Source organism: Eulemur rufifrons, chromosome 9 (assembly GCF_041146395.1).
Source record: "Eulemur rufifrons isolate Redbay chromosome 9, OSU_ERuf_1, whole genome shotgun sequence".
Lineage (NCBI taxonomy): Eukaryota > Metazoa > Chordata > Mammalia > Primates > Lemuridae > Eulemur > Eulemur rufifrons.
The window spans coordinates 21557726-21628413 of NC_090991.1; the positions used below are offsets into that span (position 1 = coordinate 21557726).

Sequence of the window (70688 nt, forward strand, 5' to 3'; positions counted from 1 at the left end):
TGTCTTTTTTTTTTTTTTTTTTTTTTTTTTTGAGACAGAGTCTCACTCTGTTGCCCGGGCTAGAGTGAGTGCCGTGGCGTCAGCCTAGCTCACAGCAACCTCAAACTCCTGGGCTCAAGGGATCCTCCTGTCTCAGCGTCCCGAGTAGCTGGGACTACAGGCATGCGCCACCATGCCCGGCTAAGTTTTTCTATATATATTTTTAGCTGTCCATGTAATTCTTTCTATTTTTAGTAGAGATGGGGTCTCGCTCTTGCTCAGGCTGGTCTCGAACTCCTGAGCTCAAACGATTCGCCCACCTCGGCCTCCCAGAGAGCTAGGATTACAGGCGTGAGCCACCGCGCCCGGCCTCGATTGTCTTTTCATCAAATGGTGCAGGGAAAACTGGACAGCTACATACGGAAGAATGAAATTGGACTGTGACCTAACACCGTATACAAAAATTTATTCCAAGTGGATCAAAAACCTAAATGTAAGATCTAAAACTATAAAGCTGTTAAGAGAAAACACAGGGCAAAAGCTTCATAACTTTGGATTTGGCAGTGATTCTTGGATATGACACAAAAGGCACAGACGACAAAAGGAAAAATAGACAAATTGGACTTCATGAAAATGTTAAAAATTTGTGCATCAAAAGACAATATCAACAGAATAAAAAGGCAACCCAGAGAATGGCAGGAAACATTTGCAAATGTTATATCTGATAAGTGATTGATATCCAGGATATATAGAGAACTAAAACTCAACAACAACAACAATAAAAACTAACTCAATTCAAAAATGGGCAAAGGAGTTGAATAGACATTTCTCCAAAGATGATGTACAAATAACTAACATATTGATGAGTTCAATATCACTAATCATTAGAGAAATGAAAACCAAAACTACAGTGAAATACCATTTCATATCCATCAGAATGGCAACTGCCAAAAAGACAAAAAATAACAAGTGTTGTTGAGAATGTGGAGAGATTGGAACTCTTATGAACTGTTGGCAGGAATGTAAAATGGTAGAGCCACTGTAGAAAACATTATGGCAGTTCCTCAAAAAATAAAAAATAGAATTACCATATCATACAGCAATTCCACTTCTGGATATACACCCAAAAGATGGAAAGCAAGTCTTGAAGAGGTATGTGTACACTCATGCTCATAGCAGCATTGTTTACAACGGCTAAACCATGAAAGCTACCCAAGGGTCCATCAACAAATGAATAGATAAGCAAAATGTGATATATACATACAATGAAATATTATTCAGCCTTTAAAAAAAAGGAAATGCTGACCTATGCTGCAACATGGTTGAACCATGAGGAGGATAGTATGCTAAGTGCAATAAGCCAGTCACAAAAGACGAACACTGTGTGATGACTTACACAAGGTAGTTAGAGTAGTCAAAATCATAGAGACAGACAGTAGTAGGTGGTTGCTGGGGGCTGGGGAAAAGGAGAAATGGAGTTTAATTTGCATAAAGTTTCAGTTTACAAGATGAAAAGGGTTATGGAGGTTGGTTGCACAACAATGTGGATGTACTTAATGCCACTGAACTGTACACTTAAAAATGATTACGATGGTAAACTTCATATTATGTGTATTTCACAATAACAAAAAATAATAAATTAATAAAAAAAAGAAAGAAAGAAAGAAATGAGCTATCAAATCACCAAAAGACATGGAAGAACCTTAAACGCATATTGCTTGGTGAGAGAAGCCAGTCTGAAAAAGCTACAATATTATATGATTCCAACTACATATACAACATTCGGGAAAAGACAAAATAGAGAGACAGTAAAGAAATCAGTGGTAGCCAGAGATCTGGGGGGAGGACAAAGGATGACAAGAAGAATGCAGGGGATTCTCGGAGCAGGAGAACTTCCATGTGATCCTGCAGTGATGGCTGCGTGAGGGGAGGGGAGTAGACGTGACTGGTGGTCTGCCGAGCTGGCTCCTTCTCTTCCTGCCCCACCTGCCGCTGCGTGTGAACAAAGGGAGCTGGGAGGCCTTTGGCAAACAGACCTGGTCCGCCTCAATCTGCATGAAATATTGGGCTTCTCTCCCTATGATTGCACTTGGAAAGAAACTTTGGTGTGTACACAAAATGTTTGGGAACCACTGCACTACAAGACACATGCTGTCTGGTTCATGGTCCACGACGCTAAGATTCCAGGGCATCAAGGCTCGAGGATGCCTGGATTCCATCACTCTTTCGAGGTTCCCGTGGAGCTGCCTGTCTGGTGTTATAAAGGAGCCCGTCTAGCTGAGAACCACAGCGGCCTGAGCGTCATGAAACGAACACAGGCAAAGCCTTAGTAACTAACTCAGCCATCCCGGCCTCCTGGCCCCCGCAGAGGGGCAGGCCCTAGGATCTCTTCACCCCACCATGACCTCAGCTTCCTTTTTTCCTTTCCTACAAATCACTTTTCCATTTTCCATTTTCCGTTTCAAAGAAATCAAAGCTCTTAATAGCCCAGTGAGGTCACTTCCTACACTTTGTTGAATATAACCACATTTCCTTCTGCTTTTACTCCAAGAAGTCTGAGCAAAAGATAGAGATTGCACTGCTTCCTTCTCTCGTTATCTGGAAATCACCCCAGGACCTGGTGCTTACTCAGCACATTCAGGGTCTTACTTCATCCTTTCTCCACTGTGACCCGCCCCACCCCCCCAGCCTCTCTGCTCTCTATAAAAGGCAGGCAGAGCCACCAGAGGAGCAGAGGGACTGAGACCCACCCAGACTCAGAAATCTCCCACTCTCAGGCTGAAGCTCGCCTCTCGCCCTCCAGCATGAAGGTCTCTGCTGCCCTCCTGTGCCTGCTGCTGGCAGCAGCCACCTTCAGCCCCCAGGGCCTTGCTCAGCCAGGTAAGGGCCCTCCCTCCCTAAGGGTTAACACTGTACCTACCACAGGTACTCGCATCCCAGCGCAAGCCATCCCAGACTTGCTGCGTAGTCTGCATTTTACAGGTGGAGAAAGGGAAACCCAGAGAGGGGTTAGGAAGAGCCATTATGTCACAGCTAGTCAGGGCCAGAGCCAGAACCAAGGGCCCAGGCCACTGAGGCCAGGCCCCACAAACCTTCCTGACCCCAGCTTTGGGCAGAGACACAGGACAACCGCTGCAGCCACCGTCCTGGGAAGTGGAGGACACCTCGTCGTGCATGTGAAGGCCATTGCAGGCAGTAGTGGAGAGGAAGGAACTACCGCTTGAAGTTTTAAGTTTTGGTTAGGGCCCAGTGTAGCTTCCAGAATAGTGGCAGTGTCAGGAGGATAAGGCCCCAGAGGAATCTCAACACATGACATAGGTTGGCTCTGAATCTCATGGGGAAAAACAGCTGGGAAGCAAGGTCTTAGAACTTATTTTCCCAGTGTCTGAAGTTTGGTGTTAGTAGACAAGTATTAGCCTCGTCACTCGGGATTTTTCCATACCCAGTCAACAGTGAGGGGCCCCCATACTTCAACAGAGGGAACTGATGCACAGGTAATGTTTAATCTCTGGGATACGGACTAAGGCAGTGAACTCGGGATGGTGATACCTAGGTCTTCTCCTACCTTCTCCTCCTCCTCTTGCAAATGCATATTTACAGTGCACAGTAACTGTCGCGTTCTTTGCAAAATTTCTTTCAGATTCCGTTTCCATTCCCATCACCTGCTGCTTTAATATGGTCAGTAGGAAAATCTCCATCCAGAGGCTGGAGAGCTACACCACAGTCACCAACATCAAGTGTCCCCGGGAAGCTGTGATGTGAGTGGATGATCCTGGCATCACCCCCCCCCCCCCAGTCAAAAGTTCTGAGGGACGAGGGAGAGAGGACTCATATCCAAATGAGTCAGATGAGGATGTACCTTTGACCCAAAGGGCCCCTTTTCCTCCAAGAGAAACTGAACCCACGAGAAGGAGTCCATAATCACTCCAGGCTCCCCTTCCAGATGCTTAATGAGATTGTCCCCATACCTTCAGCCAGAGCCTGGAGGGCTTCATCTAGACAGCAGGAGCAGAGCTTCCTCCCGAGGCCTCTTCCTGCCAGCCTTGACCTCCCTCCTCTCCTGGCCCCAGGCCCTGCACCCAGAGAGCAAGAGCTGATCCAGTCTAGGGGCTAACCGGCTACCCCCTGGGTAGGGTCCTCGAGGAGGTTCATCTCACTGTGCCCCTCTCCCCACAGCTTCAAGACCAAACTGGGCAAGGAGTTCTGTGCCGACCCCAAGGAGAAGTGGGTCCAGGATTCCATGAAGCGTCTGGACCGAAAGTCCCAAACCCCGAAGCCTTGAACCTTCTTCACACCTGAACTGAGAGATCGAGCCTGAAAAAAACCTTATTTATTTTCCCCCAACCTTCTGCAGATGCAGTGTGACATTACTTTGTTTTAATTTCCAAACAGAGACACTTTGTTCAATAATTTAATGCACAGTATTTCTTAAGTAATATTTAATAATATTTAAGATAGTGATATTTTGACTTTATCTGCCATAAATTCTAATGAATATAAAATACAAAATCCTGGTGATGTGTATGTGTGTATTTTTTTTTTTCTGTGAGCTCAATGAAGTTCATGGCAAAATGTCATTGTTCTCCTTCCTACCTGCCTGTAGTATTGTAAGGTCCTTGCACGGATCGTCTCGGTGAAACACCTCTGTATTCTCAGGGAATCAGTGCTCCGTCAAGTCAAATGTGTGCTCTGTACTGCTGTGGTTGAACTTAATGTTATAGTATATGACTATGTAATTTTCAAAGGAAAAAAATACACATAATTTTAAACCACATAGTCTTATTTTTCATGGGATAACATTTAGCCGGGAGGGAGAAAATGGCAGCAGTGGGTGGCAGTTTGGGGCATACAGAGCCACCCTCCAGGAATGCCTTTTGGCAGCGCTAGCCTCCATCCAAGGTTTGGGGAGAACTTGGCAGGACCCAAACAGGATGTTCCACCCCTTGGGCTCTAGTCCCTAACATCACCAGCCCGTATCCACTGGGACCTCTCTTCCCCTTTCTCACATACCTAGCTTTGCCCAAAGCCTCCCTCCTGATTTCTCGCAACAGACTTCAAACTTTTCTCCATAACCCCAGGTTTTCTCCATCTCATTACTTCTCAAACCCAGCGTAATACCCCAGGAGTGAACCTGGACATAAGAAGGAACTTGGTGTCGACTAGTTCAGGTGCACCCGGGGCTTTTCATCGAAGGTGAGTGTCCAACATGACTGGTCTTGGAGGACGGGTGTGTGCTAGACAGCAGAGGGAGAGGGCTCTTCAGAGCCGACGCAGGACGGAAAGGAGATGAAGACTCAGATTGCTGATTTTAGGCTTTTCTTTTGAATACAGGCATTTAATTTCATGAGTCTTTTAAATACAGCTTTTGCTGTATCCCATAAATTTCAACATGACACATTTTATCATAATTTGTTTCAAAATATATTCTAATTTCTGTTGTGAATTCTTCTTTAATCTATGGGTTATGCAGATGAACATGGCTAAATTTTTAAACTTTGAGGTATTAAAAGAAATAATAATTTTGTTATTGGTGTTAATTCCACTGTGGTTAAAAGGTGGATTCTATATGTTTTCAAATCTTTTATGTTTATTAAGACTTGCTTTGTGGTCCAGCATAGAGTCAATTTGATAAATGTTTTATGTGTATTTGAAAAAATGTATGTTCTGAAGTCACTGGGTACAGATATTTCAACTAGGTAACTTTTGTTCATAGTGTTGTTCTAATCTAATAACATTTTCAGAAAAAATGAAAGCTGATTCAATTTGTTACCAGAATAACAATATTTCACTATGAGAAAAATCTGAAGGCTTAAAGGAAATTACCCCAATGAGAACACAGATCTTCAGGAAGTGAATAAGACTATCATAAATGCTCAGGAACAAGGTAAGAATGTCCAGTATCCCCCATTTCTTTTCAACGTTGTTCTCAAGATTCTAGTCAGTGCAATAAGATAAGAAAAAAGAAATAGAGACATAAAGATTAAAAAGAAAGAGCTTAAAATGTCATACACAGATGGCATGATTTTATATATACACAGAAAACATAAGGAAGTCTACGAAAACCACTAGAACGAATAAATGAATTTCTCAAGATTCCAGGAATATAAGCTAATTTACAAAAATTAGCTGAATTCCTATACATTAATGACAAAAAATTGGAAAATTGAATCTTTAAAATTTCATCTATTATATCATCAAAAATGTAAAATATGAAAGAATAAAATGAATGGAATATGTGTAAGAACTCTCTGCTGAAAAATACAGCACATGCCTAAGGGACAATAAAGGAGAACATAAATAAATGGAGTGCTATAGACCACATTTACAGAGTAGAGGACTGAATAATGTCAGAATGTCAATTTAGTATGAAGAGTCAATGCAACCCCAATTAAATCCCCACATTCATTTTTTACGTAGAAATTTATATGAACATATAAAGGACCTAGAATAGCCAAAATAATCTTGAAAAAGAGCTAAGTTGAAGGACGCACACTACCACATTTTAAGACGTACTATAAGGCAACAATAATTAGAATAGTGTAATATTTGCGTAAGGATAGACAAACAGGTCAATAGAACAAAGTAGAGAGTTCAGAAATACATATGTGTATCTAACTATACATAAACTAGATAGATAGATAGATCTGTATTTGTTAAACTTCTTCCAAGAAATAGAAGCAAATGTGTGTGGTGGGGGGGTGGGGAGAAAGAGAGAGAGAGAGAGAGAGAGATTTATTTTAAGGAATTGGCTCATACAGTTATAGAGGCTGACTTGTCCCAAAAGCTACAGGGTGACTCAGCAAGCCGGAGACCTGAGAGAACCAATGGCACAGCTCCAGTCCACAGCCAAAGCCCGGAGAACCACGAGAGCTGACAGTGCACCTCTGGTCCAAAGAACACCAGGCTGGAGTCCTAGGAAGAGCCAGTGTCCAGTTCCAGTTCAAAGGCAGGAAAAAAACTGATGTCCCAGTCCGAGGGAAGCAGGCAAAGGAATTCTCTCTTACTCAGAGGAGGGTCAGCCTTTTTGTTCAATTAAAGTCTTTAACTGACTGGATGAGGCCCCTCCACATCAGGGATCACCATCTGCTTTACTCGGTCTACCGACTTAGATGTTAATCTCATCCAAAGACACCCTCATAGAAACACCCAGAATAATGGTTGACCAAATATCTGGGAACCCCATGGTCTGGTCAAGTTGACACATAAAATTAATCACTACACACGCACACACACACACACACACACACGCGCACACACACACATTTATTTGACTTTTGAGAAAGTGACCAATGTAACGCATCAAAAAAATCTTCCAAATAAATGATGCTAAAGCAACCAGAAATCTGTATGGAAAAAATAACCTCTTCCCTACCTCAAACTATAGACAAAAAATAATCTAAGATGGATCATAGACATAAATATGAAGCCAAATCTAGAAAACACCTAGGAGAAAACATACAAGAATACCTTTATAACCTGGACTGAAAAATGTTTTTTTAAACAAAACATAGAACATATAGTCATAAAAGAAAAACTATGTATAAATTAGACTTTATCAAAATTGAAAATAACTATTTATCAGAAGATACTGTTAAGAAAGTTAAAAAAACGAGCTAAAGACTAAGAGAAAATAAATCATATTACATACAAAAATACCTTAATCCAGACTATATAAAGAATTCTTACAAATTAATAAAAAAAAGAAAAACAACCCAATTAAAAATAGGCTCAAAAACTGTGAACAGCCATTTCACATTTCATAAGAAAATATCCAAACAACCAATAAACATATAAAAAGTAGTTTAATATCACAAGTAATTAGGAAAATGCAATTGAATGCAAAATAAAATACTACTAAAAACCCACCAAAATGGCTAAAATACAAAAGATTGATAATACCAAATATTGGTGGGAATGTAGAGGAGAGCAAATAAAGACCTTATACATTGCTGGAAAGTTTTGGAAACTGTTTAGCAGTTTGTCATAAAATGAAATATGCTTGTCCAATGACTCAGAAATTCTACTCTTAAGTAAATATTTAAGACAAATGAGCTCATGTATGCACAAAAACACTTGAACAAGAATGTTCATAGCCAACTCTATTCATAATAGCTCAAAACTGAAAGCATCCCAAGGGTCTAGAAGAATGGATAAACAAACTGTGGTATATTCATAAAATGCAATATTACCTAGAAATAAACAGAACAAACTACTTATATATATATATGTTTAATATTACATTGAGCACAAGACTTTGGACACCAAAGATTGCATGCCATATGATTCCACTTATACGAACTTCAAGACCAGGCAATCAATGTTGACAGAAGTCAAAATAGTGATTACTTCTAGAAGATAGAGCATTGGTTAGGAAAGAACACAAGAGAACTGTCAGGGTCAGTTCTGATGCCAGTGGTGGTTACATGTTCCATACACAGATTAAAAAATTAATCAAGTTATACCTGTAAGATTTGTGAATTTTATTGTATGTGTAATACATAAATACATTAAAATAAATCTGAAAATATGTTTTAATAGCCTGAAACTATTCACACTATTGATCTCGCAAGCCCACTTCCATGTCTATGAAGTAAACAATGATGCTGATAGAGATTTCTTACATGCGCCATGGCTTCATTTAGAATCCCAGTAAGATAGATCAGATGCCCAACAGCACGGTATGGTCTAGTAAGTTATCATGCTTCCATATAAGTGCTTCCAGAAGACTATCTACCCATTAACAAATGAAGTTATCGAAAGATATAAAATGACTTTTGGCAATGTTTTGGCTTAGCATCAACTAACAAATCGAGACTAATCTATATCTAGTAAAACCCCTAATATTATCACATGAAAAATAAAAAAAGAACAAAAAAATGTTTTCCTGGGGTTCCGTCTCGATGCTGAGTGTGAAAATTGTTTTATAATGTTTTTATGCTTTTTAAGACAGATTTCCCAAGTATTCTAAGTCATCATATGTTATTTTTAAAAATATGAAAATGTTTCTGCAAGATGCTGCCCTAACAGAAAAGCTTCCGTTTCTTTGCTCATTCTCAGTACCAGTGTGTGCCAAATACAAGGCTGTTCCTGTCGGCATTTTCCATTTGGTCCTGGGAAAGAGCAGCTCCAGGCAATCACCCTGGAAGTTCCCCAAAACGAAAGGGCAGCAGAAGCTAGAAATTGGATGAAATCATACCAAGTATTTTCTCTGACCACAATGGAGTAAAGCTAGAAATCAACAAGAGGAACATTGAAAAATGTATTACACAAACACATGGAAATTAAACAGTATGCTCCCAAATGACCTGTGGGTCAATGAAGAGATTAAGAAAGAAATTTAAAAATTTCTCAAAACAAATGAACATGAAAGCACAACATATCAAAACCTATGGGATATAGAAAAAGCAGTATTAAAAGGAAAGTTTATACAATAATTGCCTACATCAAAAAAGTAGGAAAACTCAAATAAACAACCTAACGATGCCTCTCGAAGAACTAGAAAAACAAGAGCAAACCAAACCCAAAATTAGTAGAAGAAAAGAAATAATAAAGATCAGGGCAGAAATAAATGAAATTTAAACAACAAAACTACAAAAGATCAATGAACCGAAAAGTTTTTTTTAAAAAAGATAAACAAAGTAGACACACCTTTAACCAAACTAAGAGAAAAAGAGAGAGGACCCAAATAAATAAAACCAGAGATGAAAAAGGAGACATTACAGCTGATACTGCAGAAACCCAAAGGATCATCAGAGACTACTCTGAACAACAGTACACCAACAAATTGGAACACCTAGAAGAAATGGATAAATTCCTAGACACATACATCCTGCCAAGATTGGACCAGGAAGAAATCCAAAACCTCATTAAACCCATAACAAGTGAATACCCAAGATAGAAGCAGTAATAAAAAGTCTCCCATCAAAGAAAAGCCCAGGACCTGATGATGGCTTCACTGCTGAATTCTACCAAGCACTCAAAGAATAACCAACACCAATCTTACTTAAACTATTCCAAAAAATCGAGGAGGAGGGAATACTCCCAAACTTGTTCTATGAGGTCTGTATCGTTCTGATACCAACACTGTACAGAGCACTATACACAATAGCCAAGATAAAGAATCTGCCTAAGTGTCCATCAACAGATGAGTGGATAAAGAAATGGTGGTTCGTATGCACAATGGAATGCTATATAGCCACAAAAAGAATGAAATCCTGCCATTTGCAACAACATGGGTGGAACTAGACGATATAAGCCAAGCACAGAAAGACAAATCTCACATGTTCTCACTTGCATGTGGGAACTAAATATGAAAAACAATTGATCTCATGGAGACAGAGAGTAGAATGACAGTTACCAGAGGCTGGAAAAGGTAGCGGGCAGTGGGGGATATAGAGGGGATGGTTAATGGGTGCAAAAAATAGTTAGATAGAATGAACAATATTTGATAGTACAACAAATTGACTATAATCAACAATAATTTAGGGTATACTTTAACTAAGAGTGGAATTGGAATGTTCCGATAAACATAAAGAAATGCTAAATGCCTGAGTTGATGGATACCCCAATTTCTCTGTTTTGATTAATTCACATTGCATGCATGCATCAAAACATCACATGTACCCTATAAAGATATACAACTATAACCTACCCATCATAATTAAAAAATTTTAAAGTGATGGAAGATATTGCTTCAAAAAAAGAAGCAGCTAGAAATTGTAAACACTAAAATTGGTGATGCAACAACTGTTAAGATGTCAAGTCCCCCTGGATAGGGGGATGGTACACCTCAGTTTGCCTGGGACAACACTGGCTCATTCCTGTCTGGTTTGCAAGATAAAGCGCATATATGAGAGTCCTCCCAGAGAGGAACGCCCCTGTGGCCTCTTAGATCGCTTGGATCATTGGTAAGTGCTCATTTTTGATGTGAGCTGGTCCAGAAAATGCCAGAAAGAGGACTGGGTTTCCTAAAGTAGACGTAGTAAGGCTTTGCCCTGGAAGGTCACCAACTATTCATTTTCAGAGTCAGGTTTGGTCCCCTATGAAGTCTGTGTAGCCTGGGAAGTCTTCATGGGCGACATACGATTTAAACAAAGTCTCAGGCGCTTCCTGTTTGGATGAAATGGAAAGAAGAATATTTCAGTGGATGGGATATTAGAAGCAAGGACAGAGACAGGAGTGAAAGTGGTATGAAGCAAGACGTGAGGAAATGGTCTTGCAACGTTTTTGCTTCCCCCACTTCCCAGTAACAGTCTCCTGTTCATCTGCAGGCTTGCCTTTGTCTGGGGCGACCCAGTCTTGGGGGCTGAGAATGCTGATTAGTGCTAGCTCCCTACCCTTTTCCGTAGCCCCTCCAGCAGGCAGACACGCGTTCTATAAAATGGAAAGACCCCCGCGATACTCCTTAGAGCCTTAAAGAGCGAGATGAGATGGACAGGGAGAAGTATAGGTACTGGGTCCCCCAGCTCTGCTTAGGGGCAGTTTTAATCTGTTATACATCAGGACTTCCCAATAAGTTACTCCTTGAGAAGAGACTTTAGCAGGTAAACAAATCTCTGAAAACCACAACATTGCACAAACTAGCCAATTCTACGACATTGCTATCTAAGATGGTAGGAATCAAGGTTGCCCAGTGCTGTGTAGACAGATTGCAGGATGCTTGAGAGCTAAGATTCTACAGCAACATAGTGATTCTAAACTCATAGGACTCTAGATTTCAGAGCCTTCTGTTATATAAAGATTATTGGGTTGGAAAACAGCTAGCTGAACTGCTGCTCCAGACATAACTGCATACCTGATATAGGGCCTTCATAAACTCCCTCTCTGATGAACCGGGGTGGATTTTCAGGTCTCCACGGAACACCCTCCATTCAGAGTCATCATCCAAGGATCCCAGAAGGTCTCAGTATTTCTTTCGCCGGTGCGGCGTCACCCTGGTTGATGGCGGCAGTCCCTCCGGGGAAGGCAGGAGGGAAGATTTACAGTCTAAGACCTACGGGTTGCCAAATTTAGCAAAAATATTGCAAGGGGCATATCGATACTAAAAAAATCACTCCCTGTTTATTTGAAATTCAGGTTTAACTAAGTGTCCTGTATTTAACCTGGCAACTCAGCTTTGCCGAGCCCTTCCTCAAAGAGACCCGGCCTCCCCATCTGCCAAGGGGCTCCAAGTCGATGAATTGGCCTAGACCCGACAACTGGGTAAGAGACATGAGTTCTACAGGGGCTCATACTATGTTTCTGCCCACTAGAATTTTCTGCCTAAAGTCAAGCAGCACTTTAATAAGCATCTCGTCTAATTCATTTCTAGAAATTCTGTAATCATTGCCACAGATCCCTGCCAATCAAAGCACTCTGGTTACCTCTCTAGCCCTGGGGTTTCTTGGGGTAATTGTGCCCACCTTGTCTCTGGTGTTTAATAAGCACCAGCACCCAGCTTCTGCCATCCCTGGATTCCATTACTCCCGGTGGGACCAGCAAATCCAGTTCCACAACACCAGTGGTTCTCCAAGAGTCGTCCCAGACCAGCAGCGTCAGTATCACCTGAGAACGTGTCAGAAATGCAAATTATTGTCACTGTGCCAAGCATTTTCCATGCATTATTGTATTGTGTCTCCCAACATCACATGAGGTGGTGATTAGCAATCTGTTTCCTCTTGGAGGCTCAGAGAGGTAAGCAGTTTGTTCCAAACCCCATAACCAGTAAATGACGGGTATAGGACTTGAACCCATGTCTGACTGACTCCAGAACCCAGGCTCCTCTGTAATTTTAAGTCTTGAAGCACAAGAAAAGACAAGGGGGTTTTTACGGCTGGGAGGATTTGAACGTCCCCTCACCCGCTCAATTTCCAGGAAAGTTTGGGGTGTAGTGTGGGAGTGGGTGGTAAAGGTGTTAAACGGAGGAGAATAACATTTAGGGCTCAACCGGCCAAGTTCAGGATATAATGTGCTGGCACAAGCACCTGGGAGTGATGTCAGCAGTCAGTTAGACTGGCTAATTGAGCTCTGTACTTACAAACAAGCCTGCAGTTGATGAAGCTGAAATGCCAGAACTTCCCTGGGATGGCGGAAGGCTCAGGGAAGCAGGTCTGTTGCAATGGGTCTGTGCTGTGCAAACGGCGGAGCCACCACCGCCACAACCGCACTCCCAGGAAGCCCAGGTGGACACTCTCCCGATCAAGGCGTTAAGAAATGCTTTGTTGAGGTCCGGGGAGGAGGGCAGCATCCTCAAGCGCTCATGGTGGCTGTTCTCTGCAGACCAACGATGACAGTGGGACGTGGCCTGGCTCCGTGGTTCTTGCCTGTCTGTTGGGACCATCGTGAGGGCTTGTCAGTGCTACTGGTGGTAATTTAAGTCATCATGATGTCAACAGATGCCATTCCTGTGTTTCTTTCCACAGAAACCCTAAAACATAGGCGCAACCCAATCCCCAAATCCCATTTGGAAGGTTTATTTCTTGGAGCCACTTCTGGGTACCCAATTCTGTGTCAGTTAGGGTCCCAGCAAGAAAAAACTACTTAAATTGGAAGAATGTGAGAACAGTTTCATAAAGAAACTATTTACAAAGCTGTGAGTGGGTGTAGAGAAACCCCAGGGGTACTTTGGTTCTCCGAGGCTAGTAAGAGCATGGTGACCCGCTAGATTTGAGGAGGAAGGACAGGGTGGTTCCCCAAACCTGGGTAGAGAGTCATGGACAGGCCACCTCTAAAGAAGTTAAAACCACTGGTTGAAGGACGTATCCAGACTGAACTACATGGGGCAATGGCAGAGGAAAAAGCGCCTCAACTTAACTCTTCTCCCCACTCCACTGTCCTCAGGGGCTCCCTAGTGTCCAAACCCAACCTGAAGACAGCAGGCCAGCGGTTCCACTGATACAACCCACCCAGACTGGCTTCCCAGGGCAGAAAATAGAATGGAAAAGAATGAAATGTGTGTCCGAAGGGACAAGGCTGTAACTTTTTCTCATACAGGTCTTGACAAATTTTTGTCTCAAAGTTATGTAAGACACATAAAATAAATTGAACAGTGTGCACTCTTTTGCTATTCTCTGGAAGAGACTCCGTAAGACTGGAATGATCAGTTCCTTGAATTCTTGGAGGAATTAGCTGTCAAAACCCTCTGGGCCCGGAGGATGTTTTGTGGGAATATTTTCAATTACTGATTCCATTTCTTTAATAGTTTTAGCATCGCCTTTTCATTTTTCATTTCTTCTTGCAATCTGCTAAGTTAGATTTTTGGGAAATTCATCCATTTCCTCTAAATTAAATTTCTTGGCACAGGTTCTTTGGGGTTTTTCTGTTTGTTTGTTTTTGTTTTTGGTATCTGCAGGCCCTGTGGTGACATCATCTTTTTATTTTTATTTCTGCTATTGGCCATTTGGCCTTTTTTTTTTTTTTTTTTTTTTTTATTTCATGATCAGTCCAAGAGAGTTTTAGCTTCATTGTAGGCTTGGTAAAGAGCCAACTTTGGGGTTCACCAACCCTTGGTCATATATATTGTTTTCTATTTCTCTAAGATGAGTTCTTTGTTTCCTGCCCTTTGCTTCCCATGGGCTTGTTGTGCTGGAGTGGAGAGCAGAGGGAACAGCACTCCAGCAAGGCACAGCAGTGAGCAGTGTCGTGGGGCCAGGGGAGAGGGCGTGCTTGGTCAGCCCACGCTGTGCCCTCCCCACCCTGCCCCCTGCAGCACTTCCCTCCACCGCCCCAGCTCACAGGAGGGGGCCAGGAACAAGAGCCCACTGCTTTGCTGTGTGCTGTTGACACCCCATCAACAGTTCTAGAAGCCCAGTGGTCCTTCCTGGATACAAGGGACATGGAAAAATCGGAGGTTTGCAAACCATGCCCCTCCGGGCCTGAGCGGCAGAAGGGGCCCCAGTGTGTGATGCAGGGAGCTCTGTCGTCAGAACCTGACTCAGTCCGTCTCAGGTATCGGGCTTCCACATAAAACTTGGCTTGGAAAATGAAACTTGGCAGCTAAATGAATGTTTGAAACCGCCTTGGTGCTTCAGTGCAAACAGACCAGCTTTCTCTCCCAGCTTCCCCACTCACTCCCCATGAAACTCTGGACAAGTTATTTCATCTCTCTGCAACTCCGTTTCCTCATCTGTGAAATGGGCACGATAATAATGGGATGTACCTCCCCAGGACCGAGTACATAACACGCTCAGGGCCCTTAGCACAGCGCTCTTTCTCTACAGGAGTGATTTTCCATTGTTTTCTGTTTCGTGTTGAAGAAAGTATGCACAGAACAGCTGCTCGGAGAGCTTCCTATGGTGCGTGCCTGGCACATTGCGCTCCCTGCTTCCTCTCCTGCTCCCCACGGCCCTGGCAGCCAGAAGGAAACAGAGCCTAGGCCTGCACTGCTGCAGCCCACAGCTTCCTTCCCTCTTGTATTTCCTAGAAAAGTCCTTGGTGCCCAGCTGCAGCTCAGCAGATTCAGGACTTCATTCATCGTGACTTGATCATGACCTTACCCAGGCAAAGGTCCCCTGAGAGCTCCAGCCCTCTTTGCTCCCTATAAAAGGCAGGCGGAGCCGCCAGAGGAGCAGAGGCTGAGACCAACCCAGAAGCTGAAGCTGCCATCGCCCTCCGGCATGAAGGTCTCTTCGGCGCTCCTGGGCCTGCTGCTCCTGGCCACTGCCTTCAGCCCCCAGGGCCTCGCTCAGCCAGGTAAGACCAGTCTCCCTCCCTCCTTCCCTGTCTGCCTTTCCTTCCTTGTCTCCCTCCCAGGAAGCCCTAGACCGAAGTGCCCTACCTCTAAGCCATCGGAGCAGCGAGGCTCCTCAGAGCTTCAGTTTAACATCTAATTTTAAAGACAGAAAGCTGAAGCCCAGGTTGGGGACAGAAGGGACGTGCCCACCCACCCCCAAATCATCCCAGAGCAAGAAGGAAACCTAAACTGCCGACTCTAAATCCAGGGCCTTTGAGCCCAGCTGATCATCCCAAACTCTGTAGATGCGGGGCTACACCCGCGACCTGTCCACTGTCCGTGTCCCTGGCCTCCTCCAGATGGCAGTGACGCATCCCCACCCTGCAGCTGGGAGTTTGAGAGTCTGAGACCTTGAGCCACACGGCACAGGTCCCACCCCACCTCGGGGCCTAGGGCAGGAGCACCGGACTTGGGGGTGGGCAAGATCTACTCCTACCTCTCTGCTTTGCTTTGCCTGCCCCTACGGACACTTCCTGCCGCGTTCAAGATGACAAAAGCCTAGCACATCCTCAAAGGCTTTTTCTTTGTGCCTTGACTTCTAGATGCACTCAATGCCCCGACCACTTGCTGCTTCACGTTCAACAGTAGGAAGATCCCTTTGCAGAGACTAAAGAGCTATTACGTCACCAACAGCCAGTGTCAACAGAAGGCTGTCATGTGGGTAGAAAAACCCTGCTCACCGCACCCCTCCCCACCCCGACATTCCCTAGTCCAAAGCTCTGCCCCAGAAGACAGATGCCAGACCGACCTGAGATCTCACACTCAGAGGATAAGATCTAACCAGATTATGTGACGCAAACCTGCCCATTAGGACAAGGGCTGGTGGCTTCCCACATCCTGCTTCCTGAATGGGCACCAGCCCACACTCTTTAGTGGATGTCAGGATCACTTCCCCAGGGACAGCAAGAGCAGCAGCTGCCTCCCGAGGTCCCCTTTTTCCATGCGCCTCCTTCCTCCCATCCCAGGGCAGCCCTTCACCTGCAGCAGGTGGGCCAGGTGGGTTTACGCCGTCATCTGGGTAAAACCCTCAAAGCATTCCATCTAACTACGTCAACTCTCCTTCACCCACAGCTTCAGAACCAAACTGAACAAGGAGATCTGTGCCGACATGAAGGAGAAGTGGGTCCAGAGTTATGTGAAACGCCTGGAACAAAAACCCACGCTCTGAAGGTTTGAGCTCAGCCACGCACACTAAGACCGGGTCAGAGTATGAGAAATGACTGTTCAGTTCTTCTCTCGCCTCCCCACCTAGACCCTGGAATAATGTTTTTGTAATTTCCAAACAGGATGCTTTCTGTTTTGAGAAGCAAATGGACTATGTCTTAAGTAATATTTGCTAGTATTTGAATTGTTGCTGGTTTATTTTGAATGTGGATGATCTTTTTCTAAAGCAAGGCCTTGAGCAAGGTGGACCCTGTCTGTAACCCCCAGTCGCATCCGCTGTGGGCAGCGGGCAGTGGGTTTCTCTCCTGCCCCCGGGGGTTGAGAGCGTGCTGCAGGAACCCTGGGTGTGAAGGGACACTGTCACCCAGGGAGGGGAGTGCCTTGCGAATGGGAGCAGTTGCTAAATATGTTATTATGGAAAGACGAATGCAACACTAGGACTGCTGACTTTTTGCAGAAAATACATCTTATTTAAAATCTCTACCAGTGGTGTTTTCTTCGGGGGTAACTCCAGGGGGTGCTCCGAGGTGCAGAGGGGGATGGCGGGGCCTGGTAGCGGAGTGCAGGTGTGCAGAGACCCCGGCTCTGTGGCCCGTCTGGGTTCATCTGAGTGTTGGGGTTGGGGGGGTGCAGCCTCACTAGCCAGGGCTATTCCAGCAGGATGGCTCTGGTCCCATCATGGCCTCCCCTGGCCCACAATTCATCAGTCTCATGTTCAGTTCATTTCTCTCCTTAAAAACCCACTCCTCCCCAAAGGCTCCCCCTGCCCCGATCTATATCTATTGCAAATGCCTCCTCACTGGTCCCCCTGCCCCAGTGACTCCCCCAGCCTGGAGGGAGTGGTACAGCTTTTATGTGCACCTGAACCCCCAGAGAGAAACGAGAAAACCGAGTCCTAGTTAGCTTCAGGCTTGTTGGGAAGATGGTACTTGGGCAGAACCGACCTTGGAGGATGGGTGGTCACAGCAAAGATTCTTCTACAGGAAGTGCAAGGTGGAAAGGCGAGTAGAGGGCCCAGAGGGAATATCCCCATACCCTCAGAGTTTGGGTTCCAGAGTGTAAAAGTTAGAGACTGTGAGAAAGGAAGGTTGAGACTGGGTTATAGAGGAATTAGGATATCAGGGTGGGGAGTTTCAATTCAGTTCTGAAGGCAGGAGGAAGGTAGAAGGTTTTCAAGCCATCAGAAGGAGGGGGCAGCGCCGGGAAGAGTAGCCTGTGGCCGTGGGAGGGATGGGGCTGGGAAGGGAGGACTGAGAACAGCCTACTGCAATGGTCCGGGCAGAGGGAATGACCTAAAGCAGGGCCCCTGAGCCACCTGAGCCAGGGGTGGAGGGGAGGAGGCAGGGTGAGAAGATTGGGCCAGACGTGTGCCATGTTCAGTGCTGGGGAAAGAGAGAGAAGCCCTGAGACACAGGGCATGAGACCGTCTCCCCTAAAGCCACCAAGCTGGCCTGCAAAGGATTGTCAATCCTGAGACCCAGAATTCACTTCCCTCCCTGGCTATTCTTCCTCAAAGCACACATTGAAGCTTGTGATTGTCCCTTTTCAAAGGACAGGGCCTCCTCTTCCTATATGTCCTATCAGTCCTGAGACTGCCCACTCCTCAGACAAGCTGGGTTGGCATCTGTATCACACCTAGGACCCACCCGTGCCTGGACCCCCCCCCCCAGGACTGTCCCCAAGGAGAGAAGGGCACCGCTAGCAGCTGTGCAGGGCACATCCCGGATCTGGTGGGGAGAAGGCTCCTGGGCCGCACCGCAGCAGGCAGTATGCCTGGTCACCTGGGACACAAGGCAGAGTTCAGTCCTGGGAGGCAGGAGCCCTGGGCTCTCACGCCAGATCTGCTGCCGACTTCCTGTGTCCCTCTCTGGTCCTCAGTGACTTCATCTATAAAATGGGGTTAGCAACATCTTGCAGGCAGGTGACCTCCCAAGATCCCCTCCATCTAGGACAGCTGTGACTTTGGGATACCAGGACCCCCGGAACCTTCTGGGCAGGGCAGGAGGGGGAGAGGGTCCTGCACCCAAATGTGGCCCCCGCCCTGAGCCCCACCTTGCTGCCAACTCTGTCTCTCGCAGCTGCCAAACCTGCACCACAGCCCGAGTCTAATCTTGCCCCCCACCCCACCCTCCAGCCCCTGGCCCTTAGTACCAATCAAGTTTTCACCCTGAAGTCCCTGCAGGGTCCAAGAAACACAGAGAAACAGGAGATGATGATCCTGGAATTTTACTGTATAAAGTGCAAGAACACAGCTTATCAAGACTGAGCAGATACCCCACACCCTAGCCGAAGTGGGGCAGAAGGAACGGTGTCGGGTCGGCAGTTTCAGGGACAAGGGAAGCCACGTGGTCTCAGAGCCCAGCTTTATTTCCTACGGCAGACAGGGTTTCACGCTGTGAAGGTGCGCCCGGACCCATCCGAGTGTCTTCAAGGCACAGCTCTGTCTGCCTCCCTTCAGCTGGAATCTGTGGACAGAGAACACAGGAGAGGGCTAAGCCACCTGAGCCACCCACTGGGTGGGGGACACCCTACAAGACCCGTCTCTACTTCCTTGCCGCTAGGCGCCCCTTAGAGCCTCTCTCTGGGCCTCAGGTTCCCCTCTGTAGATGAAGCTGCTGCTCTGCATCCGGGGCTCACATGCTGCAAGGAGCGTCCAGAGCACCAGGAGCTTATTAACTGAGCCTCCTGGCCCCTCGTGGAGATCACAGTTCAGTGCGCCAGGCTGGGGCTAAAGACCCTGCAAACATTCTCATGATGAAAAATCCCCACCCTAGAGCAGCTCACCGCTCCAACATGACTATGTCTGCGTCCATCTGGGACCTCACTAATTGCTTCGGACTCATTGTTTGTGTGTGTGTGTGTGTGTGTGTGTGTGTGGTGTGTGTGTGTGTGTGTGTCTGTTTTCTTTTCTGATCTGCCCACTTCCTAAACTTGGCTATTGTCCAGTCTATAGACCAGCTCTGCCTCTTACTATCTGGATGAACTTAGACAAATCTTTCTACCTTCCGGGACCTCAGTTTTCATGATAACAAAAATGTGTGCCCCAAGAAAGTCAGCAGAGATAAAATACATGAAAGCACCTTAAGATCCTGAGCGGTATGTGTAAGCACCAGTTAAGATCATAATGCCCCTGTGAGGCAGGAATACAGAGGGGTACACAGATAATGGGGTACACGGGAAATACCTGCCCAAGCTCACTCAAGATTATATATTAGCAAATCCAGACGCAGGAACTGATCATGACTCCCTTGCTACTTCCACTACACAATGATGTCTGGTGCTTTTGTTAAGCAATTCCCTCCTCTGAGCATATAACACTGGGGTATAATACTTGGCCACTTGGAGATCCAAGAAACACAAGTCACTAGGGGAGCCCAGGTGCGTCCTCCGATCACCTGCTAGGAGGCTCCGCGCTCCCCCTAGCGCCCAAGTGCAGCTTGCACCCAGGGGCTGGCGGCCTAGCGGGCGCGGTTTACAAAGCTTATTCTGGTGCAACGTCGCCATCTAGCGTCTGCTACTCTGGCTGCAGGCCGGCGGGGTTCTGGCGTCCAGGGGAGGGATTGAGCAGGTGATCACTCACATGACAGCGTTATAGGGGCAGGTGGAGCTGGTTTGCCTGTGGCACTGGATTAACCTCAGGGGAATCCTTCTCTCCACGAATGAGAAGCAGCAGTTGGAGGAGGACACGTGCACTGGAAGAGAACACAAAACACGGTTTGCAGCCATTTCTCAACTTCTCGCCCGTAGCATAACTTTAAAAAAGGGGAAAAAAAAAAAAAGAAAAAAGAAAAAGAAAAGCGCCTCTGAAGACAGGCCCAGGCTTTGGGACCACATCTGGAGGGCCCTGGAACAGCCCCATCTCATTGGCCACCTAATTCTGGGTGAGGCGAAGAGCCAACGACTGGGGTTCAGACTTGAGCTGCCCACAGATCGGCAGGATGGCCTTGGTGGAGACGAGCCCTCACCCTGGTCCCAGACTGCCCAACTGTAAAATGAGACTTTGGGGACCCGATTTCTAAAGGCTTGTCCAGTTCTGACATTCCACCACAAGCATACAGTTCTGCCCCGATATATGAGTCCGAGGGCTCGGGACCCCACACCCGGGGAACCCAGTCAGTCTGATGCACATAGGACACTGTAGTCTACGGCCCACAGACCTGGGGCCGGGTTAGGAACTGTTCAAGGCGTCCAAACTGACCAAATGACAAGGGAAGAGCCCCCAGGAACTAGCTGGCTCCCCTACTCCTCTGGTCCCCAACTCTTGGGCCGTGACCCATTACCAGTCCATGGCCTGTTAGGAAAACAGGGTCGTGCATCGCTGCCTGAGTTCTGCCTCCCCACCTCGGGGCCCCCTTGCCTCCCCACCACCACCGTCCGTGGAAGAATTGTCTTCCATGAAACTGGTCCCTGGTGGCAAAAATGTTGGGGACCGCTGCTCTCCTCAATCTCTCAAATCCCCTCCTCCCGGGTCCTCAGCTCTCCCCAGGCCCCCACCCCTCTCTGCCAGTGTGCACGTCCCCACCCCTCACTGCACCCCCAGGACACCTGCATTCCAATCCAGGCTCCTCCTGCCCAGCTCTACTATTCTCACCCCCCTTTCAGGTCTGTTCCCAGGTCAGCATTCTCCGAACCTCCAGGGAGAACGTGGGTGACCTTAGACGAATATTTCTACCTTCCTCGACCTCAGTTTTCATAATGACAAAAATGTGTGTTATCAACTCTATTTTACTGATGCAGAAACCAGAGTTTGAAAGGCAAAGTGACTTGCCCAAGGCTAGCCAACTCTTAGGGTCCTGGTCCTGCCTTCAGACTCTGCTTGGTATCTGTCACCCCAGGGAGGCAAGACACAGTCTGTCCTCTGGACCTCAGGCCCCCCTAGCTGCACCGAAATAACCTCATAGGTGCCCTCCACCATTCTGCAGGGTCTGGGTGAGGACGCTCAGTTCTGACTCATGGCTCTCCTACCGGCCCTCTGCCCCCAGCCCATCCGAGCCCTCCATCCCTCCGCTTCAGGAGAGAGAGCCGTGAGTCCAGGGTGAGCCCACCCCAACGCCAGAGCATCCACCTGCGTTTCCACCCTCCCCAGGAGGAAGCAGAGGAACGCCTGCTACACTCACTGCTCTTGCTGTCCACGGGTCGTGGCCACATCCCCGCCAACAGCAGGCACACCAGGGCCGTGGCGATGAGCTTCATCTCGGGGGGGTCTGGCTCGGGCCCTCCTGGAGCAGCCTTGATGAGTCTGGCAGAGCTGAGAGCTTTCCTGGGCCCCATCCGGCAGTGCCCGGAGCTTTTATTAGACGTCTTGGGGTTTTCCAGGCCATGGTGAGGAGGTGGGAGTCACAGAGACAAAGGACAGCTACTCACACCTAATGACCACATGGAAAACTCCTTTCCACACCTCTCCACGACAGTGGTATTCGCTGTCATGCTGGAGTGCTGGGTGGTGCTAGGAACTTCACCAGTTCGGGAGCAGATAAGGATCTTGAGAGAGTGAGTGGGGACTGTCCTGGCTGAGTGAGAAGTAAAGAAAGGTGAGCGAGAGGAAGTGGCCTGCGTGTGGCTTGTCTAACCCCACGCTGTTCCATCCAAGCGTGTAGACGCTGCCTCTGGGACATGACAAGGCAGAAGAGCTTGGATCTGGATGTTTGAATCCCAGTTCTGCAAGCCAGTGATTGCACAAAGCTGCCCGCTCCAAAGGGAGATCTTAACACATGTCTCAACGGTGTGTGGTAAGAATTAAATAAGATCCCCTGTGTCAAGCACCCGGCCCAGATATTTGCTGTTTCTATTTTTTCAATCCTCAACATTCCTCAATAGCTTCCTCTGTTCTCGGTCCTCAGCCCCAGGGAAGGCAGATACTGAGATGCACTTCCTGACCTCCAGCCACTTCCCCTCAACTCGCAGATAAACAAGGAAGAGCCATCCAGTGTGAGGACAGGGAAGACGCGCTATATTGAGGACACAGAGGAGGCCTGGCCGGGAGGCTTCCAGCAGCATCCGAGAGCCCTCTCGGGAGAGTGTTTGTTAAGCAGGGGTCTCCTGTGGGTTGAAGTGGGGAGGGGGCGTGCTACGTGGGGGTAGGGGCTCAAGTAAGGACAAGGCACACAGGAGCACTCCGAGGAGTCAACAGGTAAATCTGGAGTGTGGGGTGCAGGGAGAGGGACAGGAGTGGGGGGGTGGCTGCAGAGAGATGTGGCTATACAGCTACAGAGGGCCGGGTCGTAAAGATGTGGAAATCATGAGACCCATGTGCATTATATAACCACAGAAGGCCAGCTCGGCTGGTCCACTTTGATCGTGCACTCTCTAGCTCAAAAACCTGCGGTAGCTCCCATGGCCAATGGGATGAAGTACAAGCTGCTCACCTGGACGCTTATGGCTCTCCATGTCATGTGTCAGTGAGTCCCTGTATTTGCAATTTCCTCCTGCCACATGCTGTCCTACCTGCAGGCTTTTGCTCATTCTGTAACCTCCACCTGCACGGCCATCTCCTTCTGTGTGTGGACATCTTATCCATTTCAAATGTCATATCTCCATAAAGACCCTCTGCCACAACCAGCAGATAGGATCTCAGCATCCTTTGAGGCACTCCGCACCGTGCCTGGCTTGCCACATGAAGGTTATATTCCTGCAACCTCCCTGGTTCAGTTTACCCTCCAAACATGTGCATGGGAATCTGGCCTGTCAAAGTTGAAAGACCATCTGCAAAAGTGGCTCTTAAAGTTCTCTGGGAGAGTTTCTGCAAAAATGTGGACGTCTTGGCCCTACTTCAGAATCAGAATCGAAACACATGCGCCTGTATGTGCTAGAAAAAGATCTCTGGGTAATTCTCAGGCATTAGAAGATAAAAATCACGTATCTAGTAGAGTCTCTTCATATTGTGATGGGAAAATGATGCTTTCACATGTGAATTTACTAAAAAAAAAAAATGATGGGAAAATGAACTTACCCAAGGTCATGTTGACCTCAGTTGCAGAGATGGGATGGTGAGACTTGAACCCTGGACATCTGCCCTCCGTGTTCAGCTGCCTCTGAGAACACGTCCCTGCACAGTCCGCAGCTAACTACTGCTTTGCTCAACCAAGCACCCTTCACCCCTCAACTGCTTCCTGCCTCCCAAAAAGTAGCTGGAGTAGCTGAAATCACAAACCACTGCTTCATCTCTCCTGTCCTCTCTGTCCCTGGAGATGCATACATCTGTACTCTTGTGCCAGGAGGTCCCAGGACAGAGAGGGGGTGTCTCTCAGCCCAGTGAAACTGTAGGTCCTTTCGACTCGGGAAGTGGAGAGGAACAATGCGGCCACATAGGAAATTCTTTGCTCTTCCCCCTCCCCTGGGGCTGCTGCCCAGCCCACTCCAGAGGAGAACAGGACTGTCCCTCCAACACACACTTCCCCTCTGCCCCCTCACGGCGGCCACAGCCAGCTCAGCCCGGGAAGAGAGGGAGAGCGAGGCTGAGTCACGCTTTCCCTTATCCAGGTTCCCGCGGCACCTGGAAGGAACTGGCTGGAGGTTCTTATCACACAGGAACCGAATGTTCCACGTGGGCATCTCCCCCACCCCAACGTGGCTGTCAAGGGCACCGACTTCTTCTCCAGGCCCTAGCACAAAGGCTGGGACCAAGTAACAACTCAATAAAACAGTTGTGGGGTTGCGTGAGCTGGACCCGAATGGCAGAGGAAGGACTGATGTATAAGAAATGCTCTTGGGATAAACATAGAACCAGTTATTCCTATGAACAAACCTTGTCTGGGTTAGAAGTTGGACAAGCAGAAGCACCTGTAGACAGGTTTCCTTATTAGTCATCGTCATCTTTTATGAAATAGGTACCAGTTTACTGAGGATAGGTAGAGACCAGAGAGAGTTCAGCCAGTGTGGAATCCTCTTAAAATCATCTCCTCTGGTGGTGTCCAGAGGTGACCAGGGGTATCCCTGCTGCTGGCCCAAATGGGCTGGAGCCGGCCCTGCCTGCTTGCCTTCCAGTTTCAGTTCAGACCGACCCTTACGGACCAGGGCCCGGGAACCCAGCATCAATGAGAAATCATTGTCAGCATCACACAGCCACGGAAACGCTGGCCTGGCTTGGTCCATCTCTGGGGTCCAGTCTCCTCATGTAGGAGGAAGCAGGCTGCCGAGGAGGAGCGTGGTGGCCAGAGATGCTGGTCAGAGCCCAGCTCCACCTCTCGGTCTTGGGCAAATAACTTAGGCTTTCTGAGCCTCTGTTCCCTCATTGTAAACTCTGCTGCCAGCTGGACATGGTACAGCTGTCCCCACTGTTATCAAGATTAACTCCCCAAACCTTAGCCTAATTTGCAGTTATTTGAAGGATCACATGAGATTTAAGAGGGAGGGAGGGGAGAGGAAAGGAAAAGAAAGTTGGATCAGCCTGGGCAACATAGCGAGATCCCATCTCTACAAAAAGTAAAAAAAAAAAATCAGCCGGGCATCGTGGTATGTGCCTGTAGCCCCAGCTACTCGGGAAGCTGAGGCAGGAGGATCGCTTGAGCCCAGGAGTTTGAGGTGGCAGTGAGCTAGGCTGATGCCACTGCACCCCAGCCTGGGCAACAGAGCAAGAGTCTGTCTCTAAAAAAATAAAAAGAAAGAAAGAAGGAAGATTGGATATTCAAAACTGTCATGGAGCAGCTAATGTGTACCAGGTCCCAGGGATGCCGCAGAGGCCCAGACACGGGTCCTGCCCTCCTGGGGCTTACAGCTTACATGGGAGGCAGGCACTGGGCACTGTGACAAGTGGAGTCCACGGAAGTACTCGCCATAGGGCCTGACACACAGTAGATGCTCAGCAAAACTGTGCTCCCCTCTGAGGCTCAGCACCGAACCCCGGCGTGCTGCCATCTCCCCCACCTGGGGCCCCCTTCCTGGTCTCTTCCCCTTCTGACCTGGTGCTGCCTGACGCCCGGCCCAGGTTCGTGTCGTTGCCCAGGTGAGCCAAGCATCCTCTCTGGTCCTCAAGTCTGCACCGGACCCGCTGCCTCCTGCAAGCACAAGTCCTGTCCATAGCCAGGACCCCCGGTCCCCAAACACCTGAGGATTCAAAGCCCTTTCTCTTATGCTCTGCCTTTGCTCTCTTTTCCCCTGTTTTTCTTTTCTGACATTCAGCACTTTCGTTCTTTTTAGGAGGCCTCTGCCATCTACCTCCCGGCGACAATATGAAGGAGGCATCAAGAGTCCTTCATAGCAGCGGGCAGACTGAGGGGCACCTACAGGGTGTCACAGCAGTGACGGTCACCCAGCTTTTCAGGGTGTGGCTGAGCCCATTGTGCTCAGGGTGAAGTGCCACTGTCCTGCCTGGGCTCACAAAGTCCCGCACCGCATGGCCGGCGGGACTGCAGCCACCCAGCCCTGCTCACTGCTCTGCACGTGCGCCGGGACTTCTCTGCCCCTTCTGCCTGGAACTCCCTCTCCCACTCCATGTGGCTGACTTCCCGCGGCGGCTGCCCACCCGCAGCCCCCTGGCAGCAGGCACCATGCACGAGTGTAATTTCCTGGCGGTCCTCGCTGCTCCCTGTCTAGGAGGTCCCAGAGGGCAGGACTCCCTCTGCCGTGGTCAGCACCTCATGCCACAGCGGCCGACACCTCGCAGGTGTGTGGGGACTATTAGCTGGAAAAGAGAGAAAGGAGAGGTTTTATCATCACTGTGGTTGAACCCAAGTCTCAGATGAGAAAGGGTGGCCCTCGAGCTTAGTGGACAGACAGAAGCCACACAGGTTGCCAGGGACAGAATCAGGAAGAGGCACTCTGGCCCAAACCCTGGGTTTGTTTATACCGCACTGTCCTGTTGGAGACTGTTTGCAGCGTCTGCGTTTGCTGATGGGCACCATTCTCCATGTGGGATCGGGATATCTTCTTCTATTTGTTCTGCATTCATGCATTCACTTAGCAAACATCTTTCCACTGGGCCTGGGAGGAAGAAGGCGGGATTTGCCAGAAAGGGAGAAGGGAGAGGGCCAGTGTGGTGTGCAGTGGTTATGAGCGTGGACTCTGGAGCCCAAATCCTGTCCTCCCACTCAGCTGCTCTGAACCCCTCTGTGTGTGACCTCTTTGAGCTGCGCAGCCCCTGAGCCACACTTCTAAGTAGGGATAATAATAGCGTCTTATTACAGGCTTGTTGTAGAAATGAAATGCAAAGTGCTTAAAATAGTACCTGACATATTTTTGGAGGAAAACAGGAGCAGTGACATCACAGCATGCAAGTGTGTAGGCTGGTGTCCCAGAGGGTGGGGGGCAGGAGGCAGGACATGGGGAGTGGCTGGAAATGAAGGGGAGGAGGACTGGGTGCTCCAGTTGAACGAGATCCTGTTTACATCCCTGGCGCTGACCCTGTGGGCCACAGAGGCCCTTTGCCGGCCTTTGGCTTGGGACAGAGGGCCGTCAGCCCCCTGGTTAGGGAGAGGGCTTGTGCTGAGGCCAGGACGGAGTGAAAGCAGGCAGCTGGGTTTGGGAGGCCACGGAAAGCGCTCCGGTGAGAGGTGAGGAGGGCTGGGGTTCCGGAGCAGGCGGGGCATGTGAGAAGCAGAATACAGGGTCTCCGGCTCTGCCGCTCATTTGCTGTGGGAGCTGGGGCAAACCACCTCCTCTCTCTGGGCCTCAATTTTCTCGCCTAAAAAGTGGAAAGGTTGGCCGAAATCAGCAACTCCTGCCCTGGAAATAGGAATCCTATGAGAATCACTTGGGAAGCTTTGGTCAAAAGGCACATGCTTGACCCCTAGTCTGCACCTCTGTATTCTGAATCCAGGGCAGCTGGGGTATCTTGATCTTGAAAAGCCCCCTCAGACAATCCAATCCCACCACTTCCCCACTCCGTCAAAAGCCCCTAGCCTGGACGGCCACTAGGACCCCCTCTGGCTTGGCCATCAATGACTCTGTGGATCTCCAAGTGACGGCAGACCCCTGCCCACCAGCCATGCTCAAAGCAACAGGCTTGCCTGTCCTGGGGGGCTGGCAGTTGGATCAGGCCCGTTGACAAGGGTCATGCTGAGGGAGCCTTCCAGGGAGGTCCCACGAAATGCCTGTTCCCTCTCTGATGAGCACCAAGGGCGATGGAGCCTACTGGGACTGATTCCGGCCCCTGAAGAGTTTAGATCCCTCGCCCACCCTGGGAAGCACATTTCCAATGTGTGCGTCTGAAGCTTAGCAAGCACGGAGGAGCACAGAAGCTCGAGGAGGCCTGGGAGGCAAGCCGTGGCCTGGAATGTTCTGTGGACTCAGTATTGTGGTGCTTGAGCTGTTTGATGCTGTATGGAAAATATTCACCTTGCAAAGGCCCTGTGAGTATTCAAGGGGTCCCTGTGGTTCAGGTGTGAGCACACTGGTCCTTTCATCCCTCTCCCTCGTGACCCCACCTACCCCATAGACCAGGCGGAGCCTTTAGGAAGAACTGGGGTGGACCTGGTCATAGTACAGATAAGGAGCCCCAGGTTGAGCAGAAAAAGTGAGTTGTCACATGGGAGCTTGGTGACAGAGCCCTGGAAACAGCCTCACCTCTTAACCCCCAGGCCAGGATCTTCCTCCTGTGATTGGCCGGCTGTGGACGGGTGCCCGGGGCCCAGGACATGAAGCCGACAGGATCCCAGAGCCCCCTGCAGGCCAGGCACGGTGCCCACCTTTGCAGGGAACGGTGAGGGAAAGGGCCAGCATTTCCAGCCCACAGAGCAAGGATGCAAGTGCAGGAAGTGACAGCAGTGACTCCATACTGTGCCCACTAAAACCACCAAGGCCACCGATTACTGAGGTGACACACCCACAGGCTCCGGGAAAGTCCCCTGAATAGCCCTCCCCTCTCTAGGGTGGCAGGTGGGATGGCCTGGGACACTCCAGAGCCCACGGCCCATTTCCCTGGGCATCCCGTGCCCACAGCCCTGGGAGCCCATCGGGCAGCGTCCCTCCTGCCTGGCCCCCCGGGAGCAGGCCCTGTTGCCAGGTGAGGCCTCCTCACCTGTACAGTGAACTGAACTGACCACAAACCTACTCCTCACCCTTCCGCAATGAAGCCAGGCCTCAGACGTACTGGCCCACTCGGACTTGACACCCGGCCTCCTGGCCCTCACCCATTCTCCGACAGAGCGCACAGAGCCTGGGCTTCCCAGCCAGGCTCCCACCTGTCATCCAGGCTGCCACCCACTGGTACCTGGTCAGTCTGATCACCTCCCTAGCCTCTGAGTCATCGTCTGTAAAACTGGGTTAACAACGCCTCTGTCTCAGGAATGCTGTAAGGACTAAATATGGCACTATGCCTATGGCTTCTAGCACAGAGCCTGGCTCGGATATTGTGACTTCTGTGTTCTGTGTTTTCCTTCCTCCCTGTGGCATCTGTATAGCTGCCCTTAAGAGCTGATTCTAAGTGGGCTGGGTGCTGTTTCTCAACTCTGGCTGGCCTGGCTGCCTCAGAGGCAGGGGTTTCAGGAGCCAAGTTCACAAGGGGAGCGCCGGAAGTCAGGACTGCTGCCTGCGGACATCGTTAGACTCTGCAGTCTGCGGGTCCCACCCACCCCGTGCCCTTGACCAGGACGGGTTACATGATTTCCAGGGTCCAGTGCAAATTGAAAATGATGGATCCCTTTTCAAAGACCAAGAATTTCAGGACGGCACAAGTCAGATGCCTTGAAGCCTTCCTGCCATGCTCCTGCCTCCTACTGGGTAGGCATCCGTCCATCAGGTTACTCCCTAGGGTCCCCCACAGCCCTCTCTGTGTCCCCTCTGTCCTGGCCTGGAAAGTGACTTTCCAAAATCCCACCATTATGGTGGTATCAGCCTTTTAAAGTCCCTGACATAAAGGCCTCTCCTATCTCAGGCAGAGGGATGCCTTTCACTGCCCATAGACATTGCTCCAAGTCATGCATCCACCTTCAAGTCCTGCACCCCCAATTCCTCCCCCCGTACCTCCAGCAGAGCCAAAGGCCAGAGCTGCTGCCAGCCAGAGCGAAGACTGTGGAGCAGGGACTGTGGAGAGGGGGCAGCTATGACCAGTGTGACAGTGTTCATTCTGCCCACCTGGATTCCATCCGGCCCACTGGTTTTCACTGGAACTGATCTCAGCCACCCAGATGTGGTGTGATCCGGTAATAGAGCGGGTTGGGTGCCCAGACCGTGCCTGGCATACGTGAGGGCCTCGATTAGAGGGCTCTGTCAGCACTCTCTTCTGCCACCTCATCCATCCACTGTCCACCGGGGTGTGCTCTGATGTCCAGGTGTGACAATGCAGGCAGATGGCTCTGAGCACCCCGCTCCCCCTTGCCTGGCCCCTCTCGTACAGTCTTAACCGCACCAGGGAAAGGACAGGAAATGGGCAGCCTGGCTTTTGTCCCGGCTCTGCCATCCTTGATCTCTGTCTGCATCAGTGTCCTTATCCGTAAGTTATGGATTCTGATCTTTTCCCTGTTTAGCTGCCCAGAGGCCATGAACCTCAAAGGAGACAACGGCTGGATGGAAGGAGTGTCTGGCCGAGCAGAAAGCTGTCAGCATTCCCATCCCCTTACCACTGCTGCCTCCTGCAGCCTCCCCTCCCAGCCAAATAACTCCTCCAGGTCCCACGTCCCACTGTTTCAACACACCGAAAAACTGGCCCCTGCCCCTTCCACGTCACCAAAACTGCAATGGCCAAAGTCACCAGTGACCTGCATGTTGCTAAATCCAACCTGCCCCTCGCTGCCCTCTAGCCTGACCTCTCTGCACCCTTCATCTGTTGGCCCTTCCTTCTTGGACCATCCCCTTGCTGTGGCTTCGTGACATGTGGCCCTCCAGGTGTTCCTCCAACCTCTGTGGCTGTTACTCTGAGACTTGGTGAGAGGCTTCTCATCCTCTGTCCATCCCTCGATCTTGACCTTCCCCAGCCCTCTGCCCTCCGGGGAGTGAAGAAAATAGCTAATAGCTAACATTTATTGACTGCTTCCTGTGTGCTCGGCACCTCTGTAAGCAATTCACACATGTCAACCTGTCGAATCCTCCCAAGAGCCCCGGAAGTAGATATAATCATCCCCCGTTTTGTAGATGAGAAAACTGAGGTGCAGAGAAGCTGTTTAAGATTACTTAGCTAGTCATCGGGGAGGGCGATTCAAACACAAGCTGTCAGCCTCTAGACACCACGCTCTGAACGAGTCCTCTGCACAGCCGGAGCAGAGCCGGCTCCTGGGTGCTGCCCAAACCTCTTATCTGATTATCCTGCAAGACTGAACTTCACACCCTTCTGCCAGTTGCACCCTGGGCTTTGTCTCTGCTCCTCCCCCTACAGGGAGTAAACTCGTCACCTGGTGGGCTTCTTTCTACTCTTCTGACAACACTTTGTTCCAGATCTCTGTGAGGCCTTCTCCACTTCCTCCCAAATCTCCCTCCACTGTGGTCCAGGCACTTTGCTCCTCTCTCTGCAGTTATCCGTACTGCCTTACAGTATAATTTATTCGTCCTACGCCCGCCTTCTTGGCTAGACCGTGAGCTCCCTGCCTAACACGATGCCAGTGCCAAGTGTGGTGTGATAAGCACTGGCTGATGCTGAATGAACATCTAGGTGAACTAAGGAGCTGGCCCACGTTTAAACAGAGCCCGAGACTTTGACCTTATCTACCCATGTTTTAACAGACAGAGCCGAATAAAGCCCTAAGCCTCCACACTCACGCCGACACATGCTGTCACATGCATGCAACGACACCCAATGCACACACACACGCCCTCCTGAGCCATCACTCGCGCTCCCCAGGCCCGGGCCCTGCCTTGGGCCGTCCCAGCCCCCTCAGGCCCTTCTCCACATCCGCACAGCCTCCCAGGCATCTGAAAAACCCTGCCTTTCCCCCACGTGTCATCCCAACTCTGTGAGAAGGGAGCTTTGCATTCTTCCAAAATATTCAGGTCATTTCATGGAGCGTAGTAGTTACAACAGCACCACCGGGTCACGTGGTCACGTACCGAGTCAGACAAGGAGAAAGCAGTGGCTGCCAGGTATGGCAATAGTCCTGTGTTCACAGTGACTTGTGGCTCCCTCAGTCCCTTATGCTCATTTGCAACAAGGTGTGGGATAGTTACTACAAAAGTACTTTACAAATGAAGAAATCAAGGCTCTGAGAGATTGACAACACACACACACACACACACACACACAGGCCTCAACCCACATGCCCCAGGCAAAGTACTGGGCCCAAGCTGAGGGCTTAAAAGGTAGCCAGTGATGACTCACTGTGTCTTCTCTTTCTCCAATGGGTCTGAATTCTCCCATTAGAGAACCCATCAGACTTGTATGACTCTGTTACTGTATAGTCTTCTCTCCCCAAGCACAGCCCTGCAAGTCCAAAAGACCGCCAGTCCCATGTTGAAGCAGGTGCATGCCAGGTGAACACGAGATGGGTCAAGGCCGTGTAACAAGACAAGCCCCCTCCAAAGGACTGCGTTTGGAGCAGTCCTGCTTAGCGTCCACATCGGTATCTCCCTGGGCAAGCCTCCGCCAGCAGGTGTCACCTATGCAAATAAGAATCCATGTAAATGCAATCTGGCTTTACTCATTCAGGTCCATCAACAGAAAGGGAAGACGAATTTAAGGCTGTTATTAAATAAATGTGTTCTTTTACTTTCAACCATCTGTAATTCCTTCTAACAGTATTATCGGGTTGAAGGTACTTAGAAGATATGGTTTAATGGAGAGTTTATCGGGATTTGTAATTAGCAGAGCAATTGTGAGCACTTTAAAATACTTGGAAGCAGATTAAACCCATTAAAGAGAATCAACCACTCAAAAACACAAAAGCAGTATCCATTTACACGCCGGCAATCACTGTGCCGATTAGAAATGCGTATATTCAATCAGCTACAGTAAATCTTACCCCTGATGCAGTATTTGACATCCCTCCCAGCAAGAAACACTCATTCGTTAAGTCAACAAATATTTAAAGGATTCCTACTCTGTTCTGGGCACTCTGCTACTTGCCAGGAACCAGGACCCACAAGGCACTTGTTCTTGTAGAGCTAACACCTTTCGGGGAGAGACGTCATTTTCAAGCAAGCAAATGTATAAACAAGATAATTTCAAATAGGATAAGTCAATGAAAGAAACATAACAAAAGGATACGGCTAGAGGAGGATTAAAGAGTTTGCATTTGAGCTGAGACTTGAATGACAAGATGTGAAGATGAAGGAGTTGAATATTCTAGGCAGAGGGAATAGCAAACACACGGCCTGACGTGTCTTCGCTTATGCGAGCCCCTGCACAAGACAAAGAGTTAAGGAAAAGTAGTCAGTTTGGGAGGTGCAGGAAAAATTAGTAAGGAAGTGGGGGAGGAAAACAGGGAAGGGAGGACTTAATAAAGGATGTGTTACCAAGCCAGCCCCACGGTGGGGCAGCGTCCCCCAGGGCCGCTGTGTGAAACAGCCTGGAGTACACACCTGAGTTCTCCCACCCAGAAGCGAGGGGGCTGGGGTATTTGTACCCCGGTGCCTGTCTGCCATGGACCGGGGATGCTCCCTGGCATTTCTGGCCTGTGCTGCTCACGGCTGAAGTCAGCCGACGTACACTGAAATGGAAGTTCGGCCCCAGGCAGGGGCCAGCCTGGAGTTTCCCAGGAAGAAAGAGAGGGTAACACGCAAAACCTGTGGCGGGATCATGGCAGGAAATGACGTCTGAGAGGAAGGCGGTGACCAGCTCGTGTGAAGCCTGCAAGGCCACGGTGAGGAGTTTGAATTTTATTCTTTGTGTATTAGAAAGTCAGTTGTGAGATGCAGTCAGGGATGGGAACTGACTTCTTTTTCTTTTTTTTTTTTTATATGGTTTTCTCTCTCAGCTGTGTGAGAACAAGAGAGAAGGTAGGAGAACCAGTCAGGAGGCGATGGCAGGAGTCCAGGTGGCAGTGGCGGTGGCTCCCGCGGGCACAGGGGCAGTGCAAAGTGGATAGATCCAGGTATGTCGCAAAGGGGGAGCAGGACTGACTGGAGGGTGGGCTGGGGGACGAGGTGAAGGACGGATGCAGGCGTGGCTTGAGTGTGTCAGTGCTGAGATTTGAGGATCGCAAGAGGAACAAGTTTAATATCTCCGGCCTGCAGGGTGGGCTGTGTCCCTCGTGTATTATGGAAGATGCGTCAGCTGCTCTCCCAGTCCTGGCCTCGATTTTCTCATTTTGAAAATAAGGGAGTAGAAATAACCAACTTCTAAGGACCCTCTCAGCTCTAATATTCCGTAGTTTTAAAAAAACAATCAAAACAATCTCTTTTTTATAAAAAGCTTTAGTTATTTTAAATAATGCCACAAACCCATGTGACCCACTACTTAAAACCAAAGCCAGGACCTTGGCAATAACCTACATCTAATCATATTTTCACACTATACTGTTTTCCCTGATTCCCCCAACCCAAGGTAACCAATATCCCCAATTTCCCTGCTTTCTGTTTTCTATAAATTTAGGCAATCTGTGTTTCCCACATGTATATGGATTTTCCTTTAGTTATTTTTGCTTTATAAAAAGGGTATCATACTGTTTATAATCATAGAGACTGACTTTTTTGCTGAATAGTATTTTGTTACTACCTAGTACATGTAGGATTGAGTATCACCGGCAGTTCATTTGTTTTACATGCTGTATACTATTCCACTGGATAAATGTTCTGTTGTTTATTCATCCATTCTCTTTTGACAGGCATTGGAATCTTTTCTAGATGTTTGCCATCTTAAACAGTGCTGAACATTCTTACATATGTAAGACTTCTGTTAGGTATATATGAAAAAGTGGAATTGTTGGGTCAGAATATTCCCTGTTGAGACAAAGTTCTATCAGCCATAAGTGTTTTCTCTTCTGCGAAATGTCTATTCCTAATTTTTTTGTTTTTCTTTTGGGCATTTGTGTTTTCCTTATCAATATCATCAGCCTGCTTTCTGCCTGTAGAATGCTGGAATTCAAGGTTGTTTTATGGTCTGAAAATTCAGTCATATTTAATCTAGACTGGCCGCACCTTCAGCCCTGGAACTCTCTCCAAGACTCTTTTCAAAGTGTCAGGAGCCAAACCTACAATTCATTTTGAGACATACCGTGCTCTCTCTAGATGTAATTTCAAGTACTTTGACACCATCAGGGTTTAGGAGACCTTTTCCATGATTCATTTTGTCCAACTAACAGGATTCCCCTGGGAGCACCTCATTCTTATCAGAGCTCTTAACAAAGGCAGTGACAGTCACGTCCTGGATTTGTTCTTGGCCTCCAGGCTGAGTGTCAATGCTCATGTCTTTGTTTTGATATGTGCCCTAAAGCTGTCCTATTTTGAGACTATTTTACACACTGCAGAGGTTGAAGATGAAAGATGACTGCATCTTTCAACCCTGTAAGGCCTAGGATTTCTAGATTTTCTATGTTCCCTTTCAGTTCCACTTGCAAATGAGCCTGTCCTTTGCTGATATCATTCTCTTTCTTGTGGTACCTTGTGAAATATAGCTAATAACAACTAACTCACACTAACCACATTCTGTCCTCAAACCTCTTCTCCCAAAGCCACAAAGTCAGTAGGTTTATTTCTGCCTTCCAAGTTATCACATGTGACAGTTTTACCAAATGTTTCACTACTGCTTCGCGTAGGTTGCCATTTTTCCAGCCCCCTATAGAAATTTCCCTGCCATCTGCTACTCAGCCCCAAAGCCAAAACCATACATTTGATCCTTTGGTTAGAGCAATTTCCCACTTCTAGGCATCCTAGGTATTCTGTATCGGTCAGCTTTTGCTTCAGTAACAAGCACCCCCAAAATATCAGTGGCTTATCACAAGAAATATTTCTTTTTTGTTCTCAAGTCTACAGACCAACTGCATCTCTGCTCCAAGCTGTGGGTCAGGTCAGGTCTTTGTCATGTGTCTTCCCAACTGTTGTGCCAAGAATGACATGTCCCTGTGCTCTTGCTCAGGACATGTCATTCTCTTGGTAAAGGGTCCAAGAGAAAGAAGATGGGCCAGATGCAGTGGCTCATACCTGTAATCCTAGCACTTTGGGAGGCTAAGGTGGGAGGATTGCTTGAGGCCAAGAGTTCAAGGCAAAACTGGGCAACATAGCAAGACCCTATCTCTACCAAAAATGGAAAGATTAGCCAGGCATGGTGGTGTGTGCCTGTAGTCGCAGCTACTTAGGAGGCTGAGGCAGGAGGATCACTTGAGCCCAGGAGTTTGAGGTTGCAGTGAACTATCATGACGCCCCTGCATGCTAGCCTAGGTGATAAAATGAGACCCTGTCTCAAAAAAAAAAAAAAAAAGAGAGAGAGAGAGAGAAAGAAGTTGAGCAGAAACCTGCAATGCTTTTAAAGCTTTTTCAAGGATATGGCACATGTCATATCTGCTAGCATTCTATTATCTGAAGGGAGTTACATGGCCAAACCCCAAGTCAATGGTGTGAGGAAACATATTTTGAATCTTTTTAAATAAGAATGCAGCCTCCCACAGATATGAAGGAGCTCTTGATATACCCTTAGACTAACCCCATTAGTTTGTGTATTGCAATATAGTCTCCCTTTCATTACTTGTTTTCAAATATGTGCTTTTTAAAGCATATGAAATATTAATGATGTATAAATTTAACAAATGATAGTAACTCCACTATTCTGACAAGCATTTTCATTTTTATTGACCTTCAAATCCTTGCACACATTTAACAGACTCGATCATAGGGTTACATACCATAATGAGTAACTCAGTGTAATTATCAATTCTCACACCTGCAGTGTCACTCTTAGAACTGCCCCAGATTGTAAGTCCAGAAGACAAAGAAACCCAGAAACATAGCAAGATAAATATTTACAAATACAGTGTAGGAAACAGCAAAAGATTTCAATAGTTTTGTTAAGTGCTTTCTTTCAGGCATAACGTAGAGATTACAGAGAAGGTGAATAGCTGACAGTCTCTAGATCGCAGAAAGGGGAAAGTAAGCAAAAATACCAAACAAAAACAAAAGTATGCTTTCCAAATATATATATTGGGAGTCAACCTTCCAGTGACTCCGAAGCAAGACACATAAGCAATTAGGCATATACTTCAGAAGTCTCAAATTCTCATTAGTTGACTTTCAGTAATCGATGCTGGCGCCATGCTATTGCTTATAAATCACTAGTGCAAACATTGCTGTCTTTGGTATTCCTGTAATGTTTTCATTTACGAGAAAACCTGCAGAAAGAACTCTGTTTACACCAAAGCAAACTAGCAAGGAAACAGGTTATTGTGGGATAATAAGGCCCCAAGAAAGGCAACAGGCTGTATAGTTACCCTTGTGGACAGAATCTCTGCCCTGAAACTATGCAACCCACTGTCCAGACCTCTTCCCAGGAACCAGTTTTTTCACGCTGGTCTACTTGGCAGATGCCCTTCAAAGTAACCTCGTTTTGTTTCAACTTCAAATCAATTAGAATTCTTTCACGGATGCTTTTAAAAAGTTACTGCCCATATGAGGTTAGTAAAAACTGGAAAGGTATTTGCTTAAAATCAAACCCCAAGCAAGTTACAAAGAAGCAAGAAAGTAATTAAATGACATCAGAAGATGTAAAACCAGTACTCTAATATACCCAGTCTACCACACATTGTTGGAGCTACAGACTTTTATTTAAAACATTTAATTACCAAAATTTAAATATTAAATTGCATAAAAATCTCCAGCCTTTCTTGATAAATTGGAAAATTACCTATAATTTTATGGGTAATTACACCTGTATGTAAATCCTGTTTTCCCCTATCAACCTATAAACTAGAGCAAATTGACTCACTGTCTGTCCTAGTCAAAACCCCCCCCACCCCACTCCCTGAAGGTATTTCAGTTTTGATTCCTGAATTATAGTAAACAGAAGCAAATTCTGATCATGATTTTTGTCACTGCTAAAAACAAGCTTTTAGAGATTGTCACACTCTCCATAATGGTACTTTTAAGTATTTTTACAAAAACACACCAGTTCTCCACAATTTGATCCACTCACTCTGCTTGGCTAATAAGGATGTGAACCGAGCCCTTATGTATTTAATAAAAGATACACATTCATTTTTCTCCAAACATAGTTAATAATTAGTTAGATAAGGACAAGTTTCCAACTGCAGGGTGGCAATAGTATCCACACTGGCACATAGATCAGCAAACCGCAAAATTCCATGACTGTACTTGCCACACATTCAGTAGATAAGTTATGAATATTGTCAGCTTAACACACATTATGTCAAAGAAGATTTCTCAAATATTCTTGCTTTTCTTTGGCACGCCTAAAGGCAATGAATATCAGGGTTTTTTCCCCCAATGGATATATGTCCAGTTTAGAACGAAGACCAATTCTCCATGCAGGTGTCCATCTGTAGGCCTGGGATAAAATAAAAAGCATAAATTTGGTCCAACGGGGTCACCTGGGTTGGGCCCATCCAAGGAAGAGTTTGATGTTTCCTCTCATATAAGTTCCTGCTACCAATGACACTGCACTGTGATTACCTTAGATATTAAGATTCAGGATAAATGGAAATATTTGTGAAGAGGTGACCTCTACCTCACCTCCATACTTTACCTCTTTTCCCAAAATAAAATGGTTTAAACAGCAAGCACTTAAACCAGGATGCTTTTAGCCTTGCTAGACAATGAGGCAAGGCAGCATACGGTTTGGCCACTGGAAGAAACCAGAAACATGAACCTTTATAGGTGTTAAAATTTAAGTAGCTCTTTCTAGTATTTTTCTCATCTTTTCTTCAAAGCAGATAACTGACATACAAACCCTGTCACCTACCATAGTGTCACACACGTGCGGTTCTGCTCCCAGACTTCTGCATTTCATTTCTTTGGTCAACCTGTCTAGTTGCTGCATTAATTTGCCACTCATAAAAAGTCATGGTCTCTGGCAACATAAAACCCCCTCTGCGGTTTTTGTGATTTTATATTTATCTTCACCAGAAGTGTCCTGGCTATTTTTACCCCTTTCCTCTGCTTCAGAAGTTTTTGAACCATCTCCATTTCCAGGAAACACTCTGGTGGGTCACCAAGCTGTGTCTTCACCTATGCTAGCTTATCAAACCCCCAACAGTAACCCAGCCAACGTCAGCGTTCTTCTCCCCATACTACAGATGAAGAAACTGAGGTGCACAGAAGGGACTGGCTGCCCACAGCTTGAGAGTAGTATTAATAGCTCCTAGATCCCAACCCAGCGCCCCTGTCGTGCCCACATCACACAGCTCGGGTTGGCATGTGCTCAGCCGGGGCATGCAGAAGCAAGCCTGCTCTCTGGGCCCTGTTGCTAAACAGCTGGCGTTTCCTCTCCTTCTTCTGCACGCCCCCCAGTCCCCAGCTCAGCCACGTAGCACCTCAAGTAGGAGCGAGAAGCCCAAAACCACAAAACCTGGTATGTCTGCAGAGTCACCAGCAGTGCATGTCTGTCACTTTGTGAGGATTCCTGGTGACAGCGGTAACCACGCCGGCTACATCTGAGTCAGCTCATTCTCACTGATCAGCAGCAACCACCAACAAGCAAAGGCCTGGCATCTGGAGATGGGTCATATTCCAAGAAAAAGGCCGCTAGCTGTTCTCCACAGTGGCAGAGTGCTCCTGTCCCTGTCCTTCTCGGGGCTCGGGGGAGGGTAGGTATACACAGAACAGCAAACCTTACTAGTGTCTGGAATGTCACTTTTACGTCATTATATCATTTAGTTCTTGCAAGAGAAGAAGGTAATCTTATTACTCCTCACACACAATGAGACAGAGACGGATAAAGGACAAGCCAAGTCAGTCCATTTCTCTAGCCCTTAGTTAGAGGGAGTAATGTTTAAGGCACTTCATTTACATGAGATAATGTAGTTAGAGTAGTGGCTTCGGTATTACCTGGGAACATGTTAGAAATGCAAATTACTCGGCCCTGCTCAGTGTTAAACTCTGGGGATGAGGCCCAGTAATCTCTGTGTTAACAAGCCCTCCACTCAAGTGACTCTGATGCTCCTAAAATTTGAAGACCACTGACGTAGGGATGTCCCACAGCACCCGACAGAGAGAACTCTCCGTGGATAGGAAGGATTTTGGCCAAAGGTTGCAGAGCTAGTTCATGGCAAGCCAAGGACTTGGCCTCTGGCCCTACTGATTCCAGACAACATTTTCCACCAAGTGTCCAAGTGTCATGGTAACTCCTAGGAACGAGGTCTTTGATCTGGCCTCAGGTCAGAACATCAGTGAGAAGTAGAAATTACCTGGAAGTACTCATTTTAGGGCCTGGAAGAATACCAGAGCTGAGGCTCAGGCGTGTGGAGCGCTGCGGGCACTGTGTAGTTTGTCATTTGAGCCTCTTGGAGCTTGAGTCTGGGAGACTCCCAAGGGCCGATGTGCCCGTTGCATTATCATATAAGACCATGACTGTATACCTGTCCCCTCATATCATACATCGGGGCTAAGTCTCCATCATCCCCAGTGGGTGAGATCTCTGCTGCAGTTGCCAGGCTGGCTTGGGTCTGATTTAACGTTTCTATTACAGATAGCTTTTGGAATGGAAAATCATTATGATAAAACATTAAAGTAAGTACAGGAAAACCAAATCAATAATAGTCCTATCACTCTCAAAGAACTGCTTCTCTATTCCCTTTCTATTCTTTAGCTCTTTCCAGACCCATATTCATATTGTCCCAATCACCGGGAACACCAAATTTTGTGTCCTCTTTTTGCACTGACTTGATCCTAAACATTTTCTGTGCTGCCCCTTAGTTTTCATAACTGCTGTTGTGAGGACTGAAAATATTTCACCAGACTAAGGTGACGCAATTGAACTACAGATATTTGGCGGGCTGTTTCTAAATAACACTGTCAGGACTACTTTTCTATAAGTCCCGTTTTCTACTTATGATGTTTTTCTTTAGATTAACTTCCTGGAAGTGAAATTTCAGGAAAAGAGGGCACGAGAACACCTCTGACTGCTGGAACGCGCAGGGAAAACATTTCCAAAAGAAACCAACGGTTCACTCTGTTGGTAGCAGTTTGAATACACCTGACTCACAAAATGTAGTCTCCAGCATTGAGTGGTGGTGTTATTTCCCTCCTTTTCTTTTTTTTTTTTTACAATTTAATAAGAATGAAATTGTATCCTGTTATTGGTTTAATTTTCTTTCTTTTTTTTTTTTTTTTGTAAATCCCAGATCCCTTCTTTTTTCTAAAGACAAAGCTGGTCAATCTGGGGTTCAAAGAGAACTTATTTCAATTAGTATGTAGCTGTATGCATGTGCATGTGTGTGTATCCATGATTATGTGTGTCTGGATACATATATGTGTCTGTGTGTATGACCATCTCTCTGCTCGGGCACCTGCTTCCGTGTGTGCCCCTCCCAGGACACATGTGTTGCAGAGTGTCTGGACCCGAGGCTCCGCTGTCGATGCTGTTCCAAGCACGTGTCGGTCGCAGTATGTTTATGTGTGTGTGAATACAAGATCTGAGTGACATGGTGCCAGCCATGCGAAATCTAGCATAGACTGCAGGTGGCTTAACCCAAGCCTTCCACCTGTGCCTTCTCGTGAGCTGTCACCTCCTGGCAGAGCTACACTAACATAAGGAACAAATACATGGATTCCAAATAGCAATGAAGCAATTGCTTTACCAGAAAAGGCAGACGGATCACTGCAAGGAGGAAACTGACTCTTCTTTTCCTGCAGAGAAGGAAATGAAAAGGGGACCCCATGAACCATTTACCAGGGGAGTGATACTGGACGGGCCACGATGCCCACCCGCCCTGCCCGCCCCATGCCTGTGCTCCCTGAGTCTAAACTGGGGCTCGGAAGGAAAGCTGCCTGCGACAGCTCACGGAGATAGCAGCACTGCTCCTGGCCCACGAAGGTGCTCAGGAGACGTGTAGGGGCCCATGTTAGTTAGAAATCACTGGGAAAAATCTGCAGGTTTCAAACTTTTTAAAAAGCAACAGAACTGCTCTGCTCCACACACTTTTGCCCAAACAGCTCTTACAGGGAACCCCAAAATATGAACAGACAAGGGCAGAGGCCGAGGATGGGTGGGCAGCCGACTCACCCCCTCCCTGGACTCTGACAAGGGGCACCTAGAGCAATTCCACACTCGAAAATCTCCCCATCTGAAACCCGTGCGTCTAGACGGCCGCCGTCTGGTTCTTTCCGGCACTGCCTGCCCTGCCAGGGGAAGCGTCCTAAGGCACAATTTCCAAGCAATAATATCAGAACCAGCATATGTTTCCTAAGAGTTTTCTGTATCCCAGGTTCCAAGCCTAGCTCCTTAGACACTTTATCTCATTTATGCCCGTGCTCCGCCAATGCCTGTCTCTGTGTCTGTCCCCCCACGCCGGGGGTCCTTGCCGGCAGAGCACTGGTACACGAGCAGGACTCGGTGAAGTTTTACCGAGGCCAAATGTGCAACCCAGACCCCCCCTGAGGAGTTGAGAAACCCTCCCCAGCACTGCTGGGCTCCAGGCCTTGGAGGCCTTCAGTTCTGAGAAGCCCTCAGGCCCCTGAAGACTCAGTCTTCCTCCCTCCCACACGTGGTAGCCCTCTTGCGGCTCTGGGAAATCCCAGAGCACCTTCTGGGCTGAAAGTGGGTGCTTAGCGGCCAAAGTTTCCCCACAAAATTGGGTGGAAGAGGGGGCACCCAAATTCCCCCAGCCAGAAGGAGCCCCGTCTGTCCTTCCCTCAGCTTTGGGGCCTATTAATGATATCACACAGGCGAGTTTGTGTAAGAGCCTGGGATCTAGAGTCAACCAGACATGGGTTCGAGTCCTGGCTCCACCACTCGCTGAGTATGTGATGTGGGACTCTGCATCGCTAAGAAGAAACAATTACTAAGTAGTCATGACCCCATAGTAATGTGAAAGTCAAATAAGACAATGCATGGAAAGTGCTTACAGCAGTACTGCGCTCAGACTAAGTGCTCAGAGAGGGGCTGGGGAGGGAACCCTGCCCCACCTCAAAGGCTCAAAGCAGCTTTCAAAGAAGGAATCAGGCGGTCAGAGTGGAACAGAGAGCAGCTCCCCTCGAGGGGGCGGGGCAGGAAGGAGGCCATGAGAAGCCCAGTGCCAAGTGAGTGGGGGCTGGGAGGGGACAGTGACTCAGACAGATGTGCCCACTCAGGGAATCTGCCCAGGTACTAACCACAGGAAGTAGATAAGAGTTTAGGCGGAAGGGTCTTTCGGTGGTGCAAACCATGGACAGTGTGCTAGGGAAGGGGAAAGAGTGCTTGGCGGGCAGCAAGGAGGGAGGAGGTAAAGGTCAGGCTGCAAATCAGACAGGGAGCATGGCCGTCGGCCTGTCCAGAAAGCACAGCAAGGTCAAGGAAAAGAGCAAGCCGCCAGGGACCCAGGGAGGCACCTGCTTGACTCCAGCCAAACATTCCCTTTGCTTTTATTCAAGATCCCTTTCCATGGTCTGAGGCTTGGACAGAGAAAAGAGAAGCTCAGGCTGACTGAGCCCCTACTCTGTGTCCAGGGCCAGGCTACAGCAAGCTTTGCCGCTGGCTGTTTCTCGCCCCAAACACCTGACGCTGCAGCGCGTAGCATAGCTGAGGAGCCTGTCACCGGTGGACAGGCCAGGCAGGGATTCACACCCAGCCTGGCTGCACACTCATCTCTGCGCTTGTCCTTGCAGGAAGGTAGAGCACCACGCTCAGGCCCTGCGGGGCTTCCACCAGCTATGTGTGACCTTGGCTATAAACCAACACCCACTGCCTGAGGTGTGGAGAGGATTGAAGGAGCTAGATCCGAGCCTGGGGCAGAGCTGGCACCCCACTGTGTGTCCCCTGCAGAGCTCATACTCTTCTTGAGAAAAGCCCCTCAGGAGGACAGAAGAAAGCGCCAGGCTGTGCCCAGCCCATGCTGGTGGTGGTGGAGAGAGTGGTGGGCTTGGAGTGTGAGCCCAGCTCGGCACCTTACCAGGGCCATGACCTTGGGTGATTCACTGGACCCCTCTGAAACTCAGAGACCTCTTCTCTACCGTGAGGGTGTGACTCCCCCAGCTGCACAGGGTCATGGTGGGGCGGACGTCATGGAGACGATAGCACCTAGCAGGGTTCAGAGTGGAACAGCAGCCAGGCGGCAGGGACTGACACTTCCCCATGGTAGAGGGGACTGCTCAGCTGGCAGCCAGTGGCAGGGAGAGCAGAAGGGTCGTGGAGGAAGACACAGACGGCCCTACTGCGAAGCCTGGGTGAGATGTCCCCAGCCACAAGGAGAGGGGCGAAGGTGAATGGGGAGGTTATGAGGCTGGGGTCTTTATCTTTCTCTCTGTCCCCTCTCCTCAAAGTAGCCACCAGGGCGCTGACTGCTCACAGGGAACTTCTTGCATGTCACCCAGGGGAAGTGGCTCACCCACTCTGTTCCTTCTCTCTTTTGGTGTCCACGCTAGGAGAAAGTGCCGCTGACAAGGCCCCCGAGTGGAAGGGATGACAATGGAGGGGGGGTATGGAATGAGCTGCTCAGAGGGGAAGAGGTCAAAGACCGCAGGAAAGAACCCCCCCTCCCCACCGCCCCCGCCACAGGGCATTCTCTGCTGGGGGGTGGGGATGAGGGGACTTCACAGGAAGGTGTGACAGAGGAGGACCAAGCCACAGAGACCAAAATTAGCAGCCAGGTTGGGCAGGGAAACCCTCTGTGGGTGCAGTTTGCCACCACTCAGCCCCACCGAGGAGGCAGAGCTACCGCAGGGCGGGTGGACGTGGGCAGCGGCTCCTCGGCCCCTTCTCCCCTCCAGCTCCCACAGGGACCAGCATGGGCTGGGCAGGGGCATGAAAGGTCTGGGATCGGCCCCTTCTCCCCTCCAGCTCCCACTGGGACCACCCTGGGCTAGGCAGGGGCATGAAAGGTCTGGGATCGCAGCTGTGTCTTTTCCCAGCTCTGTGGCTGTAGGCAAGACTTCACCCTCCTGGACCTTCATTTTCTCATCTCTGAAATGGGAAGATCACACCGACCTCACTGAGTGGTTGGGAGGAGACCATACTACGGTTATACGCCAGGGTGCGCGTCATTTCATTAATCTTCACGACAACCCTGCTGGGCGGGTGCTTTCATCTCCACTTACAGAGGAGAAAACAGGCTCAGACTGGTTAAGGGATTTGTCCAAGTCACACAGCTGGTCAACAGCAAGTTCACTGTTGGACCCAAGGCCTGTTGGACTCTAGCCACACTTCAGAGCCTGATATATGGTAACTGGGAAATAGTGATTCATTCGCCCCTCTACAGTCCCTCCCTTGGTTCCCGCTCCGATCCCAGCAGCTGCCATGCTCCTGGGCTCCCTCCCTGGCCTCGGTCCAGGACTGTGGCTTCCTGGTGCGAAGCCCTGCCCCAGAGGCTGCCCCCAGACAAGTCCCGGCTCTGGACACCACCTTTCCCTGGACAGGGGCTTCTCAGTCTGACCCCGCATGCCAATGACAGATACTCAGGGGGGTGATCTAGCAGGAGGAAGCATAGTGACCCAGAATGCATCTGTCTCTGTGATCTTGAGCCCAGCCTCACATGTGGCGTCTTCCATCTGCTGGTGTGGGGCAGTGGGAGGTCGGGGTAAGGGGGTGGACCCCAAGAGCGGAGAGCTGAAGATGTAGAATCCAACTGCCTATCAGGAAAGTTCATTCCAGGGATCACTTGTGACCCTAACCCTTCCCTGGAGAAAGCAAGCAGTCACTGGTCTCCGTCCCTAGAGTCACCCTCCTTCCCCCAACAGGACATTGCAAGGACACTTCGGGGTGTGGGACAGAGGGATATGGGCTCTCACCCCTGCTCAGTGCCAGGGGCCACGGGAAGAGCCAGGCATGAGTTGCTTCATCCAGGAGCCCCAGCAACCCTGAAGAGCAGGCATGGTATATTCCTCCCCAAAAAGGAAATAACTAAGGCTCAGAGGAGTTTGTCCAAGGCCACCCAGCTGTCCGACTTCAACACCAACACTCTTTCCTTTACACAAGGCTTGCAGTGAACCATCTTGTTACCGCGGGAGGCCAGTGTCATCAGACCAGCCACTCCAGGGCGGGCAGACCTCACACGGTGATGTTCTTCCCTGTAGACCATCTGCGACAGACCTCAGTCTCCTTTCCACCATGAGCCACAGCACACCTGTGCCTACGGGTCCTCTGTTAGACAGATGCTTACCGAACACTCCTCATGCCCAAGGCCCTGTTCTAGAAGCTGGCGTGGTTGTAACAGGAAGCAGACTAAGAGCCTGTCCTCAGAGAACTTGGCAGGGAAGACAGATGCCAGGAACACAGGACCACAGTCCCAAGGGCTGTACCAGTGACATGCCCTAAGGAGCGAGAGGACAGAAAGATCACCATCTTTAGAGGGATCCAGGACAAGTGTCTGATTCAGAGCTTAGTCATCAGAGTTAGAAGGATCACAGAGATTTTCTGGCCCAAACTTCTCACTTTCTAGATGAGAAAACTGAGGCTCAGAACGGATGGTTATTTACATAAAGCCATGTAACGTATTGGCAGCGTCAGCGCCCGGTGGGGCCAGGTTCCCTAACTCCGCAGGCCCTTTCCCTGGCACTGTCCCATCTGCGCCCATAACCAAGGCTGACAGGTGACCTCGCCAGTGGAGCCCAGGACAAATCCATTGCCACGACCATAGCACTCAGCAAACCCAGCGTGCCAGCCTTCTGTGTCAGCGCAGATTGGATTTGGCTGCACGAAGCCATCGCAGAACATTCCTAGCTTAAGCATGACGGGAGTTTTACTCTCTCAGGTAAAAGTCCAGAGGCCCGAGGTCCAGGCTCTGCTCCACAAAGTTGCCAGGGACCTAGGCTTCTTCCAGAAGCACCTGTTCCACCCCAGGGTGTGGCCTCATCCTATAGCCCCAGGGTGCCTGCACTCCAGGCAGCGGGGCAGGGTGAGGAAGAGGGGCAGTGGGTGCACACCCTGCCTTTGCCAAGGGCTGCTGGAGGCTGTCACATGACACAGCCGTTTATAGCTCAGGAAATGTCACTTTTATTCTGGTGTCCCTGAGCCCAGCTAAAAGTCCCATTACAGTGGAGGAAGGGAAGAATAAATATTTGCCTTTGGTTTTCACTCCTAAATTTACTTTCTAGATCTTGCCGTTTTCACCCTCTCCTTCCCCAGGTCTAGACGCTCTGAGTGGCCCCTTCCTTATCAACAGTCTGGCATGTGGCCACCTCCCTCCCCCAGCCCCGCTCCTGCACCTGGCCCAGCTCATCTGCAGTTGGTGCTTCTCTCCCCACCCAGGGAGGCCAGGTGGGGACAGGCAGGGCCACCGCCAGGCTGGGGACCGGGGCTCCGAGTTCCAGTTCTGACTTTGCTCATCATTCCCTCTGTCACCTACCTACACCCTCTCTCCGAGCCAGGAGAGATAGTGTGTGCATATTTCAGATCTGGAGAAGGACAAGATGAAAATTAAGTGGGAAACATCCCAAAATGTACCCTACACATAGGCCTGAACATAGGCCCACAGATGTGTGTAGCATCTTTGAACACTCAAAAAGCTTTTGTAATAGCAAAATATTGGAAACAACCTAAATATCCATTAATTGGGAACTAGTTAAGCACATGCTGCCTCTGTGTAATAGAGTATTCAGCAACTGTTGAGAAAAATAAAGCCACTGTAATGTGTATTTCTGTGGAACAATATCCAACATCTATTAAGTACTCAGAGCAAAGGAGGAAATAGCGTGCATGGTATATAAGCTTTGGGTGACATCAATTCACTCAGATTTGCATATTCCCTGCGTGTGTGTGCGTGTGTGTGTGTGCAAGCCTCCTCTGGAAGGATGCAGAGAAACTGTCTCTAAGGAGAGGGACTGGGGTCGGGGACAGAGAGAGACTCGCTTCTGAGTATCCAGGCTTTTTGAATTATATACAGGGAGCATCAACAGTAAAAGATAAGAAAGGAAAGGGAAACGGGTCATGATAATTATTTAATCTTGGGTCTGGAGAAGCTCTTTTTCTAGATCTTAATTGTCCCTTTAGAAAAGGCAGGACACTGGCTAAGCCATTTGAGGCCTCACCTGGTCCAGCTCTATCCATGGTCATTGTCACGGCTGTCCCCCAGCTTGGCCCTCCCCACCAGAGTCCATGACCCCTCTCCCTTCTGACATGGTCCTTGTGGGAAGAGATGTCAGTGCAAGAAAGAAGAAAGAGGCTGCGGAGGAGGGTCCAGGTCTTGCTATGTTGGGCTCCTCCTCCCAGGGACTCACCCCTGCCTGTCCAGCCCCTGTTCCTCTTAGGGAGTGGAGGGGATTGGTCGGGATGCTTGGACTGCAAGGGACAGAAAATCCCTAAATGGAACTAGCCTAAACCACTGACCTAATTGGTCAGCTCATATAACCCAACTTACTGGCTCAATCCAATAGATAATTCGAGAGTGGAGACAACTGAATCTGGGGACACTGGAGCGTAGACGCACAGCCGTCAGAGCTGTCCACCCACCTGTCCAACTTCCTTTTCACGTGGCCCGAGTCTCCTCCTGCAGGTCCTCCACACCAGCAGCTCTGGGCTTATAGCCAAAAGCTCAGTTCCTGAGAAGAAGAGAGTCACTTTCTCCCACTCCCAGAGAGTGACCATAATTGGCCTGGCAGGAGTCAGATACTCATTTCTGCACCAATCGTGCAGCTATAGAACTAGGCTTCTATTTGGGGTCCAGCAAAAGTCTATCCCCCTATCAATCCTGGCTCAAGTACCCCTTCCTCCGAGAAGCCTTCCCAGATACTCCTGATCAAGCTCTCATTGCACTATTTTCTCCCTCATAACAGTTATCTGAGCTCCAGTCTGTCTTTGCCCTCCTTGAATCCACAGCACTTAGTGTGGGATCTGGCACTTGATGGCAAATAATGGCAACAGTGAGCCCAAGAGCATAATGACAAGTATGACATGGCTGTGTTTAGGCCTGGCTGCACGTCCCTGTTGGCTATTGCAGCGCTTGTTTTCTCCTGAGAAAACAAGAAAGTTTCCTGCAAGTCTTCTGGCAACAGTCATTCTCCCACGAACAGGTTTGGCCCAGGCACCTGGTCATTTGTTCAACAAGCCCGGATCGAACACCACGATGTACCAGATACCGTTCTGAGTGTTTGGATGCATCAGTGAGCAATGCAGGAAGAAACCTCCTCGCTAGATGGGGAAGAGACAAGATGAATACAGGAAGGCAGGAGAGAGGGCTGCAGCTTTGATCAGGAAAGTGACATGTAAACAGAGCCCTGGAGGAGGTGAGGGAGTGAACCGCGCAGCTGTCCAGGGGAGAAGGTTTCTAGGCAGAAACCAGCCAGCGCAGAGGCCAGAGGCAGATGCATTTCTGCAAAAACAACAGGGAAGCCAGTGTGCTTGGAACGAGTGAGAGGGAGTTCAGGGTTAAAGTCAAGGAGGACACAGTGACCAGTTCTCCACAGAGACTGGGAGGCTGTTGTAAGGACTTTGTGACTCTAAGTCAGTAAGCTCCTAGAGAGATTTTTGAACAAAGGATTGACGTGATATAAATTGTGTTTTAACAGGAATCCTCTGGCTGCTTTAGGGGTAAGGATAGAAACAAGACCAGTGGAGAGGCTATTGCATAAACCAGGTGAGAGGTAGCAATGCCTTGAGCCAACCTGTGATAAAGTCAGTACAATATGGTCAGGCTTGGATATGACCTGAAGTTAGCATCCGAAGGATTTGCAGGTGGACTGGATGTTGGTACTAGAAGAATAGAGGATTCAATAGTAACTCCAATAATTTTTTTCTTTTTTAGCTGAACAACTTAACAAATGCAGTTACCATTAACAGACATAAGCAAGAATACAGGAGGAGCAGGTTTGGAAGGGGAGGTGAGGGGATTGGCAAGGCGGTATCAGAGTTTGGTTTTGCTCAGGCTAGGCTTGTAATTCCTCTTTGACAACCAAGAGAAGATATTAAGCTCAATGTGCAAGTAGATGGAGGTGTTCGGAGCTCATGAGAGATAACATGTGGTAGTCATTAGGTTTAACCATTTCGAAGTATTGACATCTAACCATTCTGACTTACAAAATGATGACTTCTTATGGTTCAACCTACAGATGGTTACTAAAGCCATGGAATTGTATTAGGTCACCAAGGATTAGATGTAGGTGAAGAAGACATAGGTCCATTGACTGAGCCCTGGCTCCATTGTTGACATGTTGGGAAGGTGAGAAGAAACCAGGAAAGAAACTGTGAGAAGGATCAGTGAGTAGGGGTGGGGTGGACAGGAAAACCAGGACAGTGTGGTGTCCTGGAAGCCAAGGGAAGAAAGCATTTCAGAAAGGAAGAAGCAATCAACTGAGTCAATGCTTTGGAGAGTTCAAGGACGATGAGAACCGAGAATTGACCATTGGCTTTAGCATTCGTCACTTGGGGATCTTGACAAGAGTTATTTGAATGGATTCAAGAGAGAATGGAAGAAAAGAATTGAAGACAGTGAGTACACAACCATTTTCAGAGCTTACTTTTCTTAATACGCTCAAGGGCTGTTACATATTTGAGTCTTCGAAGATAGGCAAAGGAATGAGAATAGGATATTTGCAATCATACTATGTAGAGTGAAATTCCCATAACTAACTTCCAATTCCTTCACTCCAGCAATTATAAATCTCTGAGCTAAGAAAGACATTTCCATGTGTTGAGCCCATTCAGAACCTGCCAAAACTTGACCCAAGCTGTTCTGATCCCACACTAGTCTGGTCTGGGAAGGTTCACTTCCATGTGTCAATGTATTTAACACTGATTACAAATAATTGTTAGTCTCTCAATGTGCAATGGTCCAAAGTTCCAATTTTAAGCAGGGTTAAATTTCTCAACAGGGTTGCTGTCTCCAGGATGCCTGCAAAACACCTGCCTCTGATTGCTGTTACCTGGGAAGGATTCTCTCTCTGGCACTGCAGCTTCCACTGGGAGCTTATTAATGACACCAAGACACGAACCCCCAGGTATTTAGACTTCAGGTACCAAGCCCTTTCCACTGAGCAACACTGACTTTTGATCCCTTATTGGCACTCTTTGGGGAGACTGCACCTGCCGTTTAATTGATATGTTTTACTAGAGAGTATTGTGTGTGCCAACCCTGCCTCCCCTCCAGAGTCTACAGATTAATTATGGCAGATGGAATGTCAAAATGAGATTTTTTACAACCACAAGACATGCCAATTATTTAAACCATCTCATCTTGGAATAATCCAGGATGGAATCCCCCCAAACAGATATGGTCCACAAGAATCTGTTAGATCCAAAGACCTATTGCCCAAAATACTGACCATGTAGGCTAATAAATTTATACTGTCAGCAGCAGAATGTGCAGGCTGATAAAGAACATATGTCATTCGTATCAGAGCTGATTGTTTACTTGAGTTTTTTTTAAAGGTCATTGTTTAAAGGGTAGCCCCCAGTGGGAAAGAATGCATGAGAATTCTGTTGAATTTTTTAAGCCTGTGACATTTAGGCATTAAATGGTATTTGAAAGCACTCTCTCACTGTCTGTCTGTCTCTATTTACCCCTTCCTCTCTCGCCTCTCTCTCTCTCTCCCTTCCTCTTCTAGATACTTTATAGGGAAAAAGAGAGTATTTAAATAATATATGGTTTTTCATTACTCAAGATATTAAACTTTTTAAATTATGCAATAACTTTGAGATTTAAAAAATTCACTTTGTAGCTGTCCTTGAAGGGTTTGTTGCTTTGTGATCCAGGCTGAGGGACAGTTCTAACTCAGCCCATTTACAGGGTTAAACAGTTTACCTCCCTGAGACTTGCCTGGCATTTCCCTCGAGGTTTGAGCTCTGCTCCATGCATTGGATGCTGACTCCTTCCCCACACTCCCATCTCCAGTGGTTTTAACCACGTGGGGGCCACAGTGCATCTGTCAACATGAACAACTTTAAATTTGTCGTCTTCATCATCACCATCATCGTCATCATCATTGTCATCATCTTAACACAGTATTCACTGAGTGCTCACTCTATGCCAGGCAGGTGGAGCTCATAACACAAGTGGCAGCTGTAATTGTGATTCTCCCCATTTTACAGGGAAGGACACTGAGGCTCAGAAAGTAAGTTAATCGAGGTCACCTACCCAGGAAATGGGCAAGTGAGAATTCGAGCTTAGATTTCTTGGTCTCCAAAGTCCATTTTTATAATCACTATGCAGTACTGCTCTAAAAGTTAAGAATATCATCAAATTCCTCAATCTTACCCAGAGCATTTTTAATGCCTCTCCCTTGAGATAACACACTATGCACTTTTCTTTCCTGATCCTAGCAGAATGCAGACAGAGAAGGTTAAACAATTACCTCCCTGAGACAGTGTGATGCAGTGGAAAGAGTTCAGACGGGATGCATGTCCTAGCTCCACCCTTACCTGTTGAGGCTCTTCACTTGGGCTTACATGTAAACTATGGGCACACATAGTTTACACACATCTGTAAACTAAACAGAATAGCACCTGGTGTCTTAGCTAAGACACTTTTGGTTATAAGTGACAGAAACAGAAGCCAATTCAAGTTTTCACTTAGCATAATGTTTAGCAAACAGTTGATGCTCCACAAATATGTGGTAAATGAATGAGTATCTTAATAAAGTAGGAAGGGGATCAGAAGGATCCTGGGGCATCTCATGGTATCAGTGAGAAACCTGGACATCAAAGCCTCAGGAAGATTGGGAATCATGGGCAGCTCTGGCCACCCCAGAAGGAGGAGTTGGTAACAAGTGAGGGTGGAGACTGGGCTTGTCAGTTCCTCCGGCCACAGGTCTCCCCCAACCCTGGTGATGCTGGGGGAGTAGCCTGGCATGCGTGTGTGCGTGTGTGTGTGTGTGTGTGTGTATGCATTTGAAGGGTTAAGGCCCCATGGAATGGGTTCTATGAGATGCTAGAGGGATGGAAAATAGAGGTTGCATTTCAGGTTCCCTTTCCAATCAAGATTCAGAAGAAGCACAGCTGCTTCACCCCCTTTCCAAGATTAACTCCAGAAGAACCCAAAAGACTTAGAAAGAAAAAAAACTGAAAGCCACGAGAAACTTCTGGGGCTGGGGTGCTATTGCGAATTGGAGGGCAGGGTGGAGGGTAATGGTGAGTTTGGCCTAGGCAGGAGGCAGCCAAGCACAACAATGTATATCTAAAAGAAAGGGGAAAATATTGGGAAGTCTGTTCTTTCTTCTCCCCAGTCACAGGCTTGGAAAAGACCTAGGGAGACTCTGACCTATGGCCTGTGTATCTTTGGGAGTACAATCAGAGTGGTGCTTCTGAGAGGCTGAGGAAAGCAGATGGAGTTACTTCCTCTGCCAACCTGTCTGAATTTCTGGGGATGCAAGATGATAATCCAAGGAGTGGAGCCCCTCCGTGAGCGGCAAAGGGCAAAGATCTAGCCTGAGCGTTGTCCTGGTGGGTGTACGTCTCCCCTGCACTGAGTTCATCGCAACTGAGACAGAGGGATCTGGCCTCTCACCACCGGCATTGCCTGAAGAGGTGACCAATATTCCCAGGGAAGATGAGCTCACAAGCCAAAATAACCAGACGATTGAGGGACACAAACATTTCCATAGAAAACAGTTACGTTTCTGGATCCAGGAGCCAAGCTGGGCTACTAAGCAAACACCTCATGGCAGGTGTGGTGTGAGCTTCTCCATAAGTCACCTTGTTGAATCCACACGCTATCCTTCCAGACAGGATTTGTCACTATCACTTTGCAAGTGAGACGCTGAGGCCCCGAGCAGTCAAATGGCTTGCGGAAGGACACCCGATTTGCAAATAGCATGATTGGGATTTTAACCTAGACCTGGGCTCAAGTCACTTCCTGATTGTGTGAACTTGGCCAAGTCACTTAATTTCTCTGACCTTAACTTCCTCTTCTGCAAAGCATGGATAAGAATCCTACCCAACTCCTCAGGTTGCTGTGAGGACACAGTGATCTTGGAATAGTTCCCGATAGTTATGTGTACTCAGCAAACTTAAGCTGTCATTTTAATGATTTTCAACTATATGTATGTTCCCTTTAACATTCCACCCTTTTGTTAAAATGTAATAAATTTCTTCTTCTCTTGTTTAAGTAGCAACCAATTGGAATTGTTACATTTGCATCTTAAAGAGAAAAAGTCAATCCACAGGTTCTAGAAAGGAAGAGACAGACAGAGTTCTGACATTAAACCCTAATCTTTAGCAGAGTGTTCAAAATGAAAGAGCATGTCCTTGCTTAGGAAAGGAGAGTCCTTCAAGTACCCAGAAAGGACACAGGGATTAGCATAGAAAAGATCCTATCCTACGATCTTATCTCATCCAGAAAGAACTGCAAGCAAAGATAGAAATATTAGACTCTGGGGAGTCGTTTCTTAGCTAATTAAACATCAATGCAATGGAATATTAGGAAACTCTCAAAGCTTATCTATACGAAGGCATTAAATACATCCCTAACCCCCGCACCCCTCAGAGGCATTTGAGAAAGGGTTAAATGCAAAAAGCACAGTACAAAACAGTGGGTAGGATGCGATGCAACTATGGGAAAACATGGCTGTCTGTGAGCACATATAGACAGAGAGAGGAGGGCATAGGAAAGTGTCCTAATGTTCAGGGAAAGGGGATAAGTTTTTGAAACTTTCTTTGACGTTATAGTCTTTTCAATACAAATGTAAAACATTGAGGAAATGCAACTATGTTGTACATTTACATAAAAAATCACACCGATGCAAATATAATTTTTTGCTTTTTTGCATAAAATTAATCCAGAACATAGCCTTATATAGATGTATCCTACCTATATAAAAATGCACAGTTACCTACACACACACACACACACACACACACACCCATAGAAACTTACAGAAGGACAGGCCGATTCACACACGTCATTGGAACAGGAAGCTGTTGCTCATCAAGAACCCCAAAATGAATGGTGTTGGAGAGGACCTACTATGTGCCTAGTGCTTTGCAACCAGTTTCCTGTAGGAACCCCTAAACTATCCCTGCAAAGGAGGTAGCATTCTCCCCATTTTCAGATCAGGAAGTGAGGCTCAGAGGTGAGACGTGACTTGCCAGGCGTTAGGGGCGTAGCTTCCCCCTCACCACACTCTGATAAGCTCCACTGACAGCCACAATCAGATACAAGATCGGTGACATGGGAGGTTTTTCTCAACCCCTCCCAACTGTCTCTTTGCAGAAAGCTCCTCCCCTCCCCTCGGCAGGGGTGTGGCTCCCTCCCCTTACTCCCCTCCGCAGGCTGAGGCCAGCACTTTCTCATCTCCGTGTCCCCTGGCAGGAGGAAACACTTAGGGAGAGATGGGCAAAGAGACACGAATTTCTGAGTCCCCTCTGACTGCTCCCCTGTGACACGCGCACCCTTGTCCGCACTAAGGTGCCCTTCCACAAGCTGGCAGACACATGTCTGTGGCTTTGAGTGGTGGAGGTGTCGTTCCAGCCACAGGCTCTGTCATTTGTGATTGATAACTGATGACTGTTGGGAGTGGAAATTTTGAAGAAAGGAACGAGATAACACCAGAGGAGGTATCAGAAATCAACCTGGCAAAATGGGGCCTCTCGTTCAGGAGCAGGTTCTAGCCTGCGCGGAGGGCTGGCACACAGCACTGTCAAATTAAGCGTTGAATAAATATTTGTTCAGTGGATGGCTGGATTGTGATCAGCCTGTGAATCCAGACAAACTTGGCTTGGTGGCACCACAGGCATTTCGAAATCAATATGCCCCAAACTGAGTTCCTATTGCCACCTCCCTGCCTAAGCCCTCCCTCGTCCTCTACTCCCGCTCATGGGTGAAGAAGGCTCCATCCTTGGGTTCCCCGGCCAGAACCTAGCTGTCACCCTGGACTCCTTCCCGTCCCTCCCTGGCCCCATCTCACCGTTCACCAAGTCCTGGCAATTCTCCCTCTCAAAGATCATTAAACCCCCATGTCTCTCCACCCTGGAGGCCACCTCCTGGGTGCAGAGGCAGCATAAGGACCAAGAGCACAGGCTTGGGACCCAGGTGGCCTGAACCACCGTGTGCCAGCTTCATGCCCTTTGATAGATCACTCTACCTCCGGAGACCTCAGTGTTCCCACCTGGACAATGGGAGAGATGATAGTTCCTTCCCTGGAGGATGATTATGAGAACACAATGGGGCGAGCCTATGGTCCTCCCCCTGACGTAACCTGAGACCCCGTTGCCGCGTCTCCCGCCTCAACTGCAGACCCTCTGCCCGGGGAAGTCGGAGGCCCCATCTGAAATTCAAGTTTAGTCTGTCACTCACGGCAGCTCGCAAAAAGAGCCTGCCTTTTGGAGTCATAAAATCCTAAATTTAGCTTCATGTGTGCCCATAAAAGCCAGTTATTTAGATTCTCTGACTGCCTCCATTTCCTCATCTGAAAACATCCCCAGACATTGTTGCATGTTGAGGATTAAATGTGATAACACGAGTGGGAGCCCGTAGCTCGGGACCTCACACACTGGGCGCTCAGGAAAGCTGAGCTTTCTCCTCCCGTCCTCTGCTGTCGGTGGGGAGGAGACCGGTGGGGAGCGCAGGGGGAAGTGGGAATCAAGCCTGGGGGACGGGTTCTGATCAGTGGAGAATGCAGGTGGCTACTGATGAGTCCTGTGAGTCGGGCCGCAGCCCCTCTTGGGAGCCCATCCTGCTTCATCCGGAGGCCACCCCCGGGAGAGCTGCCCATGGTGGAGCAGGGTTCCCAGCGAGCCATTCCTCAGAAGCACTGGCCCTGCTGGTAAAATCACAGCTTCCGCCACCCATCCCACTCCATTCCCCACGTCCCCAGGCAGGCCCGGGCGTGGCCCGGGAATCAGCCCCTTGTCCCAGGAGAGCCGCTGCTCAGAGTGCCTGCCCTTCGTTAGTAGCTGCCCCAGAAGCCTCTTTCGATGGAAGTTGTTCCCTGGCCATCTTCTTAGTCACAGGCAGAAATGGGGCATTTGGCTTCAAACGGACAGATTTACATTAATTGCAAAAATTAAAGTCTAGACGTTTTAAAAAACCAAGGGGAGAAGGTGACCAAGAATGTCACCTTTGTGCTTCTGGTGTTTGGGGTCTCAGTACATGATTAGAGACCAGGACAGACATGCTCAGGCCTGGCCTGGGGCCCATATGGTTCTAGGGTGACTTGGACCAGCAGGTGCCATTTCCGCTGGCCTAGGACAACACCTTTTGTCAGCTGTCTGATGTCATTCTTCTATCTTGGTACCAGGTTTAATGGCATTTGGAGAGACAGCTTGGCGCTTGAACTCTATTAATGGTGCTTAGCATCTGTGAAAGAATTGGCCAGTGGGGGCACCCAGAGACCCTAGAGTTATTATTCTTCAGATCACAGAGAGCCTTAGCAGCTACCGTAGGTCAATACTAAGAAAGGCCTCACGGTTGCAGAAAGGTACTAAGACTGACCAGGTATCAGGCACTGTGCTAGGCCACGTACATGTGTATATAAATACATGAATATGTAAATATATACATATACATATTTTGCATATAAATGTGTATGTGTATGTAAATGGACATACATGTGCTTATATTCATATATGTATTCATATACATCGTATATATCTACATGCATATGTGTATGTGTGTATAGGATACACCATATATATCTTCACAATAGCCCTCATTATCAGTCCCATTTTATAGTTAGGAAAACTGAGGCTCAGAGAAATTAAGTAACTTGCCAAGGTCACAAAACTGGATTTGACTCCAAATGCTTATGATTCTGAAATCTATGTTCTTTCTACACTGCTCCCTCTCCTAAAAGCAAAACATAGATATACACACAGCATGTCTGGCTCCCTGCAATATGTCTTCTACAGTCTGTGTAAATGACTATAAGAATCCCTATACCCAGGGCTGGTGGGGAGGGCAGGTGGCACGGTCTGGGCAGAGCCATCCAGCCCAGGTGTGCCAGGCCCCAGGGTCAGAGAGCTAGTTCCAAGTGAGCAGCCTGACGAGCTCAGTCCCTGTCCTCCCTGGCCTCCCTGGGCCCGCCCCATGTTGGAGGAACCACGAAAGCTACAGTAGACCTTTGAGACTCCCATGCACGGGCTTAGGAGGAAGTGTTTTGGACTTGGGAGTAGAAAGCTATAATTTCCTTTTAGTTTCCATTGTAACTTTGAATGGTACAAATTGCCTCCCTGTAGACTTTAAATAATGCATGTCTCTCCAATGATTATTGAACAGAAGATTTGTTTCCACACTATCTTGTGGTCTCTGGCATTTTAATAAGAGTAATCACCACCTGTTTAGCATATCGGGCTGCAGTGCACACTGCCAGGTGGTTTATACGTTACCCCCAACCCCCACAACAACCTGGCCAGGTGGGTGGTTTGCCCCCCTTTCCTGCCTGCATGTCCCACCAGACTATAAGCTCCACGTAGATAGCGCTGGCGTCAGAATGTCCCCCACACACGGGGCCCCCAGGCGCCCCCACCGTGCGGGGCGCCCGTGGGCATCCCATGTGCATTGGATGGAAGGCGAGATGAACAGACGGATGAGCGTGGGGAGGCTGTATTGTCTATATCAAAAGCAGGATCTTTTGAAGGCGGATCTGGGACCTCGAAGTCCACGTTCCTTTTGCTATATTTTTCAGTCTTGCCATTATATTAATGTTGTTTTCTCCGAGGCTTTTCCTTCAGTCACACTTTTCAAAATTCGTGTGTGCCATTTCTTGGACCGGTTCTATTTATTTAGCTGGAAGGAGATTTGCATTTTTAAAGTTCATGTGTTGGTTTTCAAGTCAAGGTCATTTTTATGTGTGTCACTTCTCTGGGCCTTCACTTGTAACTTTTTATGGCCATATTCAGAATTTCCCACTTCTTTGGGAAGTAACCGGGTGGCTGGGGGTGGGGGGCAGTCAAGGGTATTGGTAACCTGGACAATGAGATGTAGTGAGGCCGGGGCCGGTCCCTGGGCTGCCCGTCTGAGGGCTCCAGGCCCCCAGGCCTCAGTGTCCTCTGTGGGCATGGACAGCAGGCCCAGCACACAGGCCTTCTCTGCCAGCATCCCACCCCACCAGCCTGCTGTGTCAGTAAGGACAGGCTGGGATGTCCCGCTACCAAGTCACCCCAAATCTCAGTGGCTTAAAATGAGTAATGATCTATTGTTTGTTCACGCTACACGTCCAGTGGGGGCCTTCGATGGTGCGGCCCCAGCCCCAGGCCTATGGAGCAGCCACCACCCTGAATGCCTGTGGTCATGACAGAGGGAAGGAGAGAGAACTCTATTGGGTCTTACACCAGAAATGAGATGCTCAGCCCAGAAATAACACGTCACTTCCACGCATGTCCCACTGGCGATCTCATGGGATCCCGTCCAACCACAGAAGGCCAGGAAGTGCCGTCCCACCACGGGCCCAGGAAGGAGAGCCAGAAATAATTAATGAGCAGCACTAATAACGGCACATCTGCCAAGACCACTCTCCATCTTAAAACCCTTCCTGGTTTTCTCCCACCACCAAGATCAAGGACGAGCCCCAGGGCAGAGCCCCCGAGGCCCTCCAGGGCGGCCTCCACGGGCCTCATCTGCCCTGCTCTGTCACAGGCCCCCCATCTGCAGTGACCTGATGCTCAGGTCCCTTCTGCAGGCCATGCTGGGGCCTCTCCACATGCTCTTCTCGCTGCGTGGTCGGCCTGCTTGACCTGGGCACTCAATCACGAATCTCGGGGCAAACACTCCTTCTCCAAGGCAGCCTCCACTGACACCCCCAGTTAGAGTTAAGTCCCCATCTCTGCAACCCTTAGCACCCTGTTCATTGTCCTTGGCACTGTGCCCCTTTTGTTTATCCCATGTGCGTGTCTCCTGCACCAGCCTGCTCCCCTGGGTCAGTGGCTGCGTTCTGCTGGTCTTGGAATGCTCAGGCCCCACACCATTCCCAGTCTGAATGGGATACTCGGCCTACACTTTCAATACTTGGTGGTAACTACTTTGATAGCACCTACTATGTAGATGTGTCATCAATTTTTTAAAATGTTATTAATAGAGATTCTCTAGTTTATGATTTATTCCATAATTTTCCAAAGGATGGGCCACCTTGGCCATGCTGCTGCATTCTGTGCCTGTCCCCATGGCTACAGTCAAATTTGACCTTAAGGTTAAGGAAGATATGTTGCTAAGAAGAAAATACAGTGTGACTTACAGCAGATCCTTATTACACTGGGACTCAGAAAGCGTCATTGTCACCGAGGCATGGGTGGTAGGACTCCTGTCGCCATGTTCTTACTGCTATCCTGGAAGGAGGCAGGTGCGGGTTCTGACAGTGGGAGCCCATGCCCGGAGAGGGAGGAACCCAGTGCATTGTGAGGTACCCAGGCTTCCTTGGGTGCGTGGGACAGCACCCTGCTCAAGCCAGCTTACGTATGCAGGGCAAATAACGTCAGTACACAGAGCATCTCTTGGAAACCAAGTGCGTAAAAGCAGCTGGGTGGTAGGAATAAAAGGAAGCAGGGACTCAACGACACCGGGATTTCCTCTTCTCTCTGCCTCTCCACTTCTGTCTCTATGATGCCTCCAACCTTCTCTCTCTGAAGACCAGCTTCCTCCTCTTTCCTACTCCACAGGGTGGGAACTACGGTGCCAGGGAGCTCATCGCCTCACAGGTATCAATCTGGACAGTAGAAGGGAGGCTGCACGGCTCTCCTGGTTCCAAACCTGAACGTCCCAGGAAAGGGACACATGGGCCCTGCCAGAGTCAGGCATCCACTCTTGCGCTGATCAAAGTGTCCAGAGGCCAGAGTCCCGCCATGTGACCTACCTGGTCCCGCCATGTGGACAGAGGAGAGGAGAAAGGTCACCAACCATGATGCTGGCCAAGGACCCCTTAAGTCTCACTGGGGAGAGTCAGTGTAGACGTGGATCCCGAGCCCGGAGGGTAGAAACGTGACGGGGTGAGCTGCATAGCAATCGTGAGGGGAGCTTGTCAGAAATGCAGATTCCAGGGCCCAGTCCCCAGCGAGTCTCATTCCGTGGGTCTGCGCTCGAGCCTGGGAGTCTGTAGTTCAAACAAGCATCCCAGGTCGTTCTGATGCGTTGGCAGGTTTCGGGGCCACTGGTTTAGCTTGCGCTTCAAATTCAATTTTATGTCTCTGTTTTATTCATTTCTGCTTTTGGGTTTATTACTCTTCCCACTTTCCTTCCACTTGATAATTTGTGCCCCTTCTGGGTTATTTAGGTAGAGACTTAATTCTCAGTTTTTCTTCTTTCTCACTAATAGAGGCCACCACGAGCAATACTTTTCTCTCTAAGTACCAGCGTGGCAGCATCCCATAAATTTATATGATATGCAGTGTTTATAGGTTTCTTCTTTAAATACTCTGTTCTGAATTTCTTCCCTTTCCATGGCTTTCTTTAGGAGTGTTTTTAACTTCTATACACCAGGATAACCCTTTCTTGTTTGTTTACTTCTAACTTCATTGAACTGTAGTATTAGGATGTGTAAAGCAAAATGTTTGCATCTTTTCTTATTGATGTTTTTGTATCCCAAGAAGTGATAGAAGTATCTATCCAAGAAGGCTAACTGGTCAAGTTCAAGGTTTGCACGTTGCTACTCTATAACCCACGCCCCCATTGAAAAAATCAGCCTTAACATGTAGAAGGCACCAGTTTGTGGTGAAAAGCACAGGTCTGTGGAGTTGACGCTTGCTGTGTTTCTCATTCGCTCTGTGCAACCTCAGACAAACGAGTCTCCTCCTCTGAGTCCATTCTCCCTCCAGGGAAATCATAAGGGAAGATAGGCTTGCACTCAACCCTTGATCTTGCTACTTCAGTTATGCAGGGTTTGCCCTGCAGGATCAGCTAGTTATTTAGATGGGGGAAGATACCAGAGAGCTCTGAGAAGCCAGTGCCATGATCATTATCCTCGGTGTGCATCACAGTCTTGCAGTGAAACCGAGCTGATTGGAGGTGGGAACATTGTCCATGGAAGCAGACGTAAGGGCCGTGTCTGCTTAGCTACTATTTGGCGAGTAGAAGAATATGAGCATCTTTCCTCTCCTTCTTCCCCTGTCCAACTCATCCTTATTTTTTAAAACTCAGCTCAGAGTCAATTCTTCCAGGACGTATCTCCCCTTCCCCTACCCGGGCCCCATCGCACACCCTCGATTCCTGTACGTACAGATCACCTTGTGTTATTCCCGTTGGCATTACCTGCTTATGTCATCACCTTATACATCTCCACAACTACACTCTGAGCTTCTTCATGGCAAGAACTGGGAATTATTTACGGGAGAGTGAACAAAAGAGAGAAGGACCCCCGATGTCTAGCACCAGGTGTTGAGTAGAGCAATTCATTGAACAACATGGATAGAGCATGTATATTGTCACAAGGATGTGAAACGAGCTATTTTTTCTGCAAATATTTATGAAGCAGCTACTATGTGCCAAACACCAGACATACAGAAGTGAACAAGAGAATCACGATTCCCCTGGTGGGGAATATGGGCTTCTAAACAGGCGACTACAGCAGGGTGAGTAGAGCCAGGGAAGGGTGAAGTACGGAGTGCTGGGGTGTGCCTGGGACTAGGCATCTCTCCCCCCAGTGGGAGGTCAGAGGAGCTGTCCAGAGGGTATGGCTTTGGACATGAGGCTGCAAAGATAACATGTTAGCAACGCAAGGGAAGGGGGCAGGGAGAAGACTGTTCCAGGCAGGGGAAACAGCAGGTGAAGCACCAGGGAACAGAGCCAGTGCAAGAAAAGCAGCGACATGGCTGGATTTTAGAGGGGGAGGAAAGAAGGGAAAGAGAAATGAGCGACACCAGACCAGACAGGGACTTGTGCACCAGGCTGGGGGGCTCGGAGTTCAAGAGCAGGAGGGGCCCACTGAAGAGCTCAAGCAGCAACCCCGTGGGCGATGACGGTGGCTGGAGGGTGGGGCAGGCGGTGTGGGTGAGGCGTGAAGAGACATGCTGAGGAGGTGGACACGTGGACTCGGGGACTGATTGGCCTCAGCGGTGAAGAGAGAAGGACAGTCCAGGATGTTTGGGACTTCAGCGGTGTCCTCAAAGGGGAAGGAACACATTCCTTTCACGAAAGTTTTGGGATCAGTGGAGAAGAGGTGAGTTAGATTTGGGCAGGTCGCACTCTGTACGCTGCTGGGAGATGATGTTCAACAGGCAGTTGGTGTAATAATAACAATGACAACATCTCAACTGAGCCCTCACGATAACCTTAGGAGGAAGGAAACTGAGGCACAGAGATGTCAACCAACTTGTTCAAGGTCACATGGCCACTAAGTGGCAGAGGCCGGTCCAGACACAAACACTCAGATTCCAGGGCTCCTATGAGGGCTCTGAAACTCAAGAGAGATCTGTTCTGGGCCTGGAGATGAAACCGGAAAGCCGTCCACACACGGCTAGACAGCCACCGAAGCCACAGAATGGGAGCGTCGGACGAGGACAGCCAAGTGCATCTGCGGGACCCAAGGGACACGGACACCGGAGGACTAGGCTGAGGACACGAAGCCCAAAAATGAGCCCAAGAAAGAATGGCCAGAGAGACAGGAGAGCGGGCTGTCCCACGTCAGAGGAGAAAACATTTCAAGAGGGAGAGAACAGCATGGCCATATGCTGCTCGGACGTCAGGAAGACGAGAACTCAGAGTGGCTGTCAGGTTTAGAAGTGGGGAAGCCATTGGTTACGTTGGTAAAAACAGTCTCTGTGAAGTGTTAGGAGCAAAATCTCCAAGACGGTGAGATGAGAAGTTAGTTGGAACGGAAGGAATGAGACAGCAAGCGTAGACGAGTGTTCGTGAAGGGGAGATGCAAGGAGTTGGTGGCTAGAAGTAGTTGTAGGGTTAAAAGAAGGTATTTTTTTAAATAATAAAGAAAGTAGAGTATATTGAAGTGTTCATGGGAAAGAGCCCATCGAGAAGATGAGTCTGAGGCTGGAGGACAGAGAATGTACAACCAGGAGAATGAGGTTCCTGACGAGGAATGGGTCCATGCACACACCAGGATCCCAGTGGGCCCAGAGGGAGAAAGGAAAGACAGCGTGGGGGGAGAATGCAGACCGTGGGGGCAGAGCCTGCTCCCCATTGTCACTGAGCTTGGAGACCAGGCATCTTCCGCTGCACCAATCCACACAGCCGTGTGGTCTCCCTCCGGGTGTGGCTGAGAAGATGTACAGTTGCATTGATCCACATCTGGGGTTTTGCCTGAAGAACGTAACCAAAAGACAATGGAGCAGAGGAATCGAAAACATTAGTACCAAAGTGGTGGGAGCATGTTCTGTGGACTCCACACTGACTGGAGGGGCCGTGAACCCGCAGCGGCCGTTGCCCACCCCCTGACACCTCTAGCAGGGGGCTTGTCGGGTACAGTCAAGATTCTCTTTTGGTCTCTGTCTCTCAATATCCAGACAAAGGCTAATTTGAGTTTCCCCTTTGTCTAAAGCTCCGAGGTCTTTGGGGAGCTTTCCAGCTCTGGTCTAATTGTAATCCCTAAGTACCTATGCTGTGTTCCAAAGTCAATATATAGAGTTAATGCAATACCAATGTAAATCCGTCTAAGTCCTTTAATAGAATTTGACAGCTCTGAGTGTGGGATGCTTATTTTTCCAGGTAAAGAACCACCAAAGGATTTGTCTTTTAATGGCAGTGATAGCCGATCCCTTCTGAGCGATTAAGATGTGAATTGTCTGTCAATCACTGAAACCGTCCTGTGCTGAGTTAAAAACAGCAACAGTCACTAGGAGAGAGATTCCTGAGATGGATTTGAACTCTGGCAGAACCAACGCCAGGCCAGCAGAGGAACACGGTGGAAAAAGAGATCGGTATTTAATAAACAGGGCTGGGACAGTTGGCTAGCGGGCCAGCGGAGGGTTCGTTTGCATTCATACAGCACACCTGTCAAGTTCAGCCGTATCTGTGACAAACCTGGAGACAAGGAACCGGCACTGCCACCCCGGCTGCCGATGAGGAGATAAATTCCCAGCACCTGGAGAAGCAGATACCATCAGGGCTCTGATGGATGGGTTCAAATCTGTAAGGATGAAAATTTTTGCATGACAATGTAATAAAAATAAATATCAGAAGGAAAGCAACAGCATCCGTTATGTCTGTCTAGATCTCCTTCCCAGGCCTGCTTGCTGCCCCAAACAGATAATGGATGAGCTGCTACACGATTCCCCCTGATAAGTGGTCAGAAGAGATGAACAGAATCACACCAGGAAATGGAGACAGTAAATCACCGCGTGGAAATAGGCGCAGTCTCGCCGGCTATAAAATAAAATTTAGATCCGAGCAACTCTCAGGTCCCGTTATGTGCCTACTAAAGCCACAGAAATAAATATGATAAAACCCAGGATTGGCAGCCGGTGGAAACACATCCTTTAGCATTGCTTTCTAGAAAGACTGGACCAATTTCCATAAGCAATCAGGCAGCATGAATGAGAGCCGTGCTGCTGTGAATACTCTCCAAGCCAGTCATTCCTTCTTTGGTGATAAAAACACAAAAACCCTCTGGTGTTAGCCCCAAAGAAAGAAAAACATGTCTATAGCAGCATTCTACCTATAATAATTAGAAATTGCCAACACCCCAAAGTCAAAGAGAAGTGGGCTGACCCAGCAAAGTGAAATGTGTTAACACAGTGGAATAACACTGTGCCGTTATAAGTGACTTATATGGGGGTGTGGTAGGTTCTGGAAACATTTCTGTGAAATACGCACGGTCATCATTAGCATGCCTATCAAAGGTCTTCCTGGGTTTTGATAAAGAAGAGACCTTGGATGGGATATAATGCACTTAGAGTTTAATGTTCATTAAGATTTTATAAGTTGAATGCTAATTTTAGTCATTCATCCAACAGTCATTGAATATTGACCACATGCCAGACACTAAGGATATTAAGATGAAGAAGAAACGCTTCCCACAGCCAAGGGCCTATGGCCAAGCGTGAAGATCGACAAGTAGACGGGAGACACTCACACGCACACACGGTGATCCGGCGTGGTGAATGGTGCAAGAGGTGTAGACAGGGTGTCGGGGGAAAAGGGCAGGGGATCCGGATGGCATCACACATCTTCCTACGCAGGATTAGGGGAAGTCAGGTGACAGGCAGACATGGGGAGGGTGTTGTTCTAGGCAGAGGGAACAGCACTGCACAGGCAGTGGCCATATAGACCCGTGTGTGTGTGTGTGTGTGTGTGTGTGCGTGTGTGTGTGTGTGCGCGCGCGTGTGTGTGTGTGCGTGTGTGTGTGTGTGCGCGCGCGCGTGTGCGTGTGTGCGTGTGTGTGTGTGTGTGTGTGTGCGTGTGTGTGTGTGCGTGTGTGTGCGCGTGTGATCTTTACCCTAATACATCTGCAGGGGCCGAAGAGTCTGAGATACTTTTTGCATGGGGTGCTGGACGCAGCGGCTTCCTCCCCAGAACCAGCTCCTCCCTACCATTTCCTGTCAATCCCACCTGCCCTCAAACCCGCCCCCTCCTTCCTCCACCACACACAGCCTCATGGAAGCCATTCCGGGCCATTGGCCCTGGGCTAAGATGCTCATGGTGTGTTGCATGCTCATGCTGTGCAAATAGGATTATTCTGAGGGCCAGTTTCAATAGGAGAGGATTCTTGTGATTTTATAGACTTCACATCGTGTTCACCGTGGAGTGTTCTTGCTTAAAAGGGTGCTTGGATAAGATCCAACCATATCAAAAGGACACATGGGACCTCAGGTGAAATGACCCCATTACTGGCTTCCTGAAGGTGCTGGCTATGGAAACTTGTTAATAGATTGAGGAATGCGTGGAAAGTAAATGCAGGAATGCAAGGCCCGGCCCAGATCAGTATTAACAGATGTGTGGTGTGCAGAGTGTCTAAAGTGAGAAATCACCAGAGCAAGTAGCCACAAGTTGCCATGTGCGTGTTGATGTTTTCAAAGCGGTGGGTGTGATTACAACTCAACACATAGTTTGGTTCGACAACGCACAGCTTAGCATTTAGAACAGAGCATGTGTGTGAGAGAGGAAAAGCTGGAAGCTTCGCAAAGGAAACAAGGACATAAATCAAGTGCTCTTACGTGAGACTGATAAAAGAAGAGGCTTGGTGGATTATCGGCACATCAGCACGAGAACTCGTGGCTTTAAAAAACAAGCTGTCTCTCTCTGCTGAGATGGCCTAAGCATTGCCCAGCGAGGAACCGGGAAGCAAGCAAAGTGACACAAATGCAGGCAGCCTTTCATCATGGTTGTTCTCAGAAGACTGGGGATGGATTTCGGGGAAGAAAGCTGAGGCAGGGACATCTTGAGCTTGGAGAGCAATAATGTTTTCCGAGAGCCATAATGTTTTAGGGGCCGTGTTGCACCCAGCTGGGGGTGAGCAGCAGCCAGACCAAGAAGAGGGGCCGCTGGTGTGGACGCTGTCAGGCAGCGGCAAGCAGAACTTCACCCTGAGCGGCAAAAGGCAGATAATGATCGCCGGCTGAACGGGCTGAGAGTCCGTGAAAGATACTTGAGTTTGAGATGAGCCTTTGGGAAGGAGCGTTCACGTGAAGTGAGCTGCCAGGGCGGAGCGGCAGCAGCTGAAGTATCGTTAACGGAAGTCGAGAAATGCTACACATCGATCACACGGCACTGTCAGAAATCCACCCTCCAGTCTCCGTCTCCGAGTCACGACTCTCAGCTCCTCCTGCCCTGCAAGCCCTCAAACCTCCCCACAAGTTTGGCTGAAGTCTCAAAAGCTATCGAGATGATTCTGTCATGAGGTCTTTAAGTTATGTGTGGTGTTTGCGTGTGGGAAGCTGAGTGGCACGCAGTGATCCCAGAATTCTTCTCCAGGGTTTATAGACACACGAGGCCCCTGCCTTTGCCCCGGGACTGGGTCCTGGTAACCAGGCAAGGGCCCTGGACCCGGCGTGAGGGACGGCTGGAGAGATCACCGACAGGGATTCGTTGGCTGCCCGGCCGCCCTCCAGCCCAGACCTTTCCCCAGACTCGTACTCACCTATCAGCTGCTCTCCCTTGGAACGGTCCCATTCCATGCAGGCTTGTCATGTGGAATTGTGTGGCAAAGACTGCTTTCTGCTCACCAAAAATCTATGTTCTCCTCTTTGTCCTACACACGTAGCTAGACTGTGTCTCCGAGTCTCTCTTGCAGTCGTGCGCAGCCTTAGGGTTAAGTTCTCTCCTGGCCAACAGGAGAGGAGCAGAAATCCATGCCAGTCCCAGTACCGTCCCCCTCACAGCTCCCGCTTCACCTCTGTTTGCTCCTGTTCCCCTCTGGCTGCCTGGAACGGAGACAACCCTGGGGCCACCTTGGAAGCCCTTAGCTAACAGTGGCAATGCATTTAGCCACCTGGGGCCCAGAGACAACACAAACAATGGCCCTTGCTGACCTGCGCATGCACCTAATCCCATAACAGAGCCAAGAAACCAGCTTCTGTAGCATCTGAGCCACTACATTGGGTCCTGTTAGTTACAGCAGCAAGCATCACCCTAACCTGCTCAGATGGCAAACGATTGAAACTGTGACCATCCGGCTTTGACTCTGCCTGAATCCAGCCAATGCATCCTATCGCTGTGGCATCAGAGGAATGGTGGCATTGTATGCTCTAGGTCTGGCCAACCAGGGCGGGTTGGTGGCTACTTGAATGGCAGCCTCTTAGAGCTGCAGAAAGAACACGGCGGCACACAAAATACTATGGGATGGCAAGAGAGGAAGATCCACCCACGTGCTTCCTGGGCCACGATCTGCTGGACCCACGATGAGCTTGACGCTGCCAAGACCAGCTCTGGGCCACTGGGCAGCAGCGACAGGAAAGGCAGCGTGGAGACCCACCCAGCTCACCCGACGGCAGCCCCGGGAGTTCCCTTCCCGGAAAGAGACCTCTTCAGTTAAATGTAATAAGTATCCTTTTAGGTAACACATGGTTGGGTTTGTTACTTCTGCTTTCAGGACCTGAAATTTGTTAAAAGAGCAATTCACCTGAGCCACAAGGTAGGGAATAGCTCAGACACCCAGACTAGAACAAAATCTCTCCACACCTGTGTAACATTTTAGAGAGGAGGCCCGGGTGGCTTTTATAGGGGCCTCTCTCTGTCTGGGATAGCAGAGAAATGTGTTTGCAGGCCCCTTCGGACCCCGAATGCTGTATTTCTGAGACAAGATTCTTTCTCCAGAGTGGCATCTGCTGTTTTTTGGCCCCTTCCTTCTCCAGTACTAACTCCCCTTCCTTAGAGCAAGTGCCCCACGAGTGCTTTGCAGGAATCACCTCTCCTAACCTGCGGGCTCTGGGACGAGTGAGCCAACCACAGCCTCAGGCACAAAGCGTAGTAGCCTGCTCTCTAAGCTTAAGGTTAGACCATCTCTCTGGTGACTGATTATTTCAGGAGTGAGCGAGCAACCTAAGTTAGTCCGATCAGAGTGAATTCTGTGGTTTATGCAGGAGCTCCCAGGGAGAAAATCTTACTGCTTCCTGCAGGCCTGGAAACAGACAGGCTGAAACTGATCTATAGCCCTCTTGCCAGCATGAGGGTGGAGCCAACAGAACTGGGCTGAGAAGCAGTGAAATCCAGGTCCTGATCAGACTGCATAAGCACCTGGATCCAGCTATACCTGAAACCAAAGGTAATTCAAGTTATTGAACCAAGAAATTTCACTTGGGGTCACTATCATTGAGAGGCTATTTTCTCCCCCCCCCCCCCCCTTACTTTCAACGGAGAGAATGTCCTGGCTAATGTGACAGGTTTTAATAGAAGGGATCTTGGGAAAGAACTCATAGGTCCCAAGGGAGTAATGAGAATAAGAAACCAACACAGACTTCGGGAAAAGCTGCAGAAAGAGGAGAGGGGACCCGTTAGCCCTCTGCCTGGGACCCCCCCAAGGCTGAGTCAACCACAGAGCCTGGCCCACGTGCTATCAGCATTTCCCCCTAAAATCTCAGCCCAGGAAAATTATCCTACACATTCAGAGCCATCTCACACGAAGCATTATGTGTAACAGTGAAAAATTGGAAACAGTCTAAATGTCCAGCAATCAGGGGTTGGTTCAGTGAGCTTGTTGCTTCAGAATGACATTTATGATGTGTGTGTGATAACATGGAAAATACGACAGTGTGAGTGAAATCAGGGGATGAAATTGTAGCATCAGTACGAGCTCAATGACGTGAAAGGGGGAAGAAAGAATCACATACATGAAAAACAAAGGCAAGTGACTGTCCCCAAAAGTGAATGCTTGGGTAGTGGGACAATTTTTATTTCTACTTTGCTGTGTTTTCTAGATTCTTGGAATGTTATTTTTACCACGAAACCAAATGCCCCGTGCTGTTAGTTACTGGTGACGTGGTAGGCACAGGAATGCCCACACACGGGCAATGTGTCAAGCAGAGGACAGAGGAGGGGATGTGACTGCCCTCTTGGCCAGCTAAAGGCAGAAGACCATGATCAGGCAGTCAAATCTGGTCCCAGATGTGTCACTCTGCAGCTCGTTGACCTGTGGCAAATTCAGTTGTCCTTCTAGACCTCAGCATCTTCTTCTATTAATGAAAAGGCTTCAAAACAGATGTTCTGGAAGCAGACCCAAACAGGAGTCAGAATGTGCAGGTGCCACCCCCGTATATTCAGCTCTCTGAACCTCAGTTCCACCGATGGGGACAGTCTATCCACTCTGCCCTGCCCGTGGAGACACTTGTTACGCTGTAAGTCACCGTGTGTAGCTGGGACTTTGTCTCGTGAGCAGCCACTCCGCTCAGCCCTGCTTCAGCCCCATCTGCTGTCATTTCTGCCCGCTCGAGCTAAGCCCTCTGTAAATAGCAAGACCCTGTTCTCTCTCATGGCTCTCGGGGCTGTGCCCTTTCCGAGTTTCCTGCAGTAAAGCCTGTTTACACACTCTCCAGAAACACGGCTGGGCAGATGGGAGCTTCGAACAGCTCCAGCGGACACGGGGCCTGAGGCGGGGGAGCTCCTTGGGAGCGCACGGCCTTCGATTCCAGCAGATTCCAAAGACTCCAGCAGCAGTCTTGATGACACATGTCCTGCAGGGCTGCCTTCTCCCAGTGGATGGACTTGTTCTCACTTCATTAAAG

At 48.7% G+C, this 70688-nt stretch overlaps 3 protein-coding genes across 3 annotated transcripts; 2 read left to right on the plus strand and 1 right to left on the minus strand.

Moving 5' to 3' along the window:
* The first annotated feature begins 2780 nt into the window (after nucleotides 1-2780).
* On the plus strand, nucleotides 2781-4261 carry LOC138391360 (C-C motif chemokine 8-like). The gene is made up of 3 exons (XM_069481018.1): nucleotides 2781-2859; nucleotides 3620-3737; nucleotides 4156-4261. Exons 1-3 carry the CDS (start codon nucleotides 2784-2786, stop codon nucleotides 4259-4261), a joined length of 300 nt encoding a protein of 99 aa, XP_069337119.1. The 5' UTR covers nucleotides 2781-2783.
* An 11311-nt stretch (nucleotides 4262-15572) lies between these two features.
* Nucleotides 15573-16856, plus strand: LOC138392349 (C-C motif chemokine 13-like). Its single transcript, XM_069483117.1, has 3 exons — nucleotides 15573-15648; nucleotides 16231-16345; nucleotides 16760-16856. The coding sequence occupies exons 1-3, from the start codon at nucleotides 15573-15575 to the stop codon at nucleotides 16854-16856; spliced, it is 288 nt and encodes a 95-aa protein (XP_069339218.1).
* Nucleotides 16857-19223: 2367 nt separating this feature from the next.
* CCL1 (C-C motif chemokine ligand 1) lies at nucleotides 19224-22045 on the minus strand. The gene is made up of 3 exons (XM_069483118.1): nucleotides 21970-22045; nucleotides 20433-20544; nucleotides 19224-19317 (listed from the first exon to the last, which is right to left on the minus strand). Exons 1-3 carry the CDS (start codon nucleotides 22043-22045, stop codon nucleotides 19224-19226), a joined length of 282 nt encoding a protein of 93 aa, XP_069339219.1.
* Between the last annotated feature and the right edge of the window lie 48643 nt (nucleotides 22046-70688).

Bases quoted from the DNA above. Each gene is read 5' to 3' on its own strand.
- CCL1 (XM_069483118.1), bottom strand. From the start codon at position 22,045: ATGAAGCTCATCGCCACGGCCCTGGTGTGCCTGCTGTTGGCGGGGATG. The intron at 20,545-21,969 runs GTGAGTGTAGCA...GTTCTCTTCCAG, and splicing joins ACCCGTGGACAGCAAGAGCA to TGCACGTGTCCTCCTCCAAC. The intron at 19,318-20,432 runs GTGAGTGATCAC...CTCTGTCCACAG, and splicing joins TGCCCCTATAACGCTGTCAT to ATTCCAGCTGAAGGGAGGCA.
- LOC138391360 (XM_069481018.1), top strand. From the start codon at position 2,784: ATGAAGGTCTCTGCTGCCCTCCTGTGCCTGCTGCTGGCAGCAGCCACC. The intron at 2,860-3,619 runs GTAAGGGCCCTC...AATTTCTTTCAG, and splicing joins CCAGGGCCTTGCTCAGCCAG to ATTCCGTTTCCATTCCCATC. The intron at 3,738-4,155 runs GTGAGTGGATGA...CTCTCCCCACAG, and splicing joins TGTCCCCGGGAAGCTGTGAT to CTTCAAGACCAAACTGGGCA.
- LOC138392349 (XM_069483117.1), top strand. From the start codon at position 15,573: ATGAAGGTCTCTTCGGCGCTCCTGGGCCTGCTGCTCCTGGCCACTGCC. The intron at 15,649-16,230 runs GTAAGACCAGTC...CTTGACTTCTAG, and splicing joins CCAGGGCCTCGCTCAGCCAG to ATGCACTCAATGCCCCGACC. The intron at 16,346-16,759 runs GTGGGTAGAAAA...CTTCACCCACAG, and splicing joins TGTCAACAGAAGGCTGTCAT to CTTCAGAACCAAACTGAACA.